This window comes from Triticum urartu, chromosome 7A (assembly GCF_056163025.1).
Source record: "Triticum urartu cultivar PI428250 chromosome 7A, HENAU_Tu73, whole genome shotgun sequence".
NCBI classification, from domain to species: domain Eukaryota; kingdom Viridiplantae; phylum Streptophyta; class Magnoliopsida; order Poales; family Poaceae; genus Triticum; species Triticum urartu.
The window spans coordinates 22,671,807-22,741,361 of NC_141879.1; the positions used below are offsets into that span (position 1 = coordinate 22,671,807).

Sequence of the window (69,555 nt, forward strand, 5' to 3'; positions counted from 1 at the left end):
CGAAATAAGACATTCACTTTGCATCCTTGCCACTGGGCGTTTTCTTTTGTCTCATATTCTCACCACCGGCTATCGATTTATGCCAGATTCAATGACTCCCATCTCTCCCATGTCCTTTCTACTCCCCTCTCCCTCTCGACCAACGAACATGGCGAGCTAGTCGATGATGCCGCGCCCGCTCCCCACTCGTTATTGCCGCACCCACTTAATTCCTGCCGTTTTTTCCACTCCCCCGTCCCCATTATCTTCTTATCCCCATCTCTCCCTTTTCTACCCATCCATTTATCCTCTATCTCCCTATATCCCTCGATTCCGGAGGGATGGACACCAACCGGTGAACTCTGTACCTTCCGCCACTGCAACCGCTAGGGCTGGGGCAAGGTGGAGGTATCACGAAGCTGCAGATGTCTCATTTTTTGTGTGGTTCAAAGCCTTTGCCAAGTGTCATGAAATGGGCACTCGACAAACTAAATGGACATATGTAAGGTGCATTTATGTTTGTTGTCTACAATTACTTTAATATTACCTGGTACACGTATTAGACACTTGGTAGAGGCTTTGTTGGGAGCACGACAGAAGGAACTTGGCAAAGCTCACATTGCCTAACAGGGGTAAGCTCAGCACTGAGCAAATCATTTACTAAGTTCATATGTCCCTTCGCCAAGTACAATGGGTACTCCGGAAATGAAATTCTAGCAGCACCCGTTACTACCGGGGTCTTGCATGCACGCCATGTGTGCATGTATGCACAATGCATACGAGTACTCTACTAAATTCAACTATTTCATACTATTTTCGTGGGACCACCCACTGTATAGGAACTGGGTATTTATTGCATCAAGGCTGGTTTATTTTGTCATCCCACGGTCCACCCAACCATACTTTTAGTCTTATTATAAAATTTGTATCACTTTTAACATTTTAACCATTGATCCGATTTAGAATGCGTTTGCAGACTCATGTAAGATATTTAAATCTATACAACAAGGTCAAACTTGAACATGTTCTAAACAAGTTCAAAGTCTTCCCTTCTACAGCAGGATCTTCTTCCCTCATAGTGTATGTGTCCTCCAGCTCGCATGAAGAAAAAAATATGTATGAGAGCTTTGCAGCAAGAACACACCACAACATCTTTCTTCTCTGCATCCTTCACCATCTCCTTCTTACAAGAAGACAGGCACCCATCCTAGAGATCTCCACCGTAGAGTAGTTCACGCAGGTACTGCATGTCACTCGCCGCCTAATGGCCATCCTCCGCGCCGAAGAGCCCGTCGATGAGAAACCAGAGGAGGCATAGTGGCCTGAGGACAAAGTAGGTTGGGGAGCCCGCGAAAGTGCGGGGGAGAGCAGCTGCGGCGGCAGCACATGAAACCCTAATGCGTGCGAGGGTGTCATGTACATGGAGAGGAGCAACTCGAGCCTCGAGGTAGGGGCAGCAACGGAAGAGGAAGGCGGGGGTGGCGAACCCTAGAAGATAGATGGGTGAGCGACACAAGGATCAGAGAGATCAAGAGAGGGGAGGAGTTGGGTCGATCTTATGTCCGAGGAGAAAAAACACGGGAGAAAACCGGGTGGAGGGGTGGTAGGAGGAGGTGAAGTGAAAAAAATTAGACGAAAATAAACCATGGAGGGGAGGCTACCAAGTCCCACTTTAGGAGTAGAGATAGGCATATCTTTGCCGTACATAGAATATGATTTGTAATCATTTGATACCTTATCTCTAGGATATGCTTGTTGCCCTGCAAGCCCGATACTTTATATGAACTGCCATAGAGACTTCATATAATATGCGTAGAATCATGTCAATTCTCTCTTTTCTAATCGTCTTTCATGGTATTCGAGCCAAGATGTCTCAAGTTGAGACCCTTCCAACACATGCCTAGACGTGATGGGAGTGCTAAAATAGATTTACGGCCTCTCTTCTTCTGTTCGGACTAATGGTTCAACTAGTTGGAATATGAATTCAATTTTCGTATGTGCCGTTAGTTCTGACCTAGGTCTGCCACAACATTCCCGACGCACTAACCCCAGAAAGGTCGCTGAGGATCTCCGTCGGGGGCTGCGGAACTCGAAGCTAGCGTTCATCCATCGACCGTGTTGATCGGCTGCCTAGAGTATTTTTTCTGATACATTGATTGGGATTCCTTTCTGTCTCGCCGATGGATTGACTGGTGTTCTTTTTATAATTTTTCGATCTGATATCAGTTTGCATCGCTTGCAGCCCCGTAGACCCTTGACGTGCATATGCTACTGCGGAGGCTTCACGCAATGCGCCAGATGTCCTACTGCGGAGGACGCTTGCGCGGTTCTACGTTGGCCAGTCAACCAGTGCCGTATGGACCGAGCCCACAGACGCGGGCGTTGTTGGTTGCTCACGTACGTGCCGCTGGTGCAACTAAAATAAGCGTGCATGCGTTGGTGCGGTCCGCCCCTCACGCTCGCTCAACAATCCATGCCGCATGACCCAGACCACACGCGTGTCGGTGCAGGTCTTGCTTGATCGCGTCACCAACGTCTCATGACTTCAGCCTGCAAAGTGCATGTGGTCAGGTGCTCCATCAATATATCTAGCACTTACGAAATTTTGTAGTTTCTTCTCCCACTTTCTCTCCTCTTCTGCTTCGACGTCGACGTCGCCGCCGCCCCGTACTCCGCCCCCGTCCCGCGCCGTCCCCGTCGCCGCCCCCATCCCCGTCGCCGTCCCAGCCGTCGTCGCTGCGTCTCGCCGCAGCCCCGGTCGCCCCTGTGAGCCCCCTGCGCGCGCCATGGTCGCGACCGCGCGCGCGCACGCACACACACACGCATCCAGCACTAGTGCAGAACCGGGCAATAGCACCGGTTCGCAAGGCCCTTTAGTGCCGGTTCCGTAACCGGCACTAAAGTCTGGGCACTAAAGCCCCCCCCCCCCCCCCCCTTTAGTACCGGTTCAGCACGAAGCGGGGCTAAAGGGCAACCACGTGGCACGAGCCAGCTCCGGGGGCCGGGAGCCCTTTAGTACCGGTTGGTAACACCAACCGGTACTACGAGGTTTGGGGGGGTTTTGGTTTTATGATTTCTTTTTCATTTAAATTTGTGTTATCAATTTAATTTAGGATTGTTTTACGTTATAATGAGTTGTTATACTTGATATGGATATGGATATGGCATATATATATATATATATATATATACTTGATCACTTAGCTAGGATCCATATCCAGTTCAAACTAATTTGCGGTTTTTTTCATAAATGATATATATAAATGAGCAAGCATCTCTACTATACAGATACCCACCCACAACGGTCAGGGCTACCCCAGGCCGCCCATTGCTGGCACGATACGGGATCAGGAATTTTTTGAATCATTGGATTTAGCAGCCCTGCATGCAGGCCGTCTGCTTGCATATTTGCCTCCAGTGTCTTCTTTAAAAGGGATTAGTCTAACGAGTTCGTTAGCGATGATGCCCTGACGGGGTTAACTGGGCCGTTGGATGTGGTAATTGGAGGCACCATTCACCAATGCGGGTCTTTTGGGCCATCAATTTCAAGCTGCTTCATTCCTCACTGCAGTGTTGACTGGGTGCGGCAATACCCATTAGGCCTGCGTGTGGGTCGAGTTGTGTGGGGTAAATACTGGAGGAGTCGGTATAACTCCGTCTCTCATCTTGTTTTACGGCCCCTCATTTTCCTTCCTTGCTCTGTCAAGACAGCAATAACATACCTCCAGTTCCCTAGGCCCTCCGCCCCTGCTCTCCACTCCACACGCTCATCCCGTAGTTGCTACCTCTCTCGAATCTCATCGTTGGGCATCTCTTCCTATGACCGTCTCTGTCCACCCTCCGACCTTGTTCTGCAACTTCTGTGTTCTGCCCTCGAGCTAGGGTTACAACTGTTGGGCGGCGTGAGCAGGAGGACCGCGTGCTCAAGGGGGCATCATGGTTTAAGAACATGTCACAAGTGTCAATCCATATGCAGCATGCATCCAGATAATAATCGGTAAAATAATGTAACTAGCACATTGCGCAAAGAAGAAAATGGCAATAACGTATATGCTGAGATTACCCAAATATAGTGTGGGCACCATCATGGAGAGAACCGCACTTGCTCCTCTCGTCTGGCCTACATGTGTAGAGCATGAACGTGTAGAACGCCGTTGTGGCCGCCTAGCTTGGCCAAGATGGTAAATCAGTTTCATAGGTTTGACAACTTTCAAGCTATTAATACCATAATTATCAAATCTCGGATGCAGAAACAAACAGACAGTGTTATGGGTGCGGCAGGCCATCCACAGCCCCAGGGCACTAAATACTACTCCCTTCATTCCACAATTCTTTTCGTGGTTTCAGTTCAAAATTTAAGCAAACCACAACAAGCATAACGGAACAACTAATAGAAAACAAAAATGACTGTGGATCATTCAATTTTGATCACAAATAACTTCTGATTTATAATACGCAACACTAAGTTTTTACTACTATAGGTATGACACTACATGTACTATTATCGTTGTGCCTCTCAGCTAATCCTCCGATGAAATACCACATACCCTCCAAACCCAGTATGATGATCCGCACGTTACTTCTTCTGTGCAGATGTGGTCTCCGCCACGGGGGCCACTTCAGGGTTAGCCACGAGGATTGTTAGCGGTGACAATGGTGTAGAAGGAGGTTGTGGCAACCCCCTTAACTTTGTCCAATACGTATCTCTGGTGGCACTTGAGGTGGGAAAGTCTTTTGGATTTTAGATGCCCACAGACGAGACCCAAAATGTGAGGTTTCTATCATTTTCGGTGTGGGTGGGTTCTCGTTTACTCGGTCACCGACAAAGACAATTCCAACCTCTGCCTGCTGGGTGGCAAGGTTTGGCTATGGAGGCAGCTGTAGTGGGAAGGACTCCACCACGTGGTTGTCGTCAAAGATTGGCAGCAGAGGTAGTGTTGACACCAGCACATTATGGCCATTGCCCTCACCCTACCCAAATGTTGATGAGGCGGTGGACGCGGTGGCAGGGGTGGCGCTACCGCACTAGAGAGTAGCCAAGCTCTTGTCCTCTGCAGAGCAGCCACCATGTGTTGGAGTAGTACTAGATATAGTCAATGACAACATTGGACTCGCAGCGGGCTAACGTTATGTAGTTAGTTGTTGGATTGATGCAGGTGGTTTGAGGTGAAAAACTGCCGCCAATGTTTCACTAATACAGGTGGTTTCAGAAGAGTAACCACATCCGGACTTCACTATAGGCGGTTCCTTATTTTCAACCACCTCCATTATGTTCGAACACACAAATAACCGCTACCGTGGGATTATTATAGGCACTTTTGTATATTGGTGACACAACCGCTTCCAATGGCCACTTCTAATGCCCGCTTTTGCACTAGTGCGAGATCCCTAATTATCACAGTTACTAGATGGATGTGTCCATGTATCTTAGTGCTTTACTTTATACATGGTGTTTTTACGATTCAGGATTTTCCTATCCCTAGATTAGCTTGGTAATGAGGTTACATATTATTGAAATACAGCCCCCCCCCCCCCCCACCCCACACACACACACACACACATTCACGCGTACGGTCAATACTATACCTATCAATGAATGATACACAAGCTTTGCATATTGGCGAAAATAATAACAATTTTAATCATTACTCTATCTGAATGCCTCAGTGCCTTCTCCTTAGTGATCAAGTGTTTCTCTACAGTGATTTAGTTATAACGGCAACTTAATATTGAGGCGACTTAGTGTCGAAGTCGCTGAACCCCATCTTTTGAATTCGCTGATATATATAATTCGGAGAAGAAGGATGGTTGTTACTTGGATCGCAATGGCCAGAACCTAGTAAGTTGTCTCACTGGGTCCGTTTGATAACATGAGATCACGTCCCACTCTCATACAAATCGACTGTTGCTTGGATAGCTTGCGAAACACTGTCCCCAATCATTACACTAAGGAGCCACTAAAACAACAATTATTGGATCTCCCCAACTTTATCTCGATTTAGAACAATCGATCAAAAGTTACGGGGCATGCGCAGGGCGCCCCAATAAACCGGACTAAGACTAACATGCTATAGGACCACACGCATGAGGGACTTTATGAATAATTGCATTTAAGAGCTATGCATGCAAGCCAGCTGCTTCCAGTTTTCCCCCAACTTGATGTGAACCTACATCAGGGTACGAAAGAGGCAGTGCACATGCAAATGGATGGGGCAGTGCACATGCCACAGAAAAATAACAACCGGTTGGATGGGGATCCGTAAAAGGCATCACATAGAATTTGTATCCATCTACACGTCCAATGTATGAGGTCTCACAAAGTTATCTTAGTTTTACATATTTCTGCCACAATCATCTATCCATGCTCGTGCAATAGGTCGGCAAAAGCCAGTTCAATCTAAGGTTAGGAGGTATCTGGAATCAAACTACATGCTAGGGGCCGATACGGGGTGGGAGATGGATACCTCGATTCAACGGCTAAGGCTCCCCCGGGTCGCCCAACGTTGGGACGATACGGGGTCATGAAGTTTTCGAATCACTGGATTTAGGAGCCGTGCATCCAGTTCGTCTCCTTGCATATTGCCCTGACGTTTCTTTTTAAGAAGGTGCTGGTCTACCCAGCCCGTTGAGCGGTGCAACCATGACGGGGTAAACTTGGCCGTTGGATGTGATAACTGCAGCCACATTCCAGCATTGCAAGTCTCCAGGGCCGTCCATTTTGAGCTCGTTCTGTCACAGCAGGGCTGTTTGGGTGCGTCTGCGCACCTCCGTGTCTGCCCACCCTCTTACCTTGGACTCCAACATCTATGCTCTACACTGGAGCTAGGGTTGCAGCGGCTGGGCGGCGATGAGCGGCAGGACTGCGCTATCAAGAGAGTTGTCAACGGGTAAGAACAAGTCACATGTGTCAATCCAGTTGCAGCATGCCTCTAAATAATCGACAGAAATGATGTACCTAAAGCATCTATTTCTTTATTATGTACTAAAAGAAAATTACGGCTCAAAAATAGAGGAATTAGCTAGAAAATCCCACAATAATAAAAAACATCTGGCCATCAGTTGCACTGTTTTTGAGATAACTCACCACTCATGCCGAATGGTAACATCTGGCCATCAGTTTAACACACGTTAAAACAGCAGATGCAGATTGTCGCCTTCTTTCTTATCCAGAAGCTCAACGGAGAATGACGTCCCTAGGCTATCGCGACCTGGGGTAGTCTCTTAACTCTGGCGCCCCTGCCATCCTCGGCCGAACCAGCGAGGTCATGTCCGATTGAGTGATCGAGCGGATCAATATTCTCTTGCTCGGGGTCGGAGATTGGCTCCTCCGATGATGATGAGGCGCCGACAGTTGGTGTCGCGATGGCCGTAGAGGTTTTGGGAGAAGGAGATGATGCGGCCGTTTTGCCCATGGGTACGGGTACCCGCGGGTACCCTACCCGAAAACAATGGGCATGGGCAAGATTTGAAGAGATTTTGTACCCACGGGTAATGGGTATCCATACCCGCAAAATATATGGGTAGGGTATGGGTATGAAATTTTGCCCATGGGTAACTCAATGGATACCCAGGAAAATTTTATTAATAGAAATAACTCCTATGGCATGTAGGATCAACATCCAACTTCTGTGGCCCACCCTAAATCTCGTATTCCTTATACCGGCCATGACTCATAGGGCTTTAATTACCATGGTTTTAAATAGCCCGCTATAGCGTTTAGAAAAGGTCTCGCGCTAAGAGTCATTTGTTCAAACACTTGAGCAAACATTTTAAATAGCTCCGCTATAGCATTTAGAAGAGGCCCGCCGCTAAGAAGCTTAGCGCGCTATTTAAAACTTTGGTAATTACCTGGCCACCACTTCTCCTACGTCCTATGTGACTCCTCGAAAAGATTAAATCTCGACTCCTCGCTACCAGACTCTTGTCCAATTCCCGATCCAGCAACCTCCCATTCCCACCACTGCCTCCCACTGCGTTGGGCTTCCACAAACCATTGATCATACTCCCTGGATACCTCCAAGAGGTCACCCATCAGAGGAGCTCGCGTTAGTGCTATATTGCTCGCCCATCATCACTTGAATTTTAAACTAATTTTCAACCTGTTAAAATTTTAAATGTTATATATTGAACTCACCGGATACCCATTGGGTATAGAATACCCGATGGGTATGGGTGTGGGTACCAATTTACGCCCATGGGTAATAAAGTGGGTGGGTATAGAAATTTTCTATGTGTATGAGTTTGGGCCGAAGGAGGTTGTACCCACCCATACCCTACCCAATGCCATCCCTAGATGATGGTGTGGATTGGACCCCGGCAGCGCGCCGGAAAAAGAAGACCGAAGCAGATGTCCTGCAGGAATTCTAGATCGATGCGGGTTTTCCAACAACCGCGTCCCATTTCTGGGAGAGGCGATCGCCGTCACTGCTCAAATCGTCACCAAATCGTCAAGCTGTGGATTTCTCATGCACGTTGCAGGAGAAGACCATGGACGAGACGGAGGCGGTACAAACCAGGGCTAGGTCGGCATCGCCGGCTGGCCCGGTGGCAGTGGTCCATCCCGGCAGGACTTTTGCATCACCGTCAGGGTTGAGGCTGTCCCGAGCGCCACACATGGGGAGCTGGCGTGGCCTCTTGCCGCCGCATAGGCTCACTCCTCCGCCGATTCTAGGCTATTTCCTCAATGTGGCCAAGATGATCCCTTCCTCGGCTGGTAGAGGGTGCTCACTAGCGACATGTTCTGGTCTAGTATCGGAGGACCGAGCTGATGGCTCGGAAGCAAGATCATAGGACATTCAAATCGGTTCATCCTCGGAGCACGGTCCACGTTGCATGCAGAATGCGAACAGGGCCAAGACCGCTCGTGGGCTTTCCTAATTCGAGGCATGCATGCTCTCTGGGAGAACATCCTACACTCACATCGGTTGGGCGGTCTGACACATCCAAGCCGCCATCGACCGCATCGTCCTCGTCGACATCATCTAGCGCCATGCAACCGCGAATCGCCGGGTCGCAGTGGATGCCATCGCCGACTCCTGCACCAACCTCATCTGCCGGCGACTCTCGATCCTTCGTGGCGTTCGCAGCAGGATTTTATCACACAAATTGGTTACTTGTCGTCTATCAAGAAAAAATCAAGAGTACTTCAAGGTAACATATTTATTTTATATTTTGTATGTACTAAACAAATATTCAATGTGTTCTAACGCAGTTGAATTTAACTATTTTAAGTTGAAATGGATAACGTCTGCAACATTTGTCGAACTGGTGTACTACCGTGCATCTTAGATCATGAACAAGTACCACAATTCTGTGCGATATTTCCAGACAATCATCGTTATGGGATTGGGTGTCAATATTTTTGGGTTTGTAATGTGATATGTAACTATATTATATATCAAATTATGGTGTAACTTATTACGTGCACTTATTATGTATATAATGTACCTTGCCGAGGAGTTATGCAATTTAGGCACTACATCCAACAACGCTATTTCACAGCCGAGACTTCTCACGGATCAAGTTATAGGATGTGTGAGAGAGATAATGGAGATACGATTCGTATATTTGTCATTGGATGGGATTATTTCTGCTATGACTACGGCATAAGAACGGGAGACACGATACATTTTCACTAAAGCTGTAGAGATTTTGTGATGTATATGTCCCCAATACATCAAAATGGTGAACCAAAAGGATATATTTAGTAGGTACATATTGTTTTATAACTGGTTGTTATTTTTAGTGATATTTTTTATAATTAACAACTGTTCAATTTTTTAAATTCATAAAGATGACGTATTTGACGAAATAGAAAGACCTGTTGCATACAACAATGAGTTTAACCAAAAACAAAGGTAAGTCAACAACATGCACACTATATTTCAGACGTGTGATGAATATCCTGTGCAGGTCCATTGCTTTACAGCTGCGAACATGTATGATAATTATTTGGTAAGTAATATACAATATGTAAAATATAATCTCATGAATTCACATTTTACTAAAATCTGTTTTTTTAATGCAGGTAATACACAGATCAATAATTGGTAGCCTTGGTCTACAACAGTATGGTTCAATTTTGTTACAAATGAGCCGGCAAACACACCAATCTATATAGAAGTTGATTATCAGATTAAGAGAGATGGCCGTCTCAAAATTAATGAAAATGCATGGGTAATTTCGCAAGTCTTCAGGGGATAGATGTTAAGACGTGTGTTGTAATACTTGTTATTTCTCGAAACAATAAGCAAGAAGTGATCTTGAGATTAAAAACTTCTACAATAATTGCAAGTCAAGTATTAAGTTCTGAAGAAGACTCAGACGATGAATAATAGAACAATTACTTTTTTAGATAATTTTTCAAATAAGTACTTATTTTCTTAGAGTATGTATTACAATGATTTATAACTTTTTAAGTATGTATTAAAATGATATCTATTTATTTATTTATTTATTTATTTATGTATTACAATAATTTAAATATTTTTATAGGGTATGTTTATATTTCTTTCAGAGTACTAGTAAGCGTGCACGTGCAACACACGATCTTATAGATCAATAAATTTAAAATTCTTTTAACATTAGTTTATAATAAAGGCCCACCCTAATTAAATACATATCAGCTCAATATGTTCTGTGCTCCAAGGAGTGTATAGGATGCAGAGTGTCTTCCTGCTTAGAATATCTTTCCGTCAAAAAGAACATTGACCCCATCTTCGAGCTGCTCAATCGAACAATTATTCCCAGTCAAAAATACAAATACCTCAAACTTTTATGAATTCGTATTGGTGGCTAACTCTCATGCCACAGTCAAACTGGCATGATTAGTGTAGCTGGGTTTACAACTGGACAAGATAGACAATATAAGCTGACAAGCCATGCATTACAAATTTAACCAAAATTTCACAAAATAGGTACGTTCACAATAGCAGTATATACAGCCGGTGGGAATAAACGTTCCATGTCTAAGCGATACTGCGCTTTACTTTGACCGGATCTATCTTCTCCTCCGGAGGTGGATGTTTCTTTGCTTTCACCGCTTGAAAGAAGTTTGTCACTTCGGCTTCCATGATCTTTGCGGTTTCCTCCACGGTCCTTTCGTATGGTAACTTCTCTGGAGGCTTGAGAGATGGACCGAATTTGTATTGCCTTTCGCCTCTGACTGTACTACTAGACGCCGGAGCAGACGGAGCGGCTGCGGCTGTCTTCTTTCCTTGCTTACGAGGCGGAGGAGAAGGACTACGACGCGCCGGAGCAGCCGGAGCGGCGGCGGGTCTCTTCTGCCTTTGCTGACGAGGTGGAGAAGGAGGAGGCTGGCTGCTCGGGCGCGCCGGCGCAGGCGGAGAAGGAGGCGGAGTGCCGCCACGCGCCGGAGAAGGAGGCTGAGTGCCCTGATCACTCGCCGGAGGAGGAGGCAGAGGAGGAGGCGGAGTGCCCTGACTCGCCGGAGGAGGAGGAGGAGGCGGAGGCGTCCAGTTCGGAAGGTTGATGAGCTTCTTCCGCCATAGGCATGGAGTCTTCAGAGAAGAACCCAGCCGAGTCTCCCCTTCACCCGTAGGGTGGTCAAGCTCGAGGTCCTCAAATCCGTCCGTTATTTCATCCACCATCACCCTAGCATATCCTTCTGGAATCGGCCGGTAGTGATAAGTTGCGCCAGGTTCAGGAGGTGCAACAGAGCCAACAACCGCCTTGACTTTCAATTTCAGCCATTGCGTCATAAGGTGGCAATGTTGAGACTCCGTGATAGCATCCACGGGGTAGCTAGCAGGAGTCGTGAAGATAGGCTCCGGAAGCAGCTCGGTGGAAGCCACGCTACTTCTCCGTTGAGATGGCGAGGTAGCTTCGGGGGTAGCTTCGGCAGGTCGCTTGCTGCGAACTGCGTCTCATTCCTCTAGCGCTTGTACCCTTCCGTGCAACGCCTCTATTTCGGTCAACTCCACTTTCCTCTTCCTCCCCCGGCCTTTGTAACCGCCTGCCTCGGGAAACCCAGCCTTCCACGAAATGGAGCCTGGCGTGCCTCGTGTCCGTCCGGGGTGCTCAGGATTCCCGAGGGCCTGTGTGAGCTCCTCGTTCTCTCTGTCCGGAACGAACGTCCCTTCCTGCCCTTTTTCGATAAACTCATGAAGCCTCGTGATGGGTGTCTTTAGCTGCTCGTCCGTCCAAACGCACTTCCCTGTTTCAGGATCCCATGTTCCCCCTACCCCGAAGTCCTTGAATGGTCTGGCCAGTGCAATATCTCTTGTTCGATCCCTTTATCAATCAGGTCATTCTCAGCCTTGTCCCACAACCGCCGTGCTTTCAGGTAGCCACCTGACCCCGTGCGATGGTGATGCTTCTTCTTTGCGGCATTTATCTTGTTTGTCGCTGACATCTTCTTGGCCTTCTCAGAATTTTTTTGGGCGACAAATGTGTCCCAGTGATCTTTGATCTTCTCAAGTCGGCCGATGAATTCCGGAGTCTTGTCATGGTCGACAAACATTGATTTCAGCTCATTCTTCCACATCCTGAATAGCTCAACCATCTTCTTAAGAGCATGAGCCTTGATCAATGGCTCTTTAACTGTCTTCTCCGGATCCTCCTCTGGCGGTAGGGTGAAATTTGCCTTCGGCGCAGTCCAAAGATCAGCTTTCTGCCTATCGTCGACATAACACACCCCAGAGTCTTCGTCCTTAGGCTTAAACCTTTGCTCAATGCTGATCGGGATCATGTCCCTAACAAGAACCCCGCACTGAGTAAAAAATGCTTGCTTGGTCCGGAGGGGTTCAATCGGTTGGCCATCGCGATTGATTTCGGTGATCGTGTACCTTTCATCCGAGCGCAACTTTCTCTTCGGGCCTTGTCTCTTTACCGAAGTTTTGCTCGATCCGGAGGGCTAGAAAATAAGAAAGAAGAGAGTTAATATGTGTACATACCAAAAACAATTAATGCATCAATTAGCTATAGTCAGCACATGCTTAATTAATATATATACCTGGCCGGACTCCGTTCGGTCACCGGAGCCGTCCTCACGGTGTTCTTCTTCCACCGACATTCGGTGACCGGAGCCATCATAATCATGTCCTTCCTCCTCCATTGTTTGATCACCGCAGCCTGCTTCTTCACCCTATCCTTCCAGACCATCGGTGTCATTGAGAAACGACAATACGACATCACTTCCGGCTGCGATTATTTCCCCCAACACCGCTTCTTTTGCTTCGTCTCGGGGGTGCTCCATAGTTTCTGCAAATAGTTACAACATGGCAATTATTATTCAAACATGACAGATGGATATATTAGTGGCAAACGTAGAACTAGCTAGCTAATCACAATAAGGAATCATATTAGTGGCTCGCCGCTTCTCTAGGGTTTGGGGTGGCCTCGACAACGCTTCAATGGTTTGGGGTGGCCTCGACAACGCTTCAAGGGCTTGGGGTGGCCTCGGCGAGAACGCTCTTTTAACTTGGTAAATTTGGGTGGCCCCGAGAGAGTTTGTCGGGTAGGGGCGCGGCAGGAGGGGGTAGGAGACCGACATCGTTTTTTCTAGGGTTTGGGTGTCCTCGAGAGTTTTGGTATAAGTTATGGCGGTCGAGAGGGGGTATATATATCGACCTCCCCTCATGTCGAAGTTATCGAGGAGGGGGTTATATCGACAACGACGATATACATACATGGTAAAATAATGTTATCGGGGAGGGGGTATGTCGACCCCCCCCCCCTCATGTTGAAGTTACCGGGAGGGGGTATATCGACAACGATATACCCGATAAAAAATAAGAAGATGAAGAAGAAATAAAAAGAGGAGAAGAAGAAAGGAATAGAGGAGAAGATTGAAGAAAAAAAGAAGAAAAAAGAGGAGAAGAAGAAAGGAATAGAGGAGAAGAAGAAAAAATAGAATATTTCCTATTTTTTCTTCTCCTCTATTCCTTTCTTCTTCTCCTCTTCTTTTTCTTCTTTTTTCCTCTTCTTCTTTATTTCTCCTCTTCTTCCTCTCCTCTTCTTCTCCTTTCTTCCTCTTCTTATTTTCCTTTTTCCTCTCCTTTTTTTTCTTCTTCTTCCTTTCCTAGCTAGATATATAAATTTTTTCTAAAAATGTAACTTTTGCATATATAAAACTTTTTCTTCTTCTTCCTTCTTCCTTCTCTTCCTTCTTCCTAAATATATAAAACTTTTCTAAAAGTGAAACTAACCTAAAATGTACTAAATCTGAGAACATATATATATAAATTTTTTCTAAAAATCTAACTTTTGCATATATGTATTTTTAAAACATCATGTATATTACAATTAAAAAATACATACATACATATATGAACATACATAAAAAAATACATATATCACAAAAATACATACATACATATATGAAAATCTAAAAACATGTAAATTTAGCATATATAACTAAAAAAGCACGGCGGCGGCGGGGCCCGTAGGGGCGCGGAGCTCACATCTGAGGGACGCGTCGGGGCAGGAGCAGGGCGGCACGGCGGGCGGCGTCGGGGCGGGCAGGGGCGCGCGGCAGGCGGCGTCGGTGCGAGCAGGGGCGCGGGGAGTGGCGGCGAAGTCGGGGCAGAGGGCAGTGGCGACGGCGGCGGCGACGACGAGGTGGGGCAGCCCGACGGCGTCGGCGATGACGCGGTGGAGCAGCCTGACGACGTCGGGGCAGGGCTCGGCGGCGACGGCGAGGTGGAGCAGCCTGACGGCGTCGGGGCAGGGCTCGGCGGCGATGGCGACGAGGAGCAGAGTGGGGCGTCGGGGCGGAGAAGAAGTGATTTTTGCAGAAACAGCTAAGTGTTTTCTTATATAGACGAAGCATTGGTCCCGGTTCGTGGCACCAACCGGGACCAATGCCCCCCTTTTTTCCCGGTTGATGCCACCAACCGGGATCAAAGGTCTTTTTTCAGCAGCCCAAAGGGCGGGAAGCAGAGGTCTTTGGTCCCGGTTGGTGGCACCAACCGGGACGAAAGGGGGGGCATTGGTTCCGATTGGTGCCACGAACCGGTACAAATGCCCCCCCCCCCCTTTAGTCCCCGTTGGTAGCACCAACCGGGACCAAAGGCCGCTTGTTGCCCACGTCGCGGCCAAAAGTTTAGTCCCACCTTGCTAGTTGAGAGGGCTCGAGAGTGGTTTATAGGTGCTGCTGCGCCCACGCTCTCGAGCCCTCTCAACTGCAGGCTTTCGGGCCTAATCTGTCACTATATGCCTATGGGCCTACTGGGCCTCCTGCGGGGCTGAATCCTGGCCCTTGGTTGGGTTTCTAGTCGTATTCAGGCCATGATGGCCCAGTAGGTGGCACTTCTTTCTATTTTTTTTGTTTTCTTTGTTGCTTTATTTATTTTATTTTGTTTCTACTTACAAAAAAAATTTAATGTTGCTATTTTTATTTATTTTATTAAAGTTTATTTATTTTACTTTATTAAAGTTTATTTTGTTTCTACTTATTTATTTTATTAATGTTTATTTTATTTTACTTTATTTCTACTTATTTATTTTATTAAATTTTAATTTATTTTATTTTGTTTCTACTTATTTATTAAAGCTTTTCATGTTTTGAACAAAAAATACTTTGATAATTTTAGTTGCATAAATTTTATATAACTAGGAAATATGCCCGTGTGTTGCAACGGGAGTAAAAACATAATACGCCATCCATCATGTGACACCAGAGACTCCGGGTCCAACAGCTTATGCGTTCATGACAGGCGCTAGCTGGTCGAGCAAAGCGGGCTTCTTCCCGGCGGTGCCCATGAGAGTTTTGCGTCATTAAGGGCACTAATTGGTTGAGACGGCTACCAATGTGGACATAGGCTAGACGATGAACCAAATATATGTTGTAGATGGGCTCAACAGGATGACGACCAAATTCTTGCTTATCTCAACCCGCACGACCTCCTCTAGCACATGACTCGGTGATGGCTACGAGGATGGGGATCTGGTAAAGGATGGCGACATGGCATTTGACGGCTGCTCTACCCCTTCCTGCCATCTATCTCTTTCACTCTCTCATCTTAGTTGCCCCCGTACATGTCATCCTCATTTTGCTCGTTGTTTTCATCGAATCCGAGGCACAAAGTTGCAGTGAAGAGGTGGCTGGAGGCAGAGGAAGTGTGCGAGGCCGGCCTTGCTCTTAGGGTTAGAGTTAAGGAGAGAGTCAAATGCATATACAAGATTAACTTAAGGTAATGAGGCATGTAATTAATGGACATTGTGTCATGTGAAGATGTATTGTATGAAGGGCAATCACACTTCATAAAAAACAACACACAAATGGCACACTGTTGCTTACCTTGCATTACTTAGATAATGAGACATGCAATCAATGGACACTGTGTATTGTACCATGGGAAATCACACTTCATAAATAAAAAGTAATAAACAAATAGATCGCCTTTGTTTACCTTGCAAACAGTCGTCGTTCATCATGTCGTTGGTGTGCCCTTGCAGCTATAAATAATCCACGCCGGTCGATGGTACAGCTATACAGAGAGCCGTCAGAGCCGCCGAGAGAAAGAGAGAAGCCCAGAGGTGGTGCTAGCCTGGTTCACAAGTTTAGATCCTCACGATTGACACATGTTACGTGGAAAGCTAGCCCAAGAAAAGCCCACAAAAACTGTACGTGGTGAACGCTTTATTAAAGGATCAAACGTGTGGGCTGGATGGCTGGGCTTGCCCCTAACGAGTTTACCTGGGCCAGCATCGCTAGCAATTAGCAAATGACAGCTTGACGAGATGTAGAGATCGTTGTTCTTTTCTTTTTAGGCAAAAAAAAAGAGATCGATCCAGTCCGGCTTCAATCAGGGACACTACGTTTTTTAGATAGGAGAGAAAATAGATCGCTAGGCCAGAAAGAGATCGATCGCCAGGATTCCGAAAAACATATTGATTGCTAGGTCTGATGTGATCAATTGAAAGAGATGGAACGGAAACCTTACCTTTTATAAGAAAAAATAGAAGAGATCTCAGCCATCAATTAATCTTTATAGTTAAAATAAAATCAACGGATATAAACGGGATGACCTATGGAGAACTATGAAAGCTTCCGTCCTTTAATATTAGGTATAGATTTTAGTTTAAAAAATACTAGAGGTTTATAAAAGCTTTTTAGTTGTTTCCTTTTGCTATTAGAGTTTTATAAAAGTTTTTTAGTTCATTTTCTTTTTGCTATTCAAGAATATTACAGTTTTGTTTTAGTTGATGATAACAGAATATTTTAATTGATTATTTTTTAGCTAAATGATGTGGCTTTTTAGAGTATCATGGTTTCGGACGAAAACTCATCTGTTACAAAGGGATTTCATTTTTTTGAACTTATTTGAACTCCGGATTTTTTCTGTGTTCAAAATGCACCATTCAAAGCCACATCATCAATTTTCAACCCTTTCCGACTTCATCTGTTATTTTTCATGCATTTACTGATTTTTTTGAGCTATAAGACCCTGAAATTCAAAAGCATTTGAAATGAACTCTGAACAGGTTGAAATTTAGCATGATATCATCATTTCACCAACATAACTTATGCTAAAAAGTTGAGAGGGTTAGGGCATGGACAACACATAAAACCATTCTGCTTGTTTGCCTCAGCCACTTCGAGAAACATAATTATATGCGTTTGTCACCATAGATCCGTTGTAGGTTCATCTACGTGCATTATATATAATTATGTGTGTCAAAAACCATTACAGATTCACATGGATAGATAAGTGACCAAATTAATAGTAGTTCAACATCACATTAAAACCAAAGTACATACACAGTTCAAATTGAACAATATATACCTCTCCAGAGCATCTAGTTAAACCATACATTGAAACTATGTAAAACCTTTCAATGCAACAACAAATGCGATCATAATCACAACCAAGGTAACAATTGATCCAACGGCATAATGATACCAAGCCTCGGTATGAATGACATATTTTCTAATCTTTCTAATCTTCAACCGCACTGCATCCATCTTGATCTAGTGATCATCGACGACATACGCAACATGCAACTCCAATATCATCTTCTCCTCCCCAATTTTTTTTTATTTTTTCCTTCATGTAATTAGTTTCTTCTTCAACTAAATTTAACCTCTCGACAATAGGGTCGGTTGGAATTTCCGGTTCAACCACCTCCTAGATAAATAAAATCTATGTCACGTTGGTCGGCATAATTTTCATAAACAATAAATGAACCAAATAGTTATAAAAAGATAATATATACCACATCCGAATCATAGACAGGACGAGGGCCGACGGGGGCGGATACCAAAACCATTGCACTATATAATAACAAGGAATAATAAAAGTAAGAAAATTAGACAAGTATCCATCTGAAGTAGGAACTTTTTTTTCTTTCAGAAAGAAGATAAGGACAAGAGGCTCACCACGGTGGTGCCGGCGACGAGACCGGCGCGGGCGATCGACGGCGGTGAAGTCGGGGACGGGACGGGACGACGGACCGCTAAGCCTAGACAAATCTAGGGGGAAATGGAGCTCGGAGGTCGAGTTTCGAGAGGAGAAAGATTAACTAGTTTGGCTCCGACATTTCATCGAACACCTCATGTGCATAGGCGGTGAGCTAGAGCACCCAAATGCCCTCCCCTCGCCGGCGAAAAAAAAACAGAGCACTGCAGAGTGCTCTGCTGCGGCGGTGGGGTATATATAGGCAACTCATTTGTCCCGGTTCGTGGCTGGAACCGGGACTAAAGCTCCACCTTCTGTCCCGGTTCGAGCCACGAACCGGGACCAATGGATGTGGGCCAGGAGCGAGGACCATAGGTCCCGGTTCGTGCCTAGAACCGGGACAAATGGGTCCAGACGAACCGGGACGAATGCCCACGAGGCCCCGGCCGACCCCCTGGGCTCACGAACCGGGACGAATGCCCCCCATGGGTCCCGGTTCGTGAATGAACCGGGACTAATGGGCTGGCCAGGCCCGAACCAAAGCCCTGTTTTCTACTAGTGATCACGTTGGGGAGCACGAATGCGACAGAGCAGAGCACAGCAGTGGATGAAGGCGATGGAGGAGTTCGTCCGCAGTGGACGAAGGCCCCGGCAGACAATAGTGGATGTGGCGTACGACGGGGCCTTGGAGGACGTGGACCCCTGTCGACGAGGGTGGATGCGGCGGACGAAGACTGCCGCGGCGAGGGGGGCACGTTGGAGTAGGATCACTACTAGAGATATGAGTTTTAGCCATCAAGGTGATCGGTTGCTAAAAGTACAGAATTGGTCGCTGGTGGTCTACTGGTACCAACACTACTTGGTCGCTTCGCGGTGGCTATAGTCTAGTCGCTATAGATATTGAGCGACCAACATTGAGAATCCTGGTCACTAAATGTCATACCAATAGCTACCAACCAAATCTAGTGACTAATGGCATCTAGCGACCAAGGGAGACTTGGTGACTAATGATATCTAGAGACCATGGACGACTTGGTTGCTAAAAATGTACAACCACCGTGTACATGGTTAGTGGCTAGAGATATCAAGTGACCAGCCAAGGCTTGGTGACTAAAAGAATGTAGAGACCAGCTACATGTTGGAGACTAGACATCTTTTGTAACCAAAAGATTGTAAACCTTGGTAACTACAGGCATGAGAAAGCAACTATATCATAGGTACAATATATTGTCACACGCTGACATTAACAGTATGCAAGAAATCTCAGAATTTTAGACATTTGACAATAAGAAGTTCATAATCAACATTTGTACACTTAAGATCCAAACATTACATGCTAATCTGAATTTTGTTTCGCAAGTAGGAAATACCACTCTAGCATTTGCAAAGTACAGTACCATCTTTAGTACTGATCTAAACATATGATCCAATCAGTAAACCCCAATATGATCCAAACATTACATTTAGCATTTGTACACTGAATTTTCTTTAGATCCAACATAGTCTACTAGATGTGCAAGAAATGCAGAGGCAATAGTTTTCTCTTCTCGGTCTTTAGCTCGAGTATTGCTTTCCGCTGCTCCTCCAAGGTCATCTCCTATATAATGGTGGCCAGAGCACATGTTATCTCATTAACAACATCAGACATGAGAAACATCAGAAAGACTGCAAGAATGCCAACAAACTAAGTTGGAGAAACCAAATTGCCAGTCACTTGATCAGCTTTGCCATAGCTCAGAAGCTCAACAACATCGACAGGAAGAAAAACTACACACATACACAGGAAAGTGCGCCACCTACCTACTTTTAATTTCTACTATCAGTCTCAGTTATGAAAGATCATTTGTGGATGATAACAGGCATAGAAATATGTAGCTATTTTCTTCAGGTTACAATGCCACCATTTCCGCAGCCAAAGTTTCATCTAGTGGCACAACCCTAAAAATATCAGCCAAATCGTCAGAGATGGCACCACCGAAGATCATTCGTTAGATATTTTCTGTTATCTACTCGTATTTGTTTCACTTTCCTACTAGACTCAAGTCTTAATCCAGTCAATCTAAAGGTTAACACATACACCTGATCACTTGGGTAGAATCTGTTTGTTTCTACCCGCAAAAAGAAAGTATCCATTTTAACGCTAGACATAATGGCATGGTGTCTCTAAACCACAATACCATCATGTCAGCAGCCAAAGTTTCACCACAAAAATCTACAATCAGCCACGACCGAGAACACAAGAAATCTATAAAGGATCCTCGAAAATCATCAACTTGCCGTTAGCTACTGGTTTCCACCAAATCTATAATTGCTTTGTGTATGTCAGTAGAAAAATGAAAAGGATGGTAGACAAAGGCAACTAACCAACATAAAATGAAGGTAGCACTGATCATGAATACCTAGACCCTCCATCCGACACCAGAGAGCCTGTGATTCACAAATTTGGACCATCAAGATTAAGATCATGAAGAAATTTGCCAAATCACATAGTATTTTGATTGTTTGAAGCAGAGGCAAACTGATCATACCATTTCCATCAGAAGAAGAAGTTGGAGTAGGTCTATATCCTGGCCTCAAATGACTGTTGAAAATGTATACATGTATTACTAGCTATACATTGGAATTTGTAAGTCCATATATTCATGATGAGTATCTTCATTTTCCGTTACAGAATTATTAGCAAGAACTATCGTGATTAGAAGATCTTGATACCAAGTACACTGTTATATCTAAGCAAGCTGCAGGTGTAGGAGGCATCATCTAAAGTACCAGAGCATGGGAAAAATAACATTACCTTGCAAATGATCTTGGAAAACTTGACACCCTTTGTACAGTGTTAGACATCAGCGAACCTGTGTCAGAAATTGGAATGCTTTAACAAAAGCAATATGCTACATATATTTTCAGTGAATAAAAATGACAAAATAGTTGAGATTGATGTGTTGCATACCTATTCCGTCAGATGGCATTGGACGATCAGTTGTGAAACCTAGCCTTGTTGCAGTAGTGCCGTCCATAGGAGGTGAAATGCCAACCAAGTTAGACACGACACTTTGTAGCCAATCGATCTTCTTCTGTTGAGCTTCAAGTTGAGATTGTTGAGCCTCAATTTGAGTTTGTTGTGTAGCAACAATCTCCTTTGTAGAGGCGAATTCTTCCACTACATGCTGAGTTGAGCTTGATGCGCTTGAGTAAGCCCTTCTATTTGGTTTTGGTCCATGACCCCGACCTCTGATGTAACCATATGCCTTACCAAGCACATGCTCGCAAATCTGTTGCTCTGTTAAAGGTACTTCACCCTCCTCTATGGGTTCCTTTTGCTTCTGCAACATTTCTTCCTGCATTAATAATACAAGAAATGAAAGGCATTTACATTCTTAATTGCAGCAACATAATGATGTATTTAAAAGTACCCAAATTCACTATTAGTATAATGCAGCACTAACAACTTTGAACCTATAATACCTAAATCAGAGCACCTTGATCATGTTCCTTCTCTGCCAGGCAATTGAAATCATATATTCCCGGTCCGGCCATCAAGCCCAACAGCCTGTGGAGGAGAATCGGGCACCGGTTTTGGATGGGCAACATGTTTTTAGATGAGTTACCTCTTGGGTTGCACGATAAGTGCCTCTTTTTCTCTCTGGTGATTTACAATCCATCCCAGTATTATCATAATACCAGTAGATTCTATTGTTGTAATATGTTGTCACCTATCTGGCATCCTGATCTCTTTCTTTCTGACACAAAATATTGCAGTCCAGGGGATGTGAAAGATGTTATATCTATTTATTTTTTACGGGAAGATGTTATATCTGTTGGCGCAGCTTCGATCTTGACGACGCAGCACGCCCGGGAACAACGAGGACGAAGCGGCCGAAATACGTCCGGAAGCTAATTTGTTTAGAAGCAAAACACACGACGGCCTACAGCTAAAACTAGCTCGAAATTTGCGACATGCACACACGCCAGATTGATCTTTTTTTCCCCTCCGCCACGGCTTCCCTGTAGCTTTTCTCCTTTATATAGCTGATTACAAAGACTCCACGACTCATACGCACTGGTACTTCTAGGACCAAACGGCCTAAAACTCAAACACGTATATGAATGAAACTCTAAACTGACGTACATATGTTTGGAGTATCTAACAATATATATCTACTCAAGGATTAAACAGGCAAGTATTTCTACCCTACTATTGCTCATTTAATTGTTTTCATGTTCGTAGAATTAGGAAACAGTTCCATTAATTTTGAATTGAATGAGGCTGACAGAAATATTTACACCTGGAACTTCTTTATGGTTTGAGTTGAATGACCTTTTTGAATTTCTTTATGGTTTGAGTTTTAGAAAATGTGACCAGCATAAGTTAAACAGAAATACTAAGTATTTTACTTTGCTGAGTCAGGGAGATTTCATGCACATCTCCCTAATAATAGTGCATCATCTACTATAGGTCATGAGAAAATAGGGCACTTCAAAGTTTGTACCTATGTCATGCACATGGTGAAACAGTTTCAAGCACGGTTAAAGCTCTAGCTATTATTTTTCTCTGTTTTAGCGGTCATTTCTCCCATTTCTTGCTCTCTAGTTCTCATTTGTATCTAAGTATTCTCATTGCTTAATCTCTCTCAACAGGAATTAATTTGTTACATGGTACTTACATGTTTATTCCTGGCATCTTCTGATGCCCATCCCTTCTTATCACTAGAGTAACACTCCTTGTATAGTCTGATATTGCCACAATTCTGATAATACAAGAGTCAAAGTCAAAAGACATGAATATAAGATAGCTACAAGTTTCGATATTCTGCTTTCACCACAATTGTGACACAAGATAAAGATAAGTAATAGTGACTTACTAATTCATGTTGAACCGCTACAAATGACTTTGTTCCCTTCTTGTGAACATAAGGTAGGTTTGAGCGGTTAGCCTTCCCAATTGTGGACCGTTTCTGCATATGGTAGTATTTTGTAAACAAATAAGGCATGGTTGAGTGATAAAGATAGATGCAAAACTGTTGACATCCATTCAAAGACTACCATACCTTAAATTCTTCTGTTTCAAAATGATCACAGAGCCAAATCCAGTCTCCAACTCTATTATCAATAAGGGGAGGATATGGATTGCTTCTAACATCATCACCAGATTTTACATAATGTTCATAACACTTGTGACGGAAACTTTTGTAGCTTGAAGAGAATAGCAGATCCACACAGCCTTTGATATGATCTTGGGTGAAATCAAGATTGAACTTAAGCTACGAAGAAAGAACTCAAAGTTAAAACTACACATATTCTAAGTTTGAAAGTTTGATAATCTTACATACCTTTAGAAGTTCATACAACGGATCCTTATCATCCTCACTAAGACTATGCCACCCGGCACGTTGGATAGGTGCATGGTACCGTGTAAGAAGTCCAATCTCTCTGGAAAGTAGTTCATTGTTTTCTCCAATAGGTCTTCTCTCTTCGGAGATGGTCAAGTTTAGTGGATGACCTGCCCTTTTGATCAAACGCTCCAAGCCCTTTCCCTTATTTATCCCACGCACCTTCCTGGATTTTGATGCTGAGGTACTCCCAGAATGTTGACCTTGAGATTGTGGGGCATTCCTTGGTGGGCGAACTGTTCGTCCAGGTCCCATCTGCCATAGAATTAAAAGAATGGAACAATACCCAGATTGTTTATATTAGAAAGATAGGGAAATCAGATTTGCTACGTCAATAGAAACAAACCACGAGTTACATAGTAATTAGATATGTTGTGGCAACAGAAATAAATCATAAGTATCAATAGTAATCCGAAATAACCTGAAACAGGATACATATAGTCTGATATACACTGAAACATGACACCATTATTCTAATATAACCTGAAACGGGACACATGTAGTCTAACATAACCTGAAATAGGAGACATGTAACCCGATACAACACATATTATTCTACTACTCTGGTTCCTCTTCAAAATTATCCTGAGAGACATGGCTCTCCTTCAAAGATGCCAACTCTTTTGGATCAGTAACAATTTCTGGTGCAACATCATGTCGACACGAGACATTGCCTTCAAAAGTTTCATCGATGGAAACATTGGTAGCTTCCTCCTCTTGAAATGCAATATCTTCGCTAGCATCATCTTCATTGACTTGATTCCAAACCTCTGGATCGAAAAGATGGCGATGCGGAGCCTTCTGCACAACTAGCCAATCTCCCTTCAATTTTGTATCACGTACATAGAAGACTTGGCTCACTTGACTAGCCAGTACAAAGGAGTCATCTTGGTACCACTTGCTTCCTATATTAACACTAACAAAGTCGTCATCGATCCTCACAGGCTTGTTACTCTCTAAACCATACCATTCACACTCAAATAAAGCAACATGTCGATCATTGGGGTAATCCAGGACATATATATTTTTAAGAATACCATAATATGTGATATTTTGCCCCTTATGTTGGCCCTCTGTGCACACACCACTATTCTGACTTTTACGACCATCTTCACGCTCCTTTGTCAAGAATCTAACACCACCAACAATGCATCCTGAGAATTTGTGTACTCTCTTATGCGGTCCAATTGCCAATGCATACAAACAGTCAGACACTAGGGATGCTCCTTGGTTGCGCAGATTGATCACCTAAATTCCACAAGTAATGCAAGTTAACTCATGGAAGCCATTGCCTGGACTGGTGTAGCATGATTGGCGAAGCCATTGCAAGTTAACTCAAGTAATAGCATGGACTTACTCTTTGGCGCAGCCATGAACCAAACTGTTCATGTTGCCTATTTTCAATATTTATCCGCACCTTCAGCCAGTAGGGCATCCTCATGCTCACTAGAAAGAAATGTCGAGGGATGAGTTTCTAACTAGTTGAGGATGTATAATTATAACTTAAAGTTTATAACATGTATACTTACTATAGGTATTCTTGTAGTTCCTCACAATTATTTAGCACATACCAAGACAGAGAATCATACTGATCTTGTGTTAACATAAGGTCATCCCTATGGCCAAAAGCACGGAAACTAGTTGAGAATACCGAGAAACGATCAAGTGGTTGTCTCTCCCCATCAAAATTCCGCTCTTGTCTATTGAACCTTGTCTCAATTCCATGTAGATACATGGAGTAGAATGTTGAGCACTCCTTCATAACATAAGCTTCAGCAATTGAACCCTCTGGGTGTGCCCTATTGCTCACCATGCCTTTCAAAGTACCAAGGAACCTGCAGCCCAAATTTTCTTACTACAACACATTTCTACACACTAATAGAACTGTAGAAGGGTGGAAGGACTAATGTGATGAAGAACACGCTACCTTTCAATGAAGAACATCCATCTGTATTGTACAGGACCTCCAAGCCTTGCTTGCTGTGGTAGATGCACTGCTAAGTGCACGCTAATATCAAAGAATGCAGGTGGGAGAATCATTTCTAGTTTGCACAATACAATTACTATTTGTTGTTCCAACTTATCCAAGATATCCAGCTTCAATGTCTTGGAGCATAATTGGCGGAAAAAACTACCAAGCTGCAGAAGTGCATCACAGATATCTTTGTGCAGAAATCCTCGCATTCCAATCGGGAGTTATACACATCAATGTCCCTTCCTGGTGACTTCTTCCCAGGGATCAATAATGTCATGAGCAAGAAGGGCTCTTTCATGCTTCTCCATGGAGGCAAGTTATACACAACTACAATGACAGGCCACACACTATATGAGCTACTCATAATTCCAAATGGATTGAAACCATCGGTGCCAACCCCGAGTCGCAAATGGCGAGGGTCTTCATCCAGCCAGGGATATTTCTTATCCATATGTTTCCAAGCATCGCCATCCGGAGGACCCCTCAACACATTTGGTTCGACAACTCTCTTATCCCTATGATAACGCAAATCTGAAGCTATTTCCTTGTTCATGAACAGCCGTTGTAATCTAGGGATTAAGGGAAAGTAGCGCAACACTTTCTGAGGTACTCGCTTCCCCTTGCCCTTTTGTGTCTTCCACCTCGATTCCTTGCAAACTGGGCACTCGTCCTTGTCCGCATGCTCCTTCCAGAATAGAACACAATCATTTTTGCAAGCATCAATACTTTCATAACCTAGCCCTAGATCTCTCAGCATCTTCTTTGCTTCGTAGTACGTGGCTGGAAGCGAGTTACCGGCTGGCAAAGCCTCCTTCTGAAGCTTGAGTAACATGTCAAAAGATTTGTTGCTCCAATGGTTAAGATCTTTGAGGTGTACCAGCTTTAAAACAAAGGATAGCACCGAGTGACATTTGCAGCCCGGGTACAGCTCACGTTGTGCACTTCTGAGCAAGCCGTCAAATCTGGTTGATGACTCATTGGGCTCCGGAATGCTACCTCCAGCAGGATTATGGTTATCTTGCTCGTCAACCCCAACCGTGGCTCTATGGATATCTCCTAGCAGATCTTGGACCATATCAAATCCATCAAAATCATCAACATCTTCCTCATCTTCAAGTGACTCATCAACTTGGTCTTCATCATTGCTAACTTGTTCTCCATGGAATACCCATTTTGTGTACGAAGTTTGTATACCATACAATAACAAATGGGTTCGAACTTGACTAACACTCTGCTGACTTATATTCATACAAGTTTCACAAGGGCAACGCATCTTATCATTGCCGTTGTTATGTTGACAAGAAAAATCAATGAATGCATTCACCCCTGAAACGTAATCGCTTGAAAACCTATCAGGCAACCTCATCCAACTCTTATCCATACTCTATCTTTTCCTGCACAAGCACTCTACAAGTGAACCAAAATAGTACTAGAAATGTAAAATATAACAACATAACCACATTACCTACAATATACAAGGAACTGTATAATGTTGTACTAGAATATAATATCACAGCAGCAACAGTCCAAGGAACTGTATAATGTTGTACTAGAATTGTATACAAGGACAGTCTTCAAACATTCTACTACAACATTATACAAAGACAGCCTTCATAGAACAGTATATCCTTGGAAAACATTATACTACAAGTCCTAATGCTATAAACATTATATTCAAATCACAAAACCGAACTCTACATCATAGGCCAAGCCAGTTTTCAAATTACAAAGTAAATGCTACATGTATATTTTACTTCCACATTTCCACAAACACTTGAAGTGCATGATTTAGCCATCAAGTACTCCAAGCAAATTAATGGAGAGACACTGGGAAGGAGGCAAGGACAAAGGGGAGATCATTCTTACGGGTTGAAGCCTGTGAGAGCGAGATCTCGCGAGCTTGGGCGTCTCCTTCAGAGCTGGTTGGGGAAGAAGGAACCCTAGGCGCCTGTTGCAGCAGCCTAGGTACGTTGACCACGCGGCAGGCGCCTGTCTGCTATCGCGGCCGCTCCTGCGTCCCCTCCCCCACGCAGCCGCGCTACCACCACCGCCGCAAGGGACACGGCCGCCGCTGCCGCAAGGAACGCGCCCTCCGCCTTCCGCCGCCCCCTCCGCCGGAAGGAATGGGCCCTCCGCCTTCTGCCGCCCCCTCCGCAAGGACCCGCCGTGGCCGTCGGCCGCCGCCAGGGACGATTTGATTTGGGGATTTGGGGTGAGTCGCCTTGCCGTCGGCCGCCGCCAGGAAAGAGATCTGCCTCGCCTCTGTTTTCTTCGAGAGTGGGGATGGATGGATGCCCTGGAGCGGAGCCGATTGGCTTTTTTTTCAATTTCCTCCCTGGTTGCTATAAGTACTCACATGATTGAATAGTACCCATTCGTGACAGCTGACTATAGTAACCGAGTTTGTACTAAACTGGTTGCAATTAGTATATCTATAGGCACCAAAATGCTTGGTAACAATAGGTGTGGTCGCTAATACTACATTTTCTTGTAGTGGATGGCCACGATGGACGAAGACGGTCGCGGCGAGGTGGCGCGACGGAGGAGGGCGGCCGCGGGGGACGAAGGCCGCGGTGAACACGGCGGACGAGGGGGCGGCTGGCGTCAAGGACCCCGGCGGACGAGGGCGGACGCGGAGGATGAAGACGGCCGCGGCGAGGGGCCGCAATGGAGGAGGGCAGACGCGTTGGAAGAAGGCCCCGGTGGACGAGGAGGCCGCGGAGGACGAGGATGGCCAGGGTGGTGGTGGAGTACGGACGTCGGCGACGAGGGGGGCGGGCCGGATTATGAAGAGTGAAGAGAAGTTTGAGTTTACAGATGCGGTTTTGGGGAAAAATTGGATCGGCGTTGGGGTCGACAATAGCAACGGCGGGTACAGGCTAATGCCTGCGACGCCAAGTAGCAGCATCGGGCACTACCAATTCCCCGGCCACGCCGTTTACAAGGTTTAGTACCTATGCTTTCCTTCGAAATTTTTGGTGCTAAAATACTTGTGGCGGGCAATACCTAATATCCGCCGATGCTAACTTCTTTTTCTGAAAAAGGGGCACTTATTACCAAAAAGGTTTAAACATTAGCCGGTACTAACTTCTGAATATATAAAATCTATATTTTGCTCGGCCAACATAATTTAGCTATGGTGGGCATAATATCTGCCCGCCATTGTTAGGTAAGGTAGCTGTGGTGGGTACTCCGCACCGCCCGCCACTGCTCACATTCAGCACGCGGGCACATCTGGGAGGGCGCACGTGGCGGGTGGTTATTTCCACCCACCACTGCTGGTGTAGCTCAAGTGGCAGGCCCATTTTGTTACCCGGCACTGCTTGTTTTTGAAATTAGCTGTGACGGGTGTTACGTAGTGCCCACCACCATATGAGTTCACCTATAAGATTTTCGCAGTAGTGCATCGTCCTCGGCTTCGTGGAGCTGGACACGGTGTGATGACTGTGTCCACCAGCTTTCCCGACAGCGTGATGGAAAGCGAGCAACACCAGGACAGCCATGGCACGGTCGTTAGCCAAAGGACGTGTGCGGTGTACGTCCATGGCAGGAGAGGCAGGAGTCCTACATGGCCCTGAGGGTCCCCTCTGCTGGTTATGTCCATGGTGGGAAATTGGTTGGGGCGCGGGCATGGCATGTTCATCCAGGCGGACGGAATGAGACCCGCGGAGTGTGGAACAGATGCGTATGTCTGAGCGGCATGATTGACGTACATATTGAAGCAAGACGAGCAGTAAGTATTGTGGTATTCCGGCTCATTGGAGTTGAGGATTCGTGGTAGTCTCCTAAATAAAATTGCACTGAGCGATTTGTGGGTGTATAAGCAATCAATGGATCGGTGTTGTCCTCTTGGATTTTGCTTTATCCCATTGTTGTAGGATTTAAAAAAAAATGTGTACACTTTTGGTATTTTTTTCATTCATATTTCGTCCTTTTTTCGTTCAAAGTTTCAAATTTTGGATTGTTCCACCCACCCCTCAATCCACTGGCCTGGACATCCCTCCAACCACCCCTCCTTCGGCGTCCGGTTACCAACCCTCGTGCACACACATAATCACCACATTAGCTCTGTGAGCGAGGCCTTGGCTAGCAGATCACCCTGCCTTCCGAACTTGTTGTCGCCCAGGGACACCACGGCCGTCTCTATTCGTCATCTTCATCATATCTCGTAGGAATCGGTCACACTGCTATTTTTTAAGCTGGAAACTGTAGAAAACAGAATACTTCTACCGTTTGTTCATATGTATACATATACAATAAGAGTAGTAACATTCTCATGTTAGCTTAACCCAAGGAAGGTCAAAATTAGTATGGAATTTGTGAAGATTCTTGATAAGGAAGGCCTTGTTGTGCAAATCCATATTAATAACATCTAGTCCTCTATTGCTTTAGGTTTTGCAGACTTTGTCCCAGGCCATAAGAGTAGGTCCTCTTCCTTCCTGTCCAAATTTGTGTAAGGAATAGAAAAAAACTATTTCCGGCTAAGACAACCCCAACATTCTCCTTGGCTTGACGCTCGAATGCCTACCTGCATTTCTCCACCAATTAAATATACAAGCATCGTGTGAGGGCCTACATTAGCTAAGGAAAAGTAGTGCACATGCGGAGGCAATGGACACCGATCGGGTAGGGCCACGTAGAAGATATCAACTGGCTAGACAGAGCCCCATAAAAGGCACCGAAGAGGCTGCGTGTCCATTTACATGTGTCCACTAGATGAGTTCTTACAAAGTTAAAAGTTTTACATATTTGTACCAAAGAGTCATCCGTATTTATGGTTATGCAGAGAAGACCAAAGTTGGTTTGACCTAGGGTTAGGAGGTATGAGAAACAAAACCACATATATTGATTATCCTAAAAGTCCTACCAACTTGGAAGTCAGCGATGCAAGAATGGCACTCCCCGGAGAACAACTTTGTCATTGCGGTCCTATGACATGTCGCTGTGTTGGTAATATATGTCAAAGTTGTATACTAGGTTGTAGCACAAAGATTTTAGACGCCTGCTCCCAGGACGGGCAGCATGTCCTGATGTTCCGTGCTATAGCAACTCCAACCAAGCTGGGTATCACCGTGATCGACGGCTGTGTCCGTCGGGCATCTTCTATTGCAACTCATGCAACGGGCAACACCACCTCGATTTGTGGGTGCATAAGCAATCAATGGATCGGTGTTGTCTAGTTTGATTCTGCCTTATTCCATTGTTGCAGGATTTAAAAATGTGTACAATTTAGGTCTTTTTTCAATCATATTTCGTTCAAAAATTCAAATTTTGGATTGTTCCCTCCACCCCTCCAACCACTGGCCTAGACATCCCTCCAACCACCCCTCCTTGGCATCCAGTGACCCCTCGTGCCCACACATAATCACCGCATTGCTTCTGTCCTCGAGGCCTTGGTTAGCAGCAGAGCCTTGCCTTGCAAACTCGATGTCGCTCGGGGACACCACGGCCATCTCGCAGAAATCGACTGAACTGATATTTCTTAAGCAAGAAACCGTAGAGAAAACAATACTTCTACCATTTGTCCATATGTATACATATACAATAAGAGTACTAACATTCCCATGCTAGCTTAACCAAAAGAAGGTCAAAATTATTATAGAATTTGTGAAGATTCTTGATAAGAAAGGCCTTGCTGTGGGAATCAATATTGATAACACCCAATCCTCCATGGCTTTTGGGTTTCCAGACTTCGTCTCAGGCCATAAGAGCAGGGCCCTTTCTTCCTATCCAAATTAGTTTCAACCCTGTTCAACCGATTAGTTGCTACTTCCGTAAAGATTTTAAAGCCGACGTTTAGAAGGCAAATCGCTGGATATTGCTGAATACGACTAGCATCCTTAGTCTTGGGCAGTAGAATAATTTTCCCAAAGTTTAAACTAGCAATGTCAACATTTTCTTTATGTAGTTGGTTAAACAACTGAATCAAGTCCACCTTAATCATATAACAAAAACATTGGTAGAACTCCGCCGAAAAACCGTCTGGCCTAGGGGCCTTGTTGTGTTCTATTTCAAACTCCGCTGTGTGAATTTTGTCCTCAGTTAACGGAGAGGTTGAAAACTCATGTTACGCCTGCAAAACATGAGGAATGTCATGATTATGTGACTCATCCAGCGCAAAAGAATTTTCAGCTGAAGCTCCAAAAAGCTATTTGTAATAATTAATACTGAAGGTCCAAAAAGGTCTTTGACTTACTGCAAGCAAAATATAAAACTACTGAAGGGCAAATGTTCTCTCAAGAATGGCAATATTGACGCAGGGACTTTCATGGTTGTGCTTAGCACCAATAAATTCCGTGGCACGAGTTCTTGAATTACTGGATTTAAGAGCCATATATGGAGTCAGCCCGCCTACAGTTTTCCTCGAGTTAATAATAGATTGGATTTTCTGGATGGACAGAGAGGGCCCACATCAGATGTTGGAAATCACGGTGCACATGCGGAGGCTAGGGGCGTTCATGGGGCAGCATCTCATAGAAGACACCATCTGGTTGGAGGGAGCTCCATAAAAGGAGATGAAGAGAATACATATCCAGTCGATGAGGTCTCACAAAATTACGTTCGTTTGCCAGATTCGTGCAACAATCATCCATCATGTAGATCGTGCAATAGGGTTAGGAGGTATCAGAAATTGGACAACATCATAGGGGTGGAACAAGAGTTGTGGGTGCGGGGTGAGCAGCGGCTGCTGATAGGACTTCTGTAGGTTGCCTGACGCTGGGACGATCAATACGCGATGGGGGATTTTTTGAATCATTGGTCTCGGGAGCCATACATGTAGGTCTGCTTGGACTGGCCTCCATTTTCGCCTTTTAAATGCTCTAGTCTAGAAAACTCCTGAGCAATGCTGCCGTGACGGGTGAGCTGCAATGTTGGATGTCGTAACAGCAAGTCTCCGGCCACGTTTCATCTCGGCGAGTCACCTTTGTGGCCTATTTCACTCGCGTTCGTTAGCCAAGAAGGGGATTTTGGGCAACAGCCCCTATTTTTCTTTTGATTTTCTATTTTCAATCCTTTATGTCTTTTGAATCAGAAGTCTAACATAAGTTTTGTTTTCATATTCGCGTTCATTGTGACAAGTGCTTTGAAATAAGACCCATTTCAATACGTTTTGATGAGTTTTTGAATCTCTATTAAGTTCCGCCAGCCAAACTTGATGCGGCGAACGAAAAAAAAATCATAGGTTTTAGAAACTACTCCCTCCATTCCATAATTTGCTCATAAAGAATTATAGAATGGAGGGAGTAAAACTTAAAACTACAAGTTCTCTCGTCCAACAACTTTGCAGATAGTGAGCAAGTCGTGTGGCCGGGCAGGCTGGACAGGTGTGTGCCCCTGCAGCTACAGGCCCCTGAGAATATCCTATGTCTTTCATCATGTACTACTATGTCAGATTAAGTAAGTGTTCTATGTATGTGATCACTACCTCATGTTAATGTGTTCATGCAGCCGACGTACTCATTTATCAAACGATTAGGCTATGTACTTGTGTGTCTACCTTTATTAGCTTCCGTCTACGAACTCTTGGTGCTGCGTCTAAAGGAATTAGATGACGAATCACATCATAGATTAACAAATGATTAATACCTTAATCATCAAATATCTGATGCATTTACGTGGAAGGCCATCATGCGTGGGTGAGAAGAGGTGCCAAGTGCATTATAAGGCTTAGCAACTAAAATTTTCAATGCATAGGTGCTTAGTTTTTGGTTGCTAAGCTCCCTTCATTTAATTAGGAATAGACTCAGATTTGCGATTCCACCCAGATACATGGGCTTAGCATCGTTTCCTCCTGAGTTCACCATACTACTCTCTATCTTCTTAATTAACACGTCACATCAGATTTTCTGCTTAATTGGCAACCTTAGCACATGTTCAAGGTGGAGCATTGGGAGAGGCGTAAGTCCTTCTTTATGCCATTCCAATGCTCTACCTAGGAAGAAAAAAGGCCGAGTGCGTGAACCTAGGCAACACCAATTTAATGATGGAAGCTCACTAATGCATGAAAGAGTTTAGTTGCTAATTCATTAAATGAAGGGAACTTAGCTACAGTTAAGCACCTATATTGGGGCCTTTAGTTGCTAAAGTCTTTAATATACTTAGCCCCTCGTCTAGGCACCTGCCTATTGGAAGAGGCATCATTGTAAAGTTAACTTGTGAAGCATACTCATTAAGACACATCACTTCACAAATAATAGTCATTAGAGTAAATAGGATTAATTGAGTGTATTGAATCTTAGAAGTTGGCGCATCTCCCATAGTCATGTTCTTCGACTTAAAAAGACATTTACTGGTGAAATGATGTCTGTTACATGAAGAGAAACATTCACTGATAAGATATGGTCCTTGATGAAACAATGCCTTTTTTTGGAAAGGTGTATCCCTAGGACAAGAGATGTCCCATTGTGAAAACATACTCCCCTTGGTGAAATGAAGCGCTAGAACATTTACACTAAGACGTTATAAATTTCACTATGTAACTTCCCAAAGGATGTGATAATAAAAATTGCATTGGCTGTGCCAAAACACTAATGCACTATAATTTCTTTATCCGCTTTAATGAAACTTGAACCTATCAAATGCAAACTTGAAAATATTGAAAAAATATACAAAAATCTCAAATTAATTTCACCAAAAGAATCAAACAATATCTACAACAAAGCATGATCCTTAAACTAATATTTACTAATAGTGAAGAATATAAGTGCTAATATCTTATGCATGCATGTAGGGAAATGTTTAGATATAATTCGACCGGTCGAGATTTATATGTGTCTGATCACTTCTAACATTATAAAATATTGGAAATATTGACAGGTAAAACTAGTTCTCCTAACTCCATGCATCGCTAAGGGAAAAAGTCCACAAAACAGTTATGTTATACGAACCAAACATTATTTTGTAGAACAACGATGATAATGTTGTTTCGGTTACACACCGGTGTCCAAGTGTTGGTTTGGAAGCTAAGACTCTGATGTCATGCACCAAATAATGTTGGGTTTGTATAATATTCATAATGTAAACTAGTCAGCTTCAATTAAGTCATCTCTGATGTGGTCTCTTTTTGCGCTGCCACCGCGTTCTTCTTCCTCCAACCCGGTCAATCCTCCGGCAGCTAGAGACTCTAACACGCACCACCTCACCTCCTATCTTGCCTGAGCTATCCTTGCGGGGTCCCATTTCTAGAGGTCGATCCAGTCAATCAAGCATGACATTTGACTAGAACTTTTAGTCTCCATAGGCAATGGATAGGGACCCTCTTTTGGCTGGAGCCTTGGTTTCCTGGATCTCCATTATATACTGATTTCTTGGACTTGTTTTCTATCTCCTCGGACCCAATGTTTTTGAGGTTCTTGGCTACCCACAATGGGAATTGGAACATCTTGTTCCGAAGAACGTTTGGACCCGAGGAAACAATTGATTCAGCCCAGCCTTTGAACGGAGCTTCCACTTTGGGGCTCTTCTTTATTGGCTCGACATACAACACCTTATGCTAGCGACTGACTCTTGTGTGGACCACACCTTTGTGGAAGGCAACCTCACATCGAATGATCAAGATCTTCGCGTGGCAACTTCCACGGGATAGTCTCCATCAGGAATAGAGGTTGTCAAGCGGAATGGTCCTGGCAATGGTTTATGCCTCTTTTGTGGTGTCCTAGAGACTAGGACCCATATATTTTCCGCTTGCCTGGCTGGCAAATTTCTTTGATACTTTGTCCGTGAGGCTCTAGGGCCTAATTGGAAGTCCAGACTTGTTTGGGTTTGTCAAAATTTGTTCCAACCAGACTAAGAGGAGAAGTCGCCTCTTTGGATTAGGGGGTGCACACCATGTCGTCCCGCAGTTCTTGTGTCGAGCCGATGACCCACCAACAACTGAAGAATGGACCATGCATGCCCTGGTCCTCGACGTCATTAAGATGGAGTTCTCCAAAATTTGGCAAACACTTCAAGCCGTATTTGAATGATCGGCATGTTTATCACCAGATTGTAACCGACCATGTGTAAACCCTAGATAACCTCGATGCCTATTTAAGCAGAGGGGCTTAGTCTGTAGAGGCAGAATTTCAAGGTCTAGCTTTTGGAACTCATTCATACAATCTTGAGGTAGATCATACTTTACTTTGTACCCCATCCACAGTCAATATAACAAGAGAAGGATGTAGGGTTTTACCTCCTTGAGAGGACCAGGAACTGGGTAAAATATCGTGTCCCCATTCTTCCTGTTACCATCGTTCCAAGACCACTAGCTCGAGACCCCCTACCCGAGATCCGCTGGTTTTAGCACCGACACCCTCCACTTCTAATATTTTTGTATCGCGCCCACTACTTCTATTATGTATTTTGAATGCAACGAAAGGCATGTTTAATACTCCCTCCATTCCACAATGTAGTGCGCCCGCGTTTCCCGAAATCTAAATTTGACCATAAATTTAGCCAACGAGACCGATTGCGGCGGGAGCAAAAATTATAACACTGAATTCGTATCGAAATACCTACGTATAGAGTGAATAGGCCGATTTGATCATTTTGCTTTTTTTCCTCACCTACTTATTGTTCTGGTCCTAACTATCAGGTCAGTGTTGCCAGTGTTTGTGTGTGTGTGTGTGTGTGGGCGCGCACGCGTTGGTGTTGGCTATGTGCATCCTAACTATCAACAGGCCGAATATATGCTCATTGTGTTTGTATCATCTTGATATCTTATTTTGAGTCAATAAAATCAACTCTTTATCGAAAAATGTGTGGTCTCCTGAAGCCATAAACTGCCGTTTGCCAGGAACGCCCTGTTGCACAGGAGGGCGCCGACTAGGCCGTGCACTTCGAATACGAGTGTGAAAGAACTCAAAAAAGGTAGCTCGGTGGTAACCACTGCGATAGAACTGGCTTGTTGACTGAAATACAACCGTAATCTAAAAGAAACTAACTACGGTTCTGGACTTAACACTGTTTGACAAAATCCTGATATTTTCCACAGTTTTTAAACATACAATTTTTTCACAAACGAAAACAAAATTGATGAAAATGAACAAATTTTCAATTTACCAAACATTTTTTGAAAACATGAAGGTTTTGGAATTTGTGAACAATTTTTTAAAGCATGAACATTGTTTGAATCTTGAAAACAAAGTTCGAAACGGAGAACAAATTTCGAAGCGTGAACAATTTTCTATAGCACGAACATTTTTTGAATTTTGAGAACAGATTTTGAAATGGAGAACAAATTTTAAAAATTCCGAACAAATTTGGAAGCATGAATTTGTTTTGAATACGTGAACAAAAAATAGAACTTTTTGTGTAATGAGAACAGTTTTTGAATTTTGAGAACATTTTCCTGAATTTTGAGAACATTTTTTAAAAAACGGAACTTTTTTGTGTAATGAGAACAGTTTTTCAATTTTGAGAACATTTTTTGAAAACATTGGAATTTGTGAACAATTTTTAAAGAATGAACATTTTTTGAATCTTGACAACAAATTTCGAAATAGATAACAAATTTAGAAGCGCAAACTGTTTTTTAAAGCACGAACATTTTTAGAATCTTGAGAACAAATTTTGAAACGGAGAACAATTTTAAAAAACCCCGAACAAATTTGAAAGCGTGATTTTTTTAATACGTGAACAAAAAAATCAAATCTGGTACATTCTCTGAATTGTTTCGAATACGTGAACTTTTTTGTGTAATGAGAACAAATTTTCAATTTTGAGAACATTTTTTGGAAAACTGAACATTCTTTTGAAACACGAACAAAACTTGAATCTTTTGAAAAAAGTTTGAAAAAAAGAGAAGAAAATGAAAAAAATAAAAACCAAAGAAAGAAAATTTGTTGAAAAGAGAAATTAACTCAAAAATGAAAACTGAAAGAAAGGAAAAAAGTAAGGAAAAGAAAAGGAAAAAGAACCAGAAAAAGTAAGAAAAAAAACAGAAAGAGTAAAAAAGGAAAAAGGAAAAGGAAAAAATGAAAAACCGTTTCCGGAACCTTCTAAATAGTTCCCAAGACCAGTAAGAACCGGCTGGAAACGCTGTAGAAGGTTCCCGAAACCGGAACCTGTACGGACGCTACGGATGGGCCGACCCAAATCGCTCGCTAGTCGGTTCCGTCTGTGATTCGTCGACAGTTTGACGCATTATGCGTCAAATAGGTTTTTCCCCGTTTGCCAATCTATCCTACCGAGAATTGAACATATAAACCCTGGTAGACTACCCGCATAACTGGGGGCATCGCTCGCGCTCGCCACTTTTGACCGCCCGATCGAACTTCCACAGTAATTTTTTGGCTGCTGGCCTCTGGTCAACCGTTTGCTTTTTTTCACTTTTGCGCCTGCTTCACAAGAGAATGACAAGTGGGGCTCGTAGCCGTGGGGTCGCAAGATCAACATGAGTTTTCTTCAGATTTTGGTACGTGAAGTCTGGGTCGCGTGGTCGCCAATCGCGATCCGGGTAAAAGGAACCCTAGACCCACGAGCCAATCCCGCTTCCGGCAGCCGCTTCCCTCGCTTCCTCCGCAGCCGCTTCCCCCGCTCCCTCCGCAGCGAGCCAATCCCGCAGCCGCCTCCCTTGCTTCCTCCGCAGCCGCCTCCCCCGCTCCCTCCGCACCTCGTCCCCTGAGCCCGTTCCCCTCTTTCTCTGCTCTCCACTATGCCGCCTCCTCCTCTCTCACTTTTCTCTCCGGTGGCGGTGCCAAAAGAAGGCGCACACGAGCGGTGGATCCGTGCCGGAGAAGAGCTGCGGGGACTGCGCTTCGGTCGCGGTGGGGTGCATCTGCTGGGAAGACGCTCACAGCCGCCAAAGAAGGCACACACGGGCGGTGGATCTGTGCCGGAGAAGAGCGGTGGGGACTGCGCTTCGGTCGCGGTGGGTGCAGCGGCGGGGAAGACGAACTAGGTCCGTCGCCCATCTTCACCTCCTCGCCGCGTCCTTGCTGCCTCCATGGCCAAGCGCACATATTTTTTTTCTGTCCCTCCATGGCGCTCGTTGCCGGCGGCATCTCGAGGAACATGTGACCTCCATGGTGCTCGCTGCCGCTCTGAATAGGTGAGCCCCCTCTCTCTTTTCCCTCTTACCCTGCCTTTTTCTCTACCTGCAGCTGCTCATCCTCCAATCTCTTCCATTCAGACAGGCTGGACGCAACGCACACGGTCTAGGAAGGCCACGGCATGACTGTGTGATGCAGTGAGGGCAACAACGACAACGGAGGAATCTATCCTCGTCTAGCTCCCACCCAGGCGGAGAGTTCGAGGACATCTCCCAGTTAGCGGGGGAGAGTCGAGCACATGTCAGCTCTTTCTTTTCCTTTCCTTATGTTCCCATGATGACCTGGGATTACCTGCAATTACTCAAGTGATTAGTTATGACCTGTAGTATCTGGACCTTCTTTGGTTTGGTCAAATTAGCATTGATCATCCATTTTTCTAAATTTATTGGTATTTTTAGTATGCAATTTGCTTGCTTGGTTTAGTCGCTTGTAATTAGTGTACATGCATGTAACTTGTCCCTGTTAGCTTTTGTTTTTGCAGGTTAGTAGTTACCGGTTGATTTTTTGTGTTCAAACTATTTTTGTGTTCTTTTATTGTCAATTGTAGGTGCTGCTTCTATCTTCTGGAAGTTAACTGCATTTTTCCTTCTAAAATCCCCAGACCAGGCTGTCATTGACAAAGAAAGGAGAGGAGACTACTTGGGGAAAACCGTCCAGGTTTGTCGTCAGTATATAGTGTAGCTGGAGCATTCATGGGAAACACATATATGACAAAGATTACTGGGTGTTAATTTATCTTCCTTTTCAGGTTGTTCCACATATCACAGATGAAACTTAGGATTGGATCGAACGCGTGGCAATAAAGCCGGTTGACGGTAAAGAAGGGCCTCCTGATGTTTGTGTGATAGAACTCGGTGGAACTATAGGTAAACAAAATAATTTCATATGTAGCACAGCTTGCAATGCCGCATGCTTGAAGCATACCATGTGAAACTGCGTAGTTTAGCCTATTTTCCTTCGGTTGTTCCCATAGCTGTGTAAGCCTGCCCAGTGCAGGGACAAAATCTTTTCTCACCGCGCATAATGACAGTGGCACTCTTGATGCAGGCGATATTAAATCAATGCCTTTTATTGAAGCATTAGGTCAATTTTCATACCGTGTAGGTCAGTAAAGATCAGCTCTTCCCTGAATGTCTATATATATTTTGGTATTTGCTCGCTTTTATACATTTAACTTCCTTATTCTGAGTTGTAGGACCTGGAAATTTCTTCCTGGTCCATGTCAGCCTTGTTCCAGTACTAAATGTAGTTGGTGAGCAGGTATGTTTTACTCATTTACAATGAGCTAAGATAATGAGAAGTTGCTGCAATGCTTGCAGTTCTATTGAGGTCCATGTCATGTAGTATTACTATATGCCAAATAGGCACTTTTTGCAAAGAAATATAAGTACGTACCTGAAAAACCATTTTTCTGAATGATATGAACTACCAAAGTGTAATTGTACTTTGTAGTAGTTTCTGCTGAGATGCAATTTGGCTTAGGCAAAGTGGCACCTTGTTATTATAGCAAAATGGAAGGAGGTTACAAACATAGAAAATATTGAATTATTGACGGATCTCTCAAAACAGTCTCAGCTGGTTGTAGGTTGTTTGGTGAGGTTGGTCGTGTTTTTCTCTGTTTTCTTTTATGGCCTTATCATTGGCGGGTGTGGTGCTCATTACAAATATTTGTAAACCTTGGCTGCTCACGCTTCTTTGGTGCTTTCTACTCAATGAAATGACACGCTTCGGGATGTGTTTGAGAAAAAAAACAGTTATCTGAGTTTATTGCATTCGATATTTTCTTGCAAATCACGATCTATCTTCCATTTATGCAGAAAACTAAGCCTACTTAAGGTAATCCCTCGGCCAAAACAAATTGGAGGGGAAGATCGTCAAGGTTAGTGACCCAGTTTGTTCAGATATATTATTGCCTACTTAAGATGTCGGTGCCGTCGCCTTCCGTAGCCATGACCTTGTTTGTTTAGATATATTATTGCCTACTTAAGATGAAGCCAGTCACAGTTCTCATTACACAGGATGATTTTTGTCATGTGTCATGCTTCAAGAAAAGCAGGCTGGACTTACATCTATTTGGAATATTTAGATGGCCAAGGTCAAAGAGTATCAAGGTGCTTCTAACTGATCTCACTCTTCTTATTTGTGGTGTTCGCACACGAACACGTCACCGTGTACCTCCAACGCCGAGGGTGATGTATCGTGGCTCACGCCGAAGGAGACCCGTCTGGAAGCGCGGTACGCAAGCAATCTGGCGGGTGCTTTTCAGGACCCGAAACCCCACGCGCCCGGGAGGGACCCCGTCTTGACGTGTGGTGGCTATGGGCTGCCCTAGGTCAGTTCACCCGCCCCTAGAGCCTCGAGGATCGCAGCCCTTCAACATGAAGAACAAACAAAGAACGAGAGAGAAAGAACAAGGCAGGGATGTAAAACTAGGGTAAAAAAGTAGATGTGTTTTGCGATTGTGTGTTGTTGTTCAACCGGCCGTCACCCCATGGGTATATAAGAGGCGGCTGGACTTCCCGTGCAAGGAAAAGGTTTGGATTCACGTCCAAAACCCTAGTCAAATTCGGATTGGTTTTGTCCGAACTTTCCAAAACTATTCGGTTTAAACTGGTTGCACCTTGCGGGTCTTTTTTGTGGTGGTAAACGACCTTGGATGAAAACGATCCCAAAAGCAATCTTGACCGTTTCGACGAGGCGAAAAACTTTCATGTTGAAAGTTTTTTGATCCGAGGTCATATTCACGGCCAAATTGCTCATGCAAAACAGCTAAATATTCACGTAGCTCATCAGACATACCCACACATGTGTCTGGTTCCGGGCGTCATATTTTGCCCATTGGAGGGTCGCGCTGTGCGGGCTCTAACTTTTGCATACAACCTCGGATTGGGACGATCTTTATATTATAATTGATCGTTTCGACGAGGCAAAGACAATCCGTGTAGAAACTTTTCTTATATGAGGCCATCTTGGAGGCGTAATCAGCCGAATAGTGTTCTGAATACAAAATCTGAGTACTTCGAACACAACTTCGGCCTTAGAGATGAGAGCGGATGACTATGACCCAAATATCAAAGTTTTTCCTTTTGACGATACGTAACTTTCTCACTTTGAGCACTTCTCCATTTGAGGCCATCTTAATTAAGTTTTTCGCCGTGCCAAAATCTGGTGTCAACACATGCCCTCCTGTTTTTCGGCAAACTTGTGTGCCGAAAAATAACTTGCACAATGCTTTTCCTAAGGACGATGTCAACACTCCATCGGCCATTTTATGTGCTTAGGGAGATAATTTCTATATCGGACATGTTTAACTTGTTTACATCATACCATGGAACCGATTACCACCAATCGGCTTTAAAGAGATTCCCATGAACCCGTTCCTCGTAGCACTAAGGAAATCAAACTCCGAGAGGTCACGCCCTGTTAAGCAAGTAACATCCGGATGATTCCAATCCACCGATGCATCGGCCAAAGCAACACAAGCCGAATTATCCGCGCCAATGACTTCTACCTCATCATCGACCCACTGTATTAAGAATTGATGCATGGTACATGGCACACATTGGTTAGCATGAACCTAGTCGCGGCCTAATATAACATTATAGTTACCTTGCACCTCGGCGATGAAGAATGTGGTGGCCAAAGTTTTGCTTCCCACGGTGAGTTCATGCACATCACACCTTTGGCCTCTGTCTTTTCTTTACCCTCAAATCCATTAAGTACCATATTGGTCTTCATCAATGCATCATTATCTAATCCCAACTTCTTGAAGACCGAGTAGGGCATAAGATTTACCACAGCACCACCATCAACGCGCATCCTAGCAACCGGCGATCCGTTAATATGACCTTTGAGGTACAATGGCTTCAAGTGTTTCACCGGTTCTTTTGGCTTCTCGAAGATAGCGTTCTTTGGACCAAAATCCAGTTGAGCCACCTCCCCTTCTTCACCTATAGCACGAAACTCGGCAGGTAAGTAATACACCATATTAATGAAGGAAATATGCCCTAGAGGCAATAATAAAGTTATTATTTATTTCCTTATTTCATGATAAATGTTTATTATTCATGCTAGAATTGTATTAACCGGAAACATAATACATGTGTGAATACATAGACAAACAGAGTGTCACTAGTATGCCTCTACTTGACTAGCTCGTTAATCAAAGATGGTTATGTTTCCTAACCATGGACAAAGAGTTGTTATTTGATTAACGGGATCACATCATTAGGTGAATGATCTGATTGACATGACCCACTGTTAGCTTAGCACCTGATCGTTTAGTATGTTGCTATTGCTTTCTTCATGACTTATACATGTTCCTATGACTATGAGATTATGCAACTCCCGTTTAACGGAGGAACACTTTGTGTGCTACCAAACGTCACAACGTAACTGGGTGATTATAAAGGAGCTCTACAGGTGTCTCCAAAGTTACATGTTGGTTTGGCGTATTTTGAGATTAGGATTTGTCACTCCGATTGTCGGAGAGGTATCTCTGGGCCCTCTTGGTAATGCACATCACATAAGCCTTGCAAGCGTTGCAACTAATGAGTTAGTTGTGACATGATGTATTACGGAACGAGTAAAGAGACTTGCCGGTAACGAGATTGAACTAGGTATTGAGATACCGACGATCGAATCTCGGGCAAGTAACATACCGATGACAAAGGGAACAACGTATGTTATTATGCGGTCTGACCGATAAAGATCTTCGTAGAATATGTGGGAGCCAATATGAGCATCCAGGTTCCGCTATTGGTTATTGACTGGAGACGTGTCTCGGTCATGTCTACATTGTTCTCGAACCCGTAGGGTCCGTACGATAAAGGTTTCGATGATAGTTATATTATGAGTTTATGAGTTTTGATGTACCGAAGGAGTTCGGAGTCCCGGATGAGATCGGGGATATGACGAGGAGTCTCGAAATGGTCGAGACGTAAAGATCGATATATTGGACGACTAGATTCGAACATCGGAAAGGTTCCGAGTGGTTCGGGTATTTTTCGGAGTACCAGGGAGTTACGGGAATACGGGGGAAGAAATATATGGGCCTTATTGGGTTTTAGGAGAGAGGGAGAGGCAGGCCGCGCGCCCCCCTATTGACTAGTCCGAATTGGACTAGGGGGAGGGGCGGCGCCCCCTCCTTCCTTCTCTTCCCTCTTCCCCTTCCTTGTCTCCTACTCCTACTACTTGGAAGGACTCCTAGTTGGACTAGGAAAGGGGGAATCCTACTCCCGGTGGGAGTAGGACTCCCCTAGGGCGCGCCATAGAGAGGGCCGGCCCTCCCCTCCTCCACTCCTTTATATACGGGGGCAGGGGGCACCCCATAGACACACAAGTTGATCTTCGTGATCGTTCCTTAGCCGTGTGCGGTGCCCCCCTCCACCATATTCTACCTCGTTCATATCGTAGCGGTGCTTAGGCGAAGCCCTGCGACGGTAGAACATCAAGATCGTCACCACGCCGTCGTGCTGACGGAACTCCTCCCCGAAGCTTTGCTGGATCGAATCCCGGGGATCGTCATCGAGCTGAACGTGTGCTAGAACTCGGAGGTGCCGTAGTTTCGGTGCTTGGATCGGTCGGATCGGGAAGACGTACGAGTACTTCCTCTACGTTGCATCAATGCTTCCGCTTCGGTCTACGAGGGTACGTAGAAAACACTCTCCCCTCTCATTGCTATGCATCACCATGATCTTGCGTGTGCGTAGGAAATTTTTTGAAATTACTACGTTCCCCAACAATTAATATCCATACCTTCCCGAACCGGCGTAGAGTCGTAATCCACCATCTCATCTTCATCCCCCAATGTGTATATTGGGCTCAAAGTTTCCTCAACTGAAGGGGATTTTTCAGGTGGTGTGGACGATGTAATAGAGGTCGCATCATCTTTTGGTGGTGAAGGTGTTGCTGCAGCTAATGTAGAAGCATCTGTGTTTTGTTTTTGTTTAGGCCCCCACACTTGTTTTGTGAGTGCCAGGGGCCGAATTTCACTTAACAATTCGTCCCTTTGCCTCTCCTCTTTCTACTCTACCTTCACGTGGTTCCTCATGCGTTTTAATCTCCTTTTCATGGTCTTGGTTAAACCGGGAGGACACCACTTAGGTTGAGTATATTTGGGATCCCTTGGTTTGGCCCTGCTTGTGCTTGCCTCATGATCACTAACCATGGAACCCTGCTGAACAATAACAATATCACAATTAGAAGTAGCCAGATTACCAACAACCGGCTTTTCGATCTCCTTTTGCTTGTCACATTCTGCAATTTCCGCATTACGTGACTTAACACGGCACACTTTTTTGTTGGCCTTACTTGGAGAAATTTTTGTTGGCCGATTAGCACCATAGCTCAAACGACCTTGTGTGGGATAATAAAGCCTCTTGCGAGCAGGCCTTCTAGGTGCTGCCCACCCCATATGAAAAGCATAAGGAGCCATTGGGGGCTGCCACCATCCTCCATTGAAGTCTCTCATGTAATATGGCGCATAGGAGGGTTGTGACATCCATGGTGTCGGTGCCCATGGCCCATATGGCCTTGCATAGCATCAAAACTCTTGTTTCGGAGGTGATCTTGAACGCTTTGAATGTGATGGCCGATTAGAGCTAGAACCGGCCGCTTGACTTGCATATTTGGATAGCAACATATCAAAAGTTGGCCTGATTCGCTTGCACTTAGCTTCACTCTTTCCCCACTTGTCAACTTCTGAATTCTTGGGCTTGATAAATTTAACGTGAGTATCTTCTTGTACTTGTGGTTGCCCCTGAGTGCAGGATTTTTCTGGTGATCTTCAATACTTCCTTGCCATCGGGTTGTCTTATCAAGAACAACCTCTCGTCCCAAGACTTTGTCGCCCTCCTTGCCTTTCCTGGGTTCACCAATAAGAACATTATCTGTAGCAGATTCAGCTATGCTAGGCCGAATCAACATTTTCTTTCCCTCCAAGTCCATCGTGTTCATCGGGAAGGGCTGTTTATCAACTTGCATCTCAGCAAAATTCAACCATCCATCATTAATGGCCGATTGTATCTGTCATCTGAAAACATTGCAATCGTTAGTAGCATGAAAAATGAATTATGGTACTTGCAATAAGCACGCCGTTCCAGCTCCTCAAACGGCGGTATGGTGTGTGATATTCTAATCATCTTATCTTGCAAGAGAGCATCAAATATTTTATCACACTTTGATATATCAAAAGTAGACCTCACTTCCTCATCACGATTCTTGCGAATCGGCTTAAGAGCATTGCACATATAAGGTTTGGCCTTTGAGGACCAAACAAATTCGGTAGTATAGACATCAACCTCATCGTCCGAATTATCATCATTGTGTTCAACCATATGGATTCTAGGCCGAGGCCAAGTTCATGTCATGTTGCCTCCACTCCAGTTGACCGCACACGCACCAAGCAGGGTGACACCCACATGATGCGCGGATAGATTTGTTTTCGTACATGTTGTTATATTTGTCACTTTAGAGTTGGCATATCCACAACTTACAAATTATTTTTCATATGTATGAGACTGTCGGCAAACTCCCTCTTTCCTGTAGCGTATGTAGAACAAGTAGTGAGAAATGAAACGATACTATCATTACTCAATTTGTTTCTGAAAAAAACTTATTAATTGCATGATTCTACAATGTCACCAATTTCGGAGCTACCGGAGTCATAGGTATTATTTCCTCCATCAATGATTTGCTTTTGCTCCAAATTATTATTGGGCACCACTAGGGATCAGACTACTGATCCCTGCCTCGCATCAGACCAGCCCAATGCCGTAGGATGAGATTGCTTCAACCGTTGGATTAGTAGGAGCGTGGGTCTTTTTCTTGGTAGTTTCCTTGCAGCTGCTTCATAGAATTAATTGCTTCCAAAAATCACGCTTGGTCAGAATTTGAACATGGGTCGACACTTGTTTCCATATAATTTTGTTCCTTAAGTTAATCACACCAAAAAATCAAGCAAAGATGTTAACCCGTGCACCTGCAAAATTTTGTTCCCATAATAGAAAATATGCTCTTCGCAAAAAAATCATAATAGAAAATATGCTTCCATAATATTCGTAAACATTCTATAATACGCTGCTTCCATATATGCTTCCGATATTCGCTCCATGTACATATAAGCACAGGTGCTTCCACATATGCATGATGCTTCCTTGTATTTCAAACTTGTTACAGATATTTATGCTAAATATATGCTTCCAACAGTACAACGCATGCTTCATACTTTATGGTCAGATTTTCCCCAACCATTGTCATTATTTCTTTTATGCTATGACTGAAGCACGCATGGTTGTGTTGCGAAGCACAATTTTGTTAGGTTGAAGCATGAGAAATGTAGTACCAAGTTCCACATACTATCGTAACTAACGAAGCACGCAGTATTTTCCAGGAAACGTATCATGTCAAATGTGTACAGATGCATTTTATGCCGTAGTGAGCCATCGAAAACATGGTTTGACAAATGCTGAAGCATGAACAAAATAGTTCTGAAGCATTAATAACAAACCAAACATGTACATACTTGGAAACCATGCCACATATGATACCGAAGCACATATCTGATACTAAATTGAAGGAAGCATATACATAGGTAGTATGAAACTTAATACAAAAATCTGATGCATTGCATCTATGACAATGAAGCACATCATTGCAACTATGTAGAGCCAACGACGTCGAGGAACCAGAGGCGTCGAGGGTAGGAAGCATGAGAGACGATGCCGACCCGAACAAAGGAACCCATCGACTGGGAGCACCATTTGATGCAACGACGCTGAAGAAGAGGCCAACACGGCGGCAAGATAATAGTGCCACCCCAGCGACCTTACGGTCGTCGTCTCGCTATGGTAGTGGATTCTCCAACCTTTAATGGCAGCCTAACATGCACTGGAGATATCAAACAATATTATAGAACATGAATAAGTTTGGAAATCAACAAGCATTGTACCAGGATGACAAGACTCAGTACCTAGGTCAGATGAGGATGGTGCCTGTGGAAGGGGTGAACCTTGCAATCTTCAATGGCTGCCTTCATTCCTTAACCGGAACAATGCTCTGGCGAGGTGGACCAGAGGCCGCGGGGCTCGAAACTGGTGGAGATGACCAGGACGGCGAGGGGGTGTCGACCAAGAGGGCGTGCGCCATCATGGATAATGGCTCTGTTGTAAAAATAATTAAAAAAATCCTTGAAACAATGGAAACATATACACTAAACCAATAAACATGATTGTAGTTCTATGTGGACATATGCACGGATGCTCTGCCTGAAGCAATGAACTTTACATCTATACAGAGACAGCTACGAAACATGGCAAGAGACTGAAGTTCCATAGCATGGAAGAAGCATCCCTACACAAGAATCACCTAGGAAGCATCGATGCTAACGTTATGAAGAAATATTAACACCTAGGAAGCACGACAACAAACTGAAATTCCATCTGTACATGCGAAGCATGGTAGATGCATCAGTACATAGGAACCTACGTGGAAGCATGGCAAGAGATTGAAATTCCGGCCATACATAGGAAACTTGAATTCTCTGAAGCAATAATATTTTGCTAACACTATATAAGTAAGCCATATTGGAAGCACAGAAATTTGCAGAGGCAAAATAACATGCTTGCCACTAATATTCCGATGCAGAAATTTTATCATCTACAAACGGATCTCATCTACCCTAATTTGAGGATTTGTGATCTTACATCAACTTAAATCCTGCAAAACATGAAATTAAAACAGATCTCACCCAGGTGTGCTTCCCAACCACTTAAATTCTGCAAATACGGGATGGACGAGCGTAATCTGGGTTAGCTAGATTCCTGGGTAGGCGAGAAGAAGACGTAGGAATACATTAGAGAACGACGGGGACGTGGGCTCGCTGGCGACACGGTGGAGAACAGCGTGCGCAGTGGTCCGGGGTGCCGCATCGAGAAGTAGGACGGGCAGGGATCCAACCTGGACGCCTCGCAGAGAGTACGTGGGCAGAGCGGTGGATGTCGACCCCCACAGAGGGTCGGAGGCAGGTGAGAGGAACGGCAGTGGTGATTGATTCTGGAGGCAAGGTAATGGGGCGAGGGATTATAGGAGGGTGCCTGCGTGAAATACGGGAGGTTAGAAAGGATTTTGCTGTGGTCTGTTGGCCACGAGATGACAAATGAATCAACGGCTCGCGTGTGGTCTGATCGTTGGCCTCGTATCAGAATACAGATAGTAAGTGTTTCCCATTATTATTTGATTTAGTCGGTGCAGTGTAATGTTTCCTACCTCATCAAGAATATAAAATAATGTTGTAACCAAATAAGATTTTGGCTATTTGTTCTTTAATTAGTGTATGTTAACGATCTTGATGTGTGATATTCAGATAACAATGTTATTTAAGGATCTGGATTATGATTGCCTCTGGTGTATCATATATGTACTGTAGTAGAGAAAAAATATTTTTAATTATTTTAAGAGTAAGAGGTTTTACAGTGAGTAATTTATGTCGATGTGGTGCCATGAGTGGCTCCGACACTGACAAGCACCGAATAGGATATGTAGTTTGCTAGTTTGCTAGCATATGTATATATACCAATGTAATCCCTGTCAACAATTCCAAATCCAAACTATCAAGAAAAGACACGCTCCTGTGGTTATCTGATCTCGTTTCCGTGTGCATGTGTTTTGCTTGTGTGCGCATCTAGCCTGGGTGTCTTTCCTTAGGCTAGCCCGCATAAGTGCATCTCGCGGTATATTATCATCTTGTTGCAACATTGATCAGCTCGGAAGGTAATTGAGCCATATCCGTACGTGCGTACCTCGTTGGAAAGTACTCCATTGAGTACGGTGGCTCAGAGTCGGGCCTACACCAACAGTGTAGTTGTATCCCACCGTAGGATTGGCACCTGTGGTGTTACAATGATATCAACCACTCGAGGCAGCTCCATAAAAGGGAACGAACGACCTCTGCAATCCTTGTAAAAGACTAATGGATGAGTTCAAACAAAGTTTGCGTAATTTTTGTTAGAGTTGTGTCGAATATTGTGTACAAGGTAGGTTACAGTTGGATTTGTAGTTGTATTGTGTTTAGATAGGATATGGAGTCGTGTCCTAGTAGGACACTTGTATCCTAGGCCTCTCATATATAGCGGGGCTAGACACACGATGTAACCTATGCCAACATAATAGCACGGGCACGCGGGGGAGCCGGCAGCGTGTGCCGGCGCCCGGGCGGCCGGGGTGCGGTATTGTGACGGTGTCATGGGGAGGAGCGCCCGTAGTCAAGCCCCGGGATGTAGCCATGTCGGTGAACCTCGTTAACAAATCTTGGTGTCGTGCTCGTGTGATTGTTTGGTCCTCGGATGATCGACGGTATGCCTCGGATTTATTCTAACAAGTGGTATCAGAGCAAGGTTCGATTTGAGGTTGCGGTTGTTGATCTAGAGATCGGAGTAGAATTCGTCGAATTGGTCAGTGGTCGAGACCTGCGACCGGAAAAGATCAATGGGCGGCGGGAGTTCTGCTAGGAAGCAATCGAAAGGCAGCGGTGCGTGCAGCAGAGCGCGTGCAAGCGACGACAGGCGCGTAGGCAAGCATCGAGATCGGCAGATCGATTCGAAAGCTGACGGCAGACGCGTGTTGGCGTGCAGAAACCCTCGGGCGCACGTGGAGCAAGGCGTACAGCGGAAATCCTCGATGTTTCGAGTCTCGGCGAGATACAGCCTCAGATCGCGGCGGCGTGTATGAAGTTTGGGCGAGATCAGATCGAGGGCGTGTGCGCATGGAAGCTCGTGACATAGCGTACGGACGGCGGCTCTGGCGCAGGTTAGGCGCCCATGTGGGTTGGCGCTGTAGAGCAGCGGCCCAGGCTGGCTGCGGCACGCTGGCCCAGGCGGGGCTGGACGCACCAGGCCTATGCGCGAGGCTGGGGAGCTCTGTGTCAAGACGTGCAGGGTTGTACGTACGAAGTGAGATTTGTGTGGAAAAAAAAACAGTCCAAGTTTGAGTCGTTGCTGCAAGTACATGTTATGGCAGGCATGATTTAAGTCCTGGTTGAGCGGTACAGCAAAGGGAATTAAAGGAAGAAGAGAAGGGATTGTGCAATTTGGACTCTACGGTCATGTTGCATGGACATGTTTTTTTTCTTCGGTCGGTTTGATGATGTGCTTAAGGACGATACCAAGGAGCAAGCTGAGAACATTACAATGGGCAGCGACAAGGCAAGGACAACTACATACGCATAAGGCTTGGAGGAGTCTGGAGTGCGCGTGCAGGGAACATGCATACACAGGGCGTCAAGCAATGCACGGAGGTGTGCGGGCGGACACGACGCAGGGTGGGGCATGGTTGCAGTCGGATAATTCGGCTGGGTCGGACTGGACTGTCTGACGGATCGACGGGGATGTCGGTCAAAGCAGAAGACGGCGGTGATTTCAGCGACGACGACATAGGAGCGTGATGCTGATGGTGGCCGACTTCTGGGGCGTGGAAACACGTGGTGCAGGCCTGAGGGCTTGTGCGGCTTTGACAGACTATGGCGCGGGGTTGATTCAAGATGGTGCACACATAAGAGAGCTTGAAGTCGACGGAGCGCGGGGTAGCATAGCGCAGCTACATAGAGTCATGTTGAAGGTGGAGCTGGAGTCTGACGGATGACTACACTCTGTGCTGATAGAGGGCTACGGCGTAAGAATTCGGAGAGTCGAAGCCTATTTCAGCGGGATAGCGAGACACACGCGGATTGGACTGGGGCCCAGTGGTCTGATGGAGGCGTGATACTCGGCATTGGTCGGTGATGATCGGTGGTTCTTTGCAGTAGGGGTTTGAGTGGTGGGGTTCTCGACCCTTGAGACTCGACCGGGACAGCGGAGGCTCGACGCGGTAATAGCGGCGAGGCGTGCGGTTAGCACGGGACATGGAGACGGGCCAGGGCTCTGGTGGTCATATATGTGATGAGACAACTGCGAATTTGACTCGGGGTGACTACAAGCAACGGTGAAATTCTTTCAAGTTTCAGACATGCGGTCAAGAAAGGAGCGGTGATGTTGAGTTCAGGTAACTCTTATGTGTGACACCCAATATGTGAGTTATTCACTTTCACGCAGGTCAGTGATCGGTGTGTGATGGCGTTGAACTGATACTCTGAAAGTTGGGAGCACAAACTAGAGTAACAAAGAACTTAATTTTTCTCGAGTGTTGACTGTGGTCAAGAAAAGAAGGGACTACAAGTTGCAGGTGGAGTCATATGGAGTCTTTGGAGTAGCAGCGGTGCTCACAGGATAAGCTCAAGTCCAATGTACATGGAAGTTTGATGCATTGACGAACTTAAGGTGGTGGAGAATATTCGCCAAGGTGGAGTTTGTTAGAGTTGTGTCAAATATTGTGTACAAGATAGGTTACAGTTGGACTTGTAGTTGTATTGTGTTTAGATAGGATATGGAGTCGTGTCCTTGTAGGACACTTGTATCCTAGGCCTCTCATATATAGCGGGGCTAGACACACGATGTAACCTATGCCAACATAATAGCACGGGCACGCGGGGGAGCCGGCGGCGTGTGCCGGCGCCCGGGCGGCCGGGATGCGGTATTGTGACGGTGTCATGGGGAGGAGCGCCCGTAGTCAAGCCCCGGGGACGTAGCCATGTCGGTGAACCTCGTTAACAAATCTCGATGTCGTGCTCGTGTGATTGCTTGGTCCTCGGATGATCGACGGTATGCCTCGGATTTATTCTAACAATTTTTGTGGAGTTGTGTCAGTCATTTATCTTCTGCTCTGATGCAAAGACGCCATCAAAACAAGTTCCAACTAGGGTTTAGAGGTGTCGGAAATAAAACTGCATGCCCTGGATGACATAGTTGTCTAGTCACCCAGAGGTTGCCAGCTAAGCAGTCCCAGGCAACTGAGAAAATCTGTACCATATTCATGTGAAAAAAAATAAGGCAGTGCTTGTCTAAGCTGAGCTAGTAGATTTTTTGGTGGGGGTCCATAATCTTCAAAGAAAATATGAGCATGAGGAACGTGAACAGTCTGACGCTATGGATCTCAGCGCCCCTCTTGCCAAAGCTCACTCCATTTAATGCGAGAAAAGGAATAGTAGAGCTGAACCTCTGCCAGCCCATCTGTGTCAAAGAAGCGGCAGCTAGGGGAGTAAACAGAACGCGATACTTGCTCAGCAAAATAAATCGTTCACGAAATAAACTGAATTGTCTCTGACATGCATCATACAAAGGTTATCATTCTTAACATGTGTTGTATCATTTTGTACGGTCTATAATTTGACATGGATCTTTACATTGATTCGGCATGTTTTCGATGGATGAGGCAAAATGGAAACTGATGATTTGTTTCTGCTCCAAATTAAAATTTGATTTAGTCGTTCCAGTATAAGTTTTTCTACATCATCAAGAATATAGAAAAATATTGTAACCAAATCGGAATTCGGCTATCTGTTTTTTAGTTAGTGTACGTTGGACCTTGATGTGTCATATTCTGATAACAATGCTTTATGATTATGATTGCCTCTTGTGGATTCTATATGTAGAAGAGAGAAAAAATTGAAGTTTCAAATGATTTTAAGAGTAAGAGGTTTTACAGTAAGTAATTTATGTCCATGCGGTGCCGTGTGAGGCTTGGAAACACAGACAAGCACCGAAGGATCTGTAGTTTGGTTGTTTTGCTAACAAATGTCTACCAATGTAATCCCCGTAAAAAGTAACAAATCATCAATAAAAGACACGCTCTGGTGGTCATCTGGTCTCGTTGCGCGTGCATGTGTTTTGCTTGTGTGCAGTGTGCGCGCATCCAGCCGGGGTGTGTTTTCTTAGGCTAGCCCGCATAAGTGCATCTCGTGGTATATTGTCATCTCCTTGCAACACTGATCAGCTTGGAAAGTAATTAAGCCTGCTCCGTACGTGCGTACCTCGTTGGAAAGTAGTACTACATTGATTACGGTGGCTCCGAGTCGGTCCTACACCAACAGTGTAACATCCCACGGTAGAATTGGAACCTATGGTGTTACAATAATATCAACTGCGTGAGGGAGCCCCATAAAAGGTAGGAAAGAGCCACACATCCTTGTATTCGCATACTATCATGGATGCATCCTCACGAAGTTGTGTAATTTTTACCTTGTTGTGCCACAGTCATCTATCTTCTGCGCTTATGCAAATATTCCATCGATACTAGTTCAAAATGGGGTTGGGAGATGTCGGAAATAAAACTGCATACTCGGCCTGTCATGCTTGTCTAGTCACCTAAAGATTGGCGGCTAAGCAGTCGTCTACAAGCGAGAAAAACTTTACCATAGTCATGCGGAAAAAAGATAAGGTGGTGCTTGGATAAGCTGACCAAGTAGATTTGTTGGTGGGGGTCTCCAATCTTGAAAAGGAATTCAGGCAGAAGGACCGGATTAGTCTGACACTACCAATCTCACAGCCCCTTATGTTGAAGCTCGCTCCATTGAATGTGAGAAAAGTAAGGAGAAGAAGCTGAACCTCTGCTAACCAATCTGTCTCATAGAAGCGGCAACGAGAGAAAAAAAAAACAGAAGATGGTACCTGCTATCCGGAAATAAATTATTATTCACCAAAACGCAAATGAAAGGTTTCCGACATGCATCATACATATGGTATCATTTTATACATGTGCTGTATCGTTTTCTATACATATGAGAAGCACCCATACATGGTCATATTTTCCTGTTTCCATCCTTTATCTCGATTTTACGACTGATGGTCCTTCCAAGAGCTGAATATTCAGTGTTAGAATACCAACTGGAACTACGTCTCTGTAGAGGAGACCCAGAAATCACTGGAGGAGAAGGACCTGGAGTATGATCGTATACACTTCAAGAGGCCCGAGAGAAGACCGAGGCAAAGCTACAGTTAGGGAAAGGGAAGTACAGAGAACATCTTGCAGACAGTCAATAGCTTACGAAGGACAATGAGAATCTTCTCCAAGAGAAGAAGAATGGGTCAGCTCCATTGGGTGCATGCATGCTCTCGAACAAAAATGAGACACGAACATCCTTTTTCTGCCCCAAACGAATAAAATCCAGACGAAACGGACATCCCCTTTAAAGTCTAGGATTGGAGTTGACGTACGTAGTCACTGTCACAGCCCGTAGTCACGAGAATCATGAGCCATACTAATTGCATTTTTTACCGGCATCGGGATGTACCGCTAAAGGATCCATCGGAGGCAATTTGCTCAAGATGCGGGCTGTTTTCTACGGATAAGTGTGAGTTAAAGAGAGTTTCATATGCTGAAGGAAGAAATACAAAAGAATAAGCTTGGTGCATGTCAGCTTTTGTCAGGAAATATATATATATATATATATATATATATATATATATATATATATATAGAGAGAGAGAGAGAGAGAGAGAGAGAGAGAGTTTTATATGCTGAAGGAAGAAATACAAAGGACAGTGCATGCATTCTTTATATTCTTCCTCTCATACAAAAAGCAACCCTTTTATTTCTAAGTGATATTTTGAAACATTCATGTTTTCTAGAATAAAAATTTGTTTTCAATACTTTTTATATATTTTAATTCATCACCACAAGACCTTTCAAACAATATCAAATTTGGATACATTTTAAAGTCGTCAGATTTTTAGTACTCCCTCCATTTTTGTATACAAGGTCACAAACCCATATTACAGGTACCAAGGTAGAAACTAATGGCCACTTAAGCCAATGTTGGAAACTAGTCTTTTCTACTCGCTTGACGTGTTAATTAATGTGTATTTTTCTCTCCAATGCATAACAAGACAACTCTCTCACTCCGCGTTGGTTGATTAATGCGGTGCATTAAAACCAACCTCCTCACCACCACATGCATGCATGGGATATTAATGTGCTTGATTACTAGTACGAGGCAAACCTCATAAATTTTATCTCGATTGGTGTTAGTGGCCTTGTATAGCTGCATATTGTAATTTTGATAGTGGCCTTATATACAAAAATGGAGGGAGTATTTCAGTTTCAATTTCACATTATATATACCAGTCGTATTTCATTTTGATATATGAATCTGACATTACTTGAAAATGGATACGGTTCTGAAAGTGGTCTTGAAATTGAAATGGATGCGGTATGAAAATTTTAATTTCAACTTCAGTATCTCATTATATATAACTGTTGTATTTAAATTTCATATTTCAATCCCACATTTATTAAAACTGGACATGCGACTGAAAAAGGCCTGGAAGTTGAAATAGATGCAGTCTGGCAATTTCAGTTCCATTTCCATGTTTCCGTCTCACATTATATACCGTAGTTGCATCTCAATTTCATATTTCATGTTTCCGTCTCACATTATATACCATAGTTGCATCACAATACTGAAACTGGTCTCAAAATTAAAATGCCACCGGTATTGAAATTTATATGTTGACAAAGTGATATGGTAGTGATGCATATGGTATTGAAATGCATCTCAGAACAATGTGATCCGGTATGGACTTCATTTCAATTTCAAACAATGGAATAATTTTAAAATTTGTTAAACTCATTTCAATTCTAATCAATTTCGTGAAACGAAAGCAATTTAAGTGAAACTAAAAAATAATCACTATTGATCTTGTTTGCAAGATCTGGTCATCAGGATTCCAAATATATAAAAAATTAAAAACAAAATTCTGGTTTAAAAGATATGGATCATATAGAAACAGTAAGAAAATAGGAAGAAATTTAATGCTAGTACTTTCATGGGAAGTAAGATGGAGGGTGGCAGAGCCATGCATGCATGATGCGTCTTTTACTCGGCCACCAAACAGGTGATGGGACACAATGATGTCACTTAAATGTCGAATATTCGTTTCTGAGCCCGTGCTCAGATGCTCCTGAAATCTCTCCCGTCAGACGACCATGCAGATCTGTGCCGCGCAGCGTATTCCCGAGGGTATTGCGGTCGTATGGTGAGCCAAATGGGATGGGTAGTCATTCGCAATAAATGCGGCCAGAGCCGTTTAGGTGAGGCGGAATAGAATACTTCCCAATGGATCATTTTGTTTCCTGTGCGGATCCGAGCCAGCGCCGTCAAGATAAGCGAAACGGCCGTCCATCCACATAGAAAGCGGTCATCGCAACAACTGCAGGATCATTCTCGCCAATCCTTCTTCCAGGCCAGAATCCTTCCATCTCTGCAATCAGCAGCTCGGCCAGCTTGGGGTCCTGATGTATCACTTCCACCTGGTTACGTACCAACAGTTTGGTTTTTACAGAGAGATCTTTCAGACACGGGAATTAACTATTTCCAATGGTTATGAAGATTCCGAGCAAAAAAATCGACAACTTAAGCATCCTCATCTGGCACAAAGTTGGTGCTCCAGGTGCTTGTTGCCACCCCAGATCTTGAACTATGGGCCACCTGCACTGGTTGTCCACATGAATCAACGATTTCAGGTCATAATCCAGCAGGAGTGGAAGAACCTATCGATTTTTAGCCGTACCTTAATCTCCTCCCCTGCTCGGCCGTCACCGCCAAATATGCTTGTCGCCGCCCTGCAACCAGTCTGGATGGTGCCATTCATATATAAGTAGTCTTCCAACCAGTCTCATGCAAACTAGCTACATTTACTCTGGACGCAGTTTGAAATTTGAAACCCATGGTGCGCACATTGGTTAAGCAGGAGAGGCTGGACATCATGGCCAGCACGAGCAAATGACACGTGTGTTCACAACAATATCATGGACTGATGGACGCTAGTCCACATCAGGCGTGCCAGGTCAAATTTTCCATACATTCCTACAGTACGGAATTTTCAGAAACACTCAACGCTGACAATTTATTGTTCTACAACAACACATTTTTCTGAACTGTAAATGCAACAACGTTCGACTAAGAGGAACAAGTGTGGAGCAAATGCTCACTGGAACACACCAGAAAATCCTCAATTTTACAAAGTTTTGCCAATCAATGTAATTCAGTGTTTTTCTCTGCAACACCAAGCGGCTGCGTCCATGTGTTGTGACGGTGTCCCTCCATCCCACAGTTCTTGCATTTCCCCGGTTTATGAGGTTTCTTTGGGCATCACCCCTGTCGGGGCCGGTGGTTCATTTGTGGCCTTCATGACGACAAATGCCGCAAAATTGTGTTCGTTCACTCAGCCCCTCGTATGGAGCTTTCTCTCTGCTATTAGTCTGACATCCAGCCCCTCTTTGCTTATCTGGAGCAGCTAGACCATGCAGGGCATTAATGGTTGCAGATCATCCTGCACTATCTTCATGGCAACGACCGTCGCCACCCACAAATTTTTCAACATCCCCGTTGCCTGCCAACCTTCCGCCGGGCAAGATCAACAGTCAGTCCTCGAAACCTAAAATGTCCCTCTTCTTTGCGAAAGGCACCCCACTAGCAATCAAGGCTTTCAGACCAGCTGGCATGCAGTGGAACGATTCAGCGCCGGCATCCCCCAGCCGCACAACTTCCATAGCTTGCGCGTACAAAGTCGAATGCCTGCAATTGAAAGACATATTTACCGCATTGTCCTTCTGGTAGTGCCATAGGTGCTCAGGAAGTATGTCCCTTGCATCTCTTGTCCACCGCTTCCTTATGTGTTCCAGTGGTATTTCCTCTAGGTGAAGCGCATCCATTACCTGAACAGAAGCAAGCAAATCTTATATTTACTAATCGGAAGCACCAATCAAGCCTCCACGTTAATTCTAGCAAAGCATATCATATTGTCCGTTAGATCTGCAAATTATAAATCTATAACCATCAGATGAAGTGCCTAAAAGAGTCCTCACAATCTATCCCACGTCCACCCCTCAAGAAAAAAAATCTATCCCACGTCCAAAAAAGGAATACCTGTACCAACCTCTAAAAAAGCCTCCACGTTATTCTTTGAAAAATATACTAACAAATTGCTCGATAGATCTGCAAAATATAAATCTACATCCATCAGATGAGGTGCCTGAAGAGTCCTCACAATTTATGCCACGTTAAATAAAGAAATCTCTGCAAAAAAAACTTCTAAGAAAGAATTGCACCCTGAAAAAAATACTGCGCCCAGCCAAAAAAAGTCTACGATCCCTATTCTGTTATCTCTCACGCATAGCTCGCCTCGCCCCTATCCTCCCTACCTCGACCCCTAGCAATCTGGTGGCGGCGAGTTCGATCGGCGGCGAATGGATCCTCCTCCAATTTCTTCCTTCTATATCATTGGCTTCTCCCAGGTTCGTTGAATTTATATATGAGAAAAGCCAGACTAAGAAGAACACAACATCGATTAATTACCTCATCAGCAACAATAGACGAGTTATCGGGATGAGGGACTGCCATCCAAATGATTGATATTTTGAATATTTGTGCATGAGCGCTCTCTCTTATTCCTTCTGTTATCCAACCACATCATGCCCCGCCATCAAGGTCATTAATCATTAACTGCCGGATGCCATTGTAGTAGAAACAGAGATTATATTGAGGCTGGGGGCACGGGTATAGAATTGCCAATACCATTGACAATACAGACAAAGACGGATCCGTCAGATCATCAGTATACCAATCCACGTCCCAAAGAACCGGAGGTCAGACGGTTGTCTACTGGATGCTTACCGGGTTAACTACCCATCTCTGGGAGTCCGCTGAAAATATCCTGCTCCACGTCCTGTTGTGGGGTGCGCCTATGGTCAGATGGGCGTGCATGGCCTCTGCGATCGGCACACAAAAGAATCATGGTGATCAGAAGGTGAGGCAGGTACTGCTAGATGCTAGCATGCTACTTTGATCTATGGTCAGATGGTGATCAATGCTAGCATGCCGCTGGGACAAAGCAGCATGGAGTATTGTTTAGTCTCTTCATAATTAATTTGTCTGTCACATATAATCTGTTTTGTAGCCCAATTGGTTTTCTCACAACCTCATGTAAGAGGTAAAAACTGTACCGAGTAATCTGCACTCTTCATATGTTTGTTTGATATGAATTCCTAATTTGGTTCAATTTTCTTCTCTGCAGTTTTCCAAATTGTTTTGACAAGATTAGTCTGACTTGAAATATTGCATCCAAAGGTCTTGCAATTCTTTCCCAGATTCTTAGTTCCTTTCCTCTGTTTTTTGTAATGTCAGGTGAGTTTATGCTAGAATGCATGGTGAGGCCGCTCTGTGTCTAATCTTCATGTATCGATGGTTTCTTAGAGTACCACTTTCTTAAAATAGTGCAGTTTGGACCGCTGTTTTACACATTTAAGTGTTAACTGGGCTTATCTTCATGAGGTTGCTAATTTCAGTGCTACTTTTGCAAGAGAGTTCTGTTAGGATTTAGCAGACCTGAGAAAGTTCAGTTTGACAGTATGGGATGCAATAACGTTTGAGTGGGAAGCTGCTGTCTTGAATGGAAGCATGTGAAGTCTGCATGCAACGTTGTTGTCAACATAGCATGAATTAATCCATGGTACAATGTCCCACCAGAAGTTTGAGAAACCAGTGGTGATCATGTGGCGATGATAGGATGCCGCAAGTCAACCTGGGGCTGCTGCTTCTGCACGTCCAGTTCAATAGGCCCGACAAATCAGAATTTCCTATACATAGATGTCGAGGCAATCATCTGATATGCATCATGATACTTAGTTAGATGAACATAACCGTTTTTTTCTACGATATAGTGCACCTGGGATCATTGTTCACATGCATGGTGAGGCTGCTCCATGTCTAATCATTATGTATCGATGGTTTGTTACAGTGCTACTTTTTAAAGTTAGTTGCAACATCCATCAGATGTTTTCTTTCTTCCCATGATACTTGATGTTGTTTATTGCTTGACAGAAAGATCAATTTAAAGGCATTAGCTGATTACAAGTGAATCCCATGTTGTGTACGCTGCAACTTCTGAATCGTATTTCAAATAAATATGTTGTAGCTGAGATTAATTGTTTATGTATCTGAACACTTGCTACCTCTGGTCATATATATGCAAAGTAGCTAACCTGCTGTACCTGAATGTACACTAACCAAAGGGGTAAGGAAACATCATCAGAATGTCTCCATACATTAAGCGACTTTTAGAAAATTATTATTTGTGGTCATGCTCTCAACAATTCAGAATGTAGAGTTGGTAGTATATATATACATCACCTCGAAGCTGTTTGACTAGATCCCGTGACTTGCAAAATCTTCCTTAACACCTCTCATTAATCATCTTTTTATTGTATTGCAGTCTTAGCAACAACAGGCACGTTGTAAATTGAAGATGTAAGCTACGTACATACTAGAAGAGTTTGACTCCATTTGTGGTTCTTCTACCATTTGACAACTGGGATTCAAAGGCTGTCATCAGGCCGATCTTAATATTGTTATACAGGCCAATCTAAAAATTGCAGGCCGGTCTCAAAGTCTACCTTTTTCTCTCCAGATTTTCAGTATTTTTGTACATTTATCTAGACAAAAATCATAATATACATCTCTATGTGTGCATGTATGTCTCTCTGTGTGTGTGTGTGTTATAAAAAAATGTCATATAATGTTTTCAAATTTTTTCTTTGTTGCTTTCTTATCTAAAGTAAATTGAGTGTTCCTCTGAATTCATAGTATGGTCGACTAAGGTCTATGGTGCTCCACCTTCATGTTATCAATAAACTTGCCAATTGCCAACTTCATGCGACTCATCACAGTATCACACACACCCAAGAGGGAAACTTGCCAAGAAATTTGACTCATCAGTATATTGGCGAGATACAAATACGTATTTTGTTTTCAGTTTCACTAGAGGATTCTAGCACCTATGAACTTATTATATTTACAGTTCAATGACTAAAATATATGTAACTTCGTTATGGAATTATTAACCTATTTTCACTAGGATTGGTTCTGCATAAAAAAATCTCCACTATGATCATTCTGACATGGATGCAACAAATCTATTTGTCTTGGTAACAGTTGTCGTGACAAAATTTAAATATATTTTCATTGAAGAAATAATATGTTGTGTCTTCATAGGTGGATTTTTTTCCTGTTTCAAATCCGTAAGAAATTTAACATTGCATAAATGCTATCAATACTTCTATTTTTATGTGGTTTCTGAAATAACTAGCCCGTGCAGTGGCACGGGTTGATGACTAGTAAATCAGAACCGAAATACACCCGCCATGCTTGAACAGAAAGTAGACCTTTTTTTGTAAGGGGAGACCAATGGTACATGCTGACCTGTTTTTTTTTTCTTTTAAGGGGAGACCAACGGCAGTGGCAGCATCACATCCCCGTGTGGTCAAATTGACCACACTCACAAATGAACTCTAACCCGTCCTCCGTGATGACTACCTCATAAACAACCCTGATCCACTAATTGCGTTTTGATGGATTATTGTGTGTTTGACACATATTTCCTCATCTTCTCAACCTCCATAACGTTATATGATGTACGCTCAATTAGCAGATGGCCAAACTGTTCAAACATGGCCCTTGTCTATATTTTGCTCGCATGTCGCACTATTGCAAGATTTGTTCTCCTAACAAGCTCACCCTGACAAGAGGCAGATCATATTAGTTCCTACCAAGTAATTTGCACTACAAAAGAATGTGTTCTTGAAAACAATTGAAAAATAAACTCACAATCATAGACCTCTTCTCCTCGTAATTTTCTTCCTGCCCACGGTCAAAACTGAAGTCTCATGTACTGCCTCACGAAAATGTGCATTGAGCTTGCAAGCAGCATGTAAGACTTGAACATGTGCTTTGCACTCTCGCTGTGCTGTGTACTTGTGACTTTGGCGCAGATCGAACACCCCTTTGAAGTATGATTTTGCCCACTTCGAGCATATTTCATAGATCTGGGTCATGTAAGGATGTTTTCTCAAATAGTAATTATCAAGCAGCATGCTCCACAGCTCCAGGCTATCTTAAACTCATCGTTAGCTACCATGTGATTCACAACCATATGGAACTCTGCTTGGAAGTCAGTCTTTTTCATGTAGAGTGGCCCCAAGGTTTCTTTCACCTTCTCCAGCATGTGCCTCTTGCACCACTAGTGCACAGTATCGGGGTAAACCTTGCGGATCGCCACATCCATAGCTCTGTTTTGGTATGTACAAAGTGCACATCATAGTTAGGCCAGAGTGCATTCTTTGCAAAATGCTTTATTACTTACATACACGAGGAAACAGGGCAAGCATACTAGTTAACTTGGGAGGCTATGTTTACCTGTTAGTATTGTTCGAGGTGCAGGACCTCCCATCATCCACAGGAACTCAGCGAAAACCCATTCAAAACTTTCAACCTGGTCATCTCTCATCAGGTCCCGCGCTAGGATAATGATCTAGAAATGGTTGTTTACCCCAACAAATAGACCGAAAGGCATGTCATATAAGTTGGTTCTCTATGTCGTGTCGAACGCTATCAAATCCCCAAAGAACTTGTATTGCATCCGACTGCTCCCATTTGTCCACATCAAATTCTTCACTCTGCTATTGCTTTTTGCCAGCACACGGTATGTGAAGCCTGGGTTACCAGCCAACATGTCCGCAAAAACATCCAAGGTTTTCCTCACATCATAATCAGCTCGCTTGCGACTTATCTTACCACATATGTTCCTGTGCATTCTTTTTGTGAACAGCACATTCTCGACAGTCCCGAAAAAACTCCATATGAGGCTTTACACTTTACCAAGATTGACATTCGGCGTATTTCCGGATTGTCTGCTCAAATGCACTCCTACGTGAAGGGCAAGGCATCCTACCCGGACGTGCGCTCCCCAGGCATAACCTGAAATTTACCCATAAGAACATTGCTTATTTATTATAAAATAAAATGGTTGATAATAGTGTGCCACTTCTACAATAGTGTCGTGCTATTTTTCTTATCACAGGCAAACACGCAATTCAGGTTTTTGCAGCTATGTGCTTTTCATCTGTGTAGGCGTGTCAGACAGCAAAAACTACCTAAATGGCATTCAGAAAATTATGTATATTGTACATGATTAAGGAAAACATAACTAACCGTTTTGTCCACCCAGGTGCCTCTGGGTTAACCCTGTCAGTAGATTGCGCTGATGCAGTGGGCGATATTTCTCACTGCCGTCGTTCGCCGCAGTTTGGCTCAGCAGTTGTATCTCCTCCAATATGCTGCCCGCACCCAGAAGCACCATTACGTTCATCTTGCCTTCCCAGGTTCGCTTTCTTCCCTTAGGGGAAACCTACATAATCATATTCCGCCATGGGTGGCAGGCTACTAATCAAATTAGCTCACTCATCCCCCCATGACATTCAGGAAAAATGGAAATTTCGGAGGCGCGGATATTCACTTACCGGTCGACGGCATCAAGTAAGAGCTCGAGCCCGGCTTCTTCCATCGCTCCGTCGCCGGCGATTCAAGGGCCGGCCACGCCGCCGTGAAGCATGTTTCGCCGGGACAAGAGCAGAGGGAGAGGGGGCAGAGTGGTGCGGTTGCGTCCGGTGGGGTTGGTTGCTGGGGACTGGGAGCTTGGTGGACCTTGGTTATCCGAACGGCCCAGTTTAATCCATACGTCCTGTACGGCCTACCTGTTCTAGGCTCAGACGAAAAGGTAACGATCCAAGCCACGGATCAGAAAGCCCACGCCCGGCCGCGCTCCCACCCATATGGTTTGGGCCCGCGCCTGGGCCACTGTTCTGTACAGTATATCGCCCGCACCCCATATTACGTGATTTACTAGCGTCTCTTCGCAGACGACAGCTTATTATTTTTTGAGGCCACGAGTGACAGTGCCATCAAAGTGAAGGAATTATTGCAGCAATACTGTGACGCGTCCGGCCAGAGGATCAATGTGGATAAATCTTCTATATTTTTTAGTAAAGGCGTTACTGAGACTAATCGGGCAAGCATTAAAAATATACTAGAAGTGCAGAATGAATCTTTGTCAGAAAAGTACCTGGGTTTGCCTTTCGGATGTGGGTAGATCTAAAGAAGGGTGCTTCAAATATTTGAAGGATAGAATTTGGAAACGTGTTCAGGGATGGATGGAGAAATGTCTCTCTGCTGGTGGAAAGGAAGTACTGATTAAATCTGTTGCACAATCAATACCTACTTACTCAATGGCATGCTTCAAGTTGCCTCGGGGCTTATGTGAACATATTGATGGACTTATTCGAAGGTTTTGGTGGGGCTGTAAGGATGGGCAAAGGAAAACTGCGTGGGTGTCGTGGAAGACTATGTCGATGCCCAAGTATATGGGAGGCATGGGATTTCGCGACATAGAGTTGTTTAACTTGGTGCTACTAGCCCGTCTGGCATGAAGGCTAATGCAGGAGCCAGATTCACTTAGTGCTCGAATCCTTAAAGCGAGGTATTACCCAAACTGTCATTTCTTGGAAGCTACTTTGGGCTCGGCTCCGTCTCAGGTGTGGCGCTCGATCCTCGAGGGACGGGAAGTGCTTGCTTTAGGGCTAATCAAGAGGATTGGCAATGGTAATAGGACAAATATTTGGCAGGAAAACTGGATACCTAGGGACTACAAACTTAGGCCAATCTGTCCGAGGTCTGAAAATCCACCTGTACATGTATCTGAACTAATTGATCCCATTACTAGAACGTGGGATAGGCAGCGGCTTGAGGAACACTTGATAGCTCCTGATGTGGACGTTGTACTTAACATTCCGCTGAGTTCTTGGGTCCAGGAAGATTTCTGGGCATGGCATTATGATAAGCGGGGAGTATTCTCGGTCAGGTCAGCGTATAGGATGATCACTGCAGTAAAGACACAGCGTGAAGACTGGCTTGAGCGCCGTTCTGGCCAGTCCAACATAGCAGCTGAAAAGAAGTCATGGACCGAGCTGTGGAAAGTAAAAATTCCGTCAAAGGTTCGAGTCTTTGTTTGGAGGCTTGCTCATACTTCACTCCCTACTGGATCCGTTCGACGCTCAAGGAATATGTCCACGACTGATGCATGCTCAATTTGCAGGGTGTTGGAGGATACATGGCGTCACTCTCTAATCAACTGCCGCATGGCAAGGTGTACATGGGCGTTAGGAGATGAGGAGCTCCTGGAGCACGTAATATCAAACAACACCGACGATGCTCGGTTATGGCTTTTCTGGTTATTCGAGTCGACAACACAGCAGGATCTTGCACGGGTTTTGGTGACCTTGTGGGCAATTTGGTGGGCTCGACGGAGGGCCATACATGACAATGAGTTCCAAAGCCCGATTTCTACGTGGTGTTTCATCAATAGGTATCTTCAAGACTTGGAAATTGCTTCTGGTAGACAACCGCATGAACCGACAGCACAACCGGCACGGCGTGCTCGGAGGTGGATTCCACCAGCAGGCACAGCTGCGAAGTTAAATACAGACGGCGGCCTGTCCCGCCAAGGTGATCGAGGTGCAGCGGGGGTTGTATGCAGAGATCATACCGGACAGTATCTTGGTGCTTCTGTTACAGTCTATGATGGTCTTGTGGATGCTGCATCATTGGAGGCACATGCGGTTAATGAATCCTTGGCGTTAGCTAAAGACCTACACATCCAAAGCCTGGTTATTGCTTCAGATTGCCTTGAGGTGGTGACGAGTATCAACAAGGGAGCAGCCACTGTTTACGCAATGGTGATCAGTGAAATTAAGCATCGGAGCAGCGACTTCAGGGATGTTTGTTTCAAGTTTGAGCATAGAGAATGTAATTTTGAAGCTCATGATTTAGTTAAGGCAGCTGTATCACTGCCAGTAGGTCGCCACATGTGGCTAGGGTGCTTACCAGACATTATTTGTATTCCAAACGTCATTGAGTTCTAATAAAGTCCCTAGTTCACCTCAAAAAAAAAAAAACTAGCGTCTCTGTCAGACCAATTTGTTCCCATCCCGAGATCACAGTGGACTGCGACGATTTCGGGAGCATCTGAGCTCGGGCACCGAATCGCCGTGTCCCTTAAATTTGCCATACGGTGTGAGCTATACATAGAATACAGCATGTAGATGAGTCCAAACTGCATGGATCTTCATGCAAATGAAAGCTATATACTTTACCGAAAATTCGAATCTGAGCCCAGTCTCAGCTGCTCCTGATATCCCTGCCGTCCAGACATGTGCAGATCTGTGCTGTAAATAGTATTCCCAGCCGTATATGCTTGGTATTGAGAAGGGAAAAAGAAGTGGGCCAGTGACTCATTAATGGGGCTGGCTCGTCACACCGTGCCTGGATCAGGTGTTTTCTCACGGTCCGGATATATTCGTGTGCCTTCCTAAACTTTGGGGACTGAGCTACAGCTAGTTTATTTCGTATCCAGTAAATCAGCTTCTCACATGAGGAAAGATTGTGAGACCGCACTTTCGAAGTCCACCCAATCGATATTCCACGCCTGCACAAACATGCAGGATCAGCACATTCAGTAAAAATTCACCTAGCATGCATTATTTGACCAATAAATCATAGTCACTTGGAGGTCAACTCAAACTATGGCGCGTGGGTGTCTCCAGCAAGAACGAGCTGACAACTACAAAGAATAACCGAGTGAGAGCTTCATCAGCGGCCCGTACAGTGCGCAGAGGGTCACTAGTAGAAAAAGGGCCATTTGTCCTGGTTCGTAAGGGCCTTCAGTCCCGGTTTTGGAACCGGGACTAAAAGGTCGTTACTAATGCCCTTGGCCTTTAGTCCCGGTTCTTACACGAACCGGGACAGATGGGCCTCCACGTGGCTGTTGCGGCCAGCCCAGGCAGGGGGGACTTTGGTCCTGGTTGGTGACATCAACCGGGACAAAAAGGCGAGCTGAGGTTTTTTTTGAAAGGGGCTGGTTTAGGGGTTTTGGGGGTTAATTTAGGTTGTTATTAGCTAGCTAATAGAGAGAAGTGTCCTCTCTTATATCTACGTGCTTTGTATACCAACGATACTGCTATGCCTAAACATAGCTTAGATTGAAGTGAAGGCAACATGTGGTGTATGTCGAAAGTAATACTAATCCTAACTTGATCATGTTTGAATTGTACTACTTTCGACATGCACCACATGCATGTTGCCTTCACTTCAATCCAATCCATATTCATTTCGGCCGCTGATATATAATAACTCTTCATGCTCGCATCATGCATTATCATATATAATAACAAGTCCTACTAATCATCATCATACAACTTCTACTCGTTATTAATAACAAGTCATACGATCATCATCCTCATAGTTAGGACCTAAATACCCTGTTTAAGGTAAAATAGCATAAAACAATATAGACCCTGACTCTCCATTATGGAAAATGGAGATCATCCTGTCTCCAATTCTTGCGCTTCGCTTCCTTTTGCTTCCAAGAACCTCCTTACGACTGTCCATACATTTTTTTCCATTCTTTGATTAGCATGTCTCCACTTCTTTGAGAAATCCGGTATGGACAGTTGAGATTCGTAGGATGACCTGGATGTATGTTCAAAACACGAAGGCTGCCATTATGATACATCAAATGAGGCACACAATCCGTCGGGATTCTCTATTGAAAAATATAGTAATTAATAACTTCATAGTTAGCAATGATGTAATAATTTTAGAAGTATGCAAAAGATGCACGGATGTCGTAATAGTAAAAAATCTTACCAGGATATCTCCATGATAGTTACCATAGTTCAACACGTGCACTAGTGGCACGTATTGACCGTAATGTTGAGGAGTTTGATTGTAGATATTGTAATTCTCAATATCAGTACAAAATCCGACCAGATGATTTTTCTCCTGATAAGTTAATTCGGAGCCATCGGTGTAGTGGGTTTTGCCTACCATCTTAGCACATTCTTTGAAGAATGAAAATAAGCTGTCAATGAAAATAAGCTGTCAACTATTTTGAAATAAACAATATAAATTAGCTAATAACTATGTTTGAGAAACTCACATAGCAGTAGAATTGGAGGCGTATCAACAAGGACCCAAATGTCCATATTGTCTTGCTCGATTTCAGGATCACCAAGATCCATGGTGACAAGCATACCCTCATCAAAACCATACATCTTGCAAAGTGCTTCCCATTTTTTTGCAACCAAAATGGGTTACGCTCTCAGAATTGTATAGCTTTACTTCAAAATCCACACCATGATGAGTCCTTAGGTGAATTTTCTTTGTTTCGAAACTTTCATGGTCTTCAAAACTCATCCTCTCCAAGACATAGCGTCTTGCATGGCATGGGATAAGCTAGTCGAATTGTAAAAGATGAAAAGTACACGTTGAAATATTTGAAGTCGTGCTTAATTACGAAAAAATAACACTTGTCGTCGTTGCGTACTGTTTCAACATCGAAGGTCTCCTCCAGCTTAATGTTGAAGCGCCGATCTTTGTCCAGGTGAGGCCTGTCGCACAGACCTTGGTCGTCGTGGCACCAGTCGCACTCCCCCGGGACACTTTCGTCGTCCGAGTACGACATTTCCTATGTTCATAATTTAAATATTAAACGTCTGCAATTAAATATATGTACTAAAAAACCTATGTTAGATCATTATTATTCATAACGGGTTGACTATCGGTTTGTCGAGTCTTTTCTTGAAAACTCTCAGCTCACGTGGTGTACATATTCGACCGTCGGTGATGGTAGCTTCTCCGTTCATTCCCGAGTGCATTACACCAAATTGTCTAGCACACGGGAATGAAGGAGAAGCTACCCCCACGACAGTAGTCGGGATTCTTCGTCCTCTCATATATATATGGTTGGAGACTCGACAGACTCACTGATTCCTCTCTGACATTTGCGACCATCGTTGATGGTAGCTCCTCCTTTCGTTCCCGAGTGCATTACACCAAATTGTCTAGCACACGGGAACGAAGGAGAAGCTACCCCCACGACAACAGTCGGGATTCTTCATCCTCTCATATATGGTGGAGACTCAACAGACTTAAAGTCAACCCGAGGACTCATATTATAGGACTCATATTGACATGGAGATTTGGCTGGTCTCACCTCGAGTTC

At 44.2% G+C, this 69,555-nt stretch overlaps 2 protein-coding genes, 1 long non-coding RNA gene and 1 pseudogene across 3 annotated transcripts; 1 reads left to right on the forward strand and 3 right to left on the reverse strand.

Moving 5' to 3' along the window:
• Positions 1-20,730: 20,730 nt before the first annotated feature.
• LOC147957109 (uncharacterized) lies at positions 20,731-23,986 on the reverse strand. The gene is made up of 8 exons (XM_087538127.1): positions 23,672-23,986; positions 23,390-23,602; positions 23,204-23,296; positions 23,006-23,089; positions 21,292-21,679; positions 21,136-21,193; positions 20,870-20,922; positions 20,731-20,768 (listed from the first exon to the last, which is right to left on the reverse strand). Exons 1-8 carry the CDS (start codon positions 23,984-23,986, stop codon positions 20,731-20,733), a joined length of 1,242 nt encoding a protein of 413 aa, XP_087394253.1.
• Positions 23,987-24,289: 303 nt separating this feature from the next.
• LOC147957110 (uncharacterized) lies at positions 24,290-27,087 on the reverse strand. The gene is made up of 5 exons (XM_087531587.1): positions 25,867-27,087; positions 25,659-25,711; positions 25,383-25,566; positions 25,089-25,148; positions 24,290-24,979 (listed from the first exon to the last, which is right to left on the reverse strand). The coding sequence occupies exons 1-5, from the start codon at positions 27,085-27,087 to the stop codon at positions 24,290-24,292; spliced, it is 2,208 nt and encodes a 735-aa protein (XP_087387713.1).
• An 11,066-nt stretch (positions 27,088-38,153) lies between these two features.
• On the forward strand, positions 38,154-39,700 carry LOC147957111 (uncharacterized). Its single transcript, XR_015612055.1, has 3 exons — positions 38,154-38,736; positions 38,818-39,394; positions 39,486-39,700. It is a non-coding gene; the product is annotated as an uncharacterized LOC147957111 (long non-coding RNA).
• A 17,938-nt stretch (positions 39,701-57,638) lies between these two features.
• On the reverse strand, positions 57,639-58,318 carry LOC147957112 (uncharacterized; annotated as a pseudogene).
• Positions 58,319-69,555: the final 11,237 nt, after the last annotated feature.

Bases quoted from the DNA above. Each gene is read 5' to 3' on its own strand.
- LOC147957110 (XM_087531587.1), bottom strand. From the start codon at position 27,087: ATGGATAAGAGTTGGATGAGGTTGCCTGATAGGTTTTCAAGCGATTAC. The intron at 25,712-25,866 runs GTAGTTTTTTCC...CATCTACCACAG, and splicing joins TGATGCACTTCTGCAGCTTG to CAAGCAAGGCTTGGAGGTCC. The intron at 25,149-25,382 runs GTATTCTCAACT...TACTGGCTGAAG, and splicing joins AACCACTTGATCGTTTCTCG to GTGCGGATAAATATTGAAAA.
- LOC147957109 (XM_087538127.1), bottom strand. From the start codon at position 23,986: ATGGGACCTGGACGAACAGTTCGCCCACCAAGGAATGCCCCACAATCT. The intron at 21,680-23,005 runs GTAAGTACCATG...TTATTAATGCAG, and splicing joins AAGATGCCAGGAATAAACAT to GAAGAAATGTTGCAGAAGCA. The intron at 20,923-21,135 runs GTAATGTTATTT...CATTTTCAACAG, and splicing joins TTTCCAAGATCATTTGCAAG to TCATTTGAGGCCAGGATATA.